Genomic DNA, 72,089 nt, shown 5'->3' with positions numbered 1-72,089 from the left:
ATAGCTCAAAATGCGTATAGATAACCAGCCCGTTCTCATCCTAGGGCATCATATATTGACGCTTTTGACATTTCGTCGACATCGAACGCACATGGCACCCTTTAGCGTCAATATGAGACGCAGATAGAAGTGGGCCAGAAGGCGCCTCCTAGTGGTCTAACCCTAACCCTACACTAGACCTAAACCTACCCATAACCGAACAAAGCTCTGTGCGTGTCATATTGACGCTAAAGGGTGCCATGTGCGTTTGATGTCGACGAAATGTCAAAAGCGTCAGTATATGACGCCCAAGGATGAGAATGCGTTGAGATAACATGCCACTTGACTTGTAAGTGGCGTGTATGTTTACGCAAAGTCATGATGTCATGTTGCCAAAAGAGTAACACTTGACGATGTCAAGTTATTTTAGTCGATAAAGCTTTAAATATGGATATGTTTCTTACACGAATGCATCGCTTCACTTCAGAAGGCCTTTATTAACCCCCTGGAGCAGTGTGGAGCACTTTTATCATGGATGGATGCGCTTTGATGGACTTCCACAAAAAAAAAAAATCATTCACTCCCATTATAAAGCTTGGAAGAGCCTTTTTTTTTATATAACTCTGATTGTATTCGTCTGAAAGAGAATGTCATATATACACCAGATGGCTTCAGGGTGAGTAAATCATGGGCTAATTTTCATTTTTGGGTGAACTATCCCTTTAAGATTAAAATGTATACATACAGTAGAAATCTTTATAATACATATTTTATTTAGTACAGTAAAAGAGTTTAAAAAAAGCTGCATTATGGTAAGCCCAAAGTATAGCCTACTTAATTTTTTTAAGGGTATGCTAGCGTATGTGTACAGTCGACGGTGTAGCCTTTCAACGTATACTCCATTTGGTTAAAAATGGAGTATTATTTGGAGTATTATATTTTGTATCTATAATTTAGTGCCAATATACACATACAGTGCCCTATTTTAAATGCTTTTTATGATTTAATAACAGATTGCTGCCATTCAACCTGTTTTCTGTTTACTTGCCTCTCCTTCCACTCGGGAACTGTGGGCTATTCATCCGAGGTTATATTCCAGCCAAATTCAACTTGACTCTTTACTATTGCTCTGGGTCCTATCACAATCTTGATCTCCCAACATCTCTTTTCCTAAAGTCCCTTTATATCACAGGTTGTCTGTTACTTGGCTGCATTCAATCAGAGCTGATGACGGCTCCGGAGCTCAAGACAGCTCTTTTCACCGGGGTCGGGTGTATCTAATAAAAGCCAGCTCTATAGAGCTTTTATCGGTTGGTTTTGGTTATGTTGATCACTATATCCCAGGTTAATCTCTCTCAGAGAGTCAGTGACATTTTTAAAGCTGCTCTCCTCAAAAGCCCCGTTCTCTCAGAGATTGTTTTACACCATTTGACATTTCCGCAGCGTTTGAAATGCTCCACATATCAGGTGGGGATGTAAGAGCCTCTCTATCCGTGCTTCACCTCTCTGAGCAAATACATTTCTGGAGAACCTGAGCTGATTTCCCTCGTATGACGTAGAGTGATTTCCGGGGACAGTCCTCGTTTTTGGTGGTCTGTGCTTGACTCGAGCTGTACTGGGAAACGTCCCAGATTTTCAAAAAGCCTGGAAAATGAAATAACTAATGCATTTGATAATGCACATTTTCCTACCATCACAAACATGTAACCAATCCCGTCAACATGAGGGACAGGGCTTTCCTCCACTGTCTTTCTACACTGTAAAAAGTGAACATGTGCAGTCATTGCTTTAAGGAGGTATTTCTATCTATACATTCTAATTCTGTTGTTGTAACCTACTTCAATCAGTTTTATGCAACATAAAACAAGGGAATGCTGTTTTAGCTTAAATGAGCACCGTAAGCCTAAATAGTTTGGAGACCGTTCTCTGTAATCAACTTAGCTCATGATGCTTTTGAGAAACACAGCCCTGGGCAGTGGATCTGTAGTTCCCAGCATGCTTTGCAAGGGACTGCATTAGGAGAGTAAATTTAGGGATTAAGTGTTATTTTATGTGTTTTTCAGTAAAGGGAAAGATGTTGGTAGTTTATGTTAATGTTTAATGTTCAGTTATGTTGGATATTTAGAGTTGTGTCTGTTACTGAATTTTGCGGTTACCATTGTGCTGAAGAGTAGCGCTTGTGCTCAAGCTGTGGGCACTCAATGAGTTGCTGATGTCAGTACTGATACCTGTAGTGCTTCATTATACATTGTGTATAATGATGAACAACACTGTTAACCCAACTAAACTTATTTGTTATGAATAAAATAAATTAAGTTGTGTGTAAAATGTCTTGATGAATTACTGATTTTTTCATTTTTAATTTTTTTTACTTTATTGGATTCCCTTTCAGACGCTAAATTTATGGGAGAGGAGTATTTAAATTAATCATGCAAGGTGATTTACTAAGGTTTGCGCTAGTCAATTTACTGGTATTTGCCCCATTATTTACCGGCCAGAAAAAGCATGTCTTAAACCAGATGCTAATTTGCACTGCTTTTGGTAGATTGTGTTAGCCTGGAAATCCAGACCAAAATCTGAAAGATTAATGGTCTGACATCGTCTGATGAAAATCGGCCAGCTCAAGGGCCGGCACCAAGCATGCATTTGAAAATCTCACTGCACGCAATTGGATAATACTACGACCAATCACAACAAGCCCCATATGCTTGGCTACCAGCGGAGCTAACTGGTAGATTAGACTCTTGCCGTATCCGGCCGGCAAAACAGCAAAAACGCCCTTCTTGCAAAGGAACGATTCGAGCGGCGTCTTCTGTTCCTCTTTTAGATAAAAGGCCAAGTCTAACTCGTTCATTGTAGCGGCCAAAGCCTTTTCAAACAACTGGTGTTCATCCATAGCCATCTTGCAATGTTTACTAATGACTTTGACGTCACAGCGCTGTCTTCATCTGTTTAGCTCGCCTCTGGCCCGCCTATATCAGATAACCTGATGTGATTGGTGCAGCTCGGATACAAGGGAGTATAATTAATGAGCATCATTACTCAACACCAGAGTAAACTCGCTGAGCAAATTCAATTTGTGCTCTCGCGAGAACTCTGGATTTCCAGTGTAAGATTGCGTTGGTCATAATGGAAATGATCTGGCTGTGTCTGTGTTCTTTAATTTGTTTGCCGTCAGTAGATCACGCACAGAACTTTCCTCTCCCATCGCAGCTTTTTTGGAATTGCTCTCATGCTAATTTGCCCTGTTTAGTAAATCTGGCCCTTAGTGTCTGGTTAAAGTGGATTGCAGACGATAACGTACTCGGTTACCTAATGTAACCTCGGTTCTCTCTAGAAGAGGGAACGAGTATTGCGTAAGTAGCTTACGCTTCGGGAAAGTTCTCTTTCTTCGAGATCTGAAGCCAAAAAATTATCCTTAATTTTGCATTTATTGTCAACGCAGTGCAGCAGCAGGCAGACCAAAGCAAGCTGTATAAGCGTGCTCATTGGCTGCCAGGCGGCAACTGCTTAAGCCTATCAGTGAGCCCGGTGTGACGTCACACCCAATGAGGGCTTCGCGCCCTCCACACCCTTCTAACCGTCAAGAAGGGTGTGGCCAGTGTGTATATATTGCGGGCTCACAGGCTGAACTCTGGTTTTCATAGTCTGAAGCGCAAAAGCTCGTGGCGCGTCACGGCAGGTTACGCAATACTCGTTCCCTCTTCTAGAGAGAACCGAGGTTACATTAGGTAACCGAGTACGTTCTCTTACGAGAGGTTCTCTCGTATTGCGTAAGTAGCTTACGCTTCGGGAACCCATTGTCAACGCCGTGCGCGCCGAGCATCCAACACATGAATCCCAGGGAGACCGGGGAAAAACATAGCGTTGAAACAGGTGGCCGGTGGCCAACGCCTGTACCAAGCACTTCACTTCACATAAATGACAGAGCAGCATAGCCGGTCTGTATACATCAGTGTAAATGGTGTGGCCGGCAGCGCGGGCCCACACAGTGCATAAACACGTATAGGGAAAGAGAATAGAGCAGAAACACTGGTCTATTTATGGAAAGAATCCTTCCCCTGGTGCCAACCAGAAAATTAACCAGTATGTGGACATAGTCTGCACTTATACTGATAACAGTGTAGCCTGCAGGGCGGGAACTTCCAGGTTATAAAACCTCACGAATGTAGATGGGGAGGCCCAGCCCGCCGTCATACAAATATCGTGAATCGAAATTCCGCTGGACCAGGCCCACGAAGAGGCCATGCCTCTAGTGGAGTGGGCTCTGACACCCAAAGGACACTGCAGGTGTTTGGAGGCGTAAGCTGCTGCAATCGCGTCCACTATCCACCTGGACAGGCTCTGTTTCGAGGCGGCGAGACCCTTGGTGCGTCTGCCAAAAGAAACAAAGAGCTGCTCGGACCGCCTGAAAGCGGCGGAGCACGTGATGTAAACTCTCAGCGCCCTAACAGGGCATAGGAGGTTATCACTGTCCCCGTTATCGGATAATGGCAGAGCCGAGAGGGAGATGATTTGTGCCCTAAAGGGGGTACCAATCGCTTTGGGAACATAACCGTGTCTCGGTCTGAGAATGACTTTAGAGTCATTCGGTCCGAACTCGAGACATGCAGGGCTAATAGATAGCGCGTGCAGGTCCCCCACGCGTTTTACTGAAGACAGAGCTATCAGAAAAACGGTTTTGAGCGAAAGGTACTTAAGATCCACAGATTCAAGCGGTTCAAAAGGAAAAGCCTTCAGGGCCTCCAGGACCAAGGACAGATCCCAAATAGGAACCGAGGGGGGCCGCGGGGGATTCATCCGCCTGGCTCCTCTGAGGAAATGGATAATAAGCTCATTCCTACCGATTGCCCGGCTGCGCGTCGTCTCAGCGAACGCTGCAATAGCCGCCACATACACTTTGAGCGTGGAAGGGGACCTACCATTTTCCAACAGCTCCTGTAGGAAGGAGAGCACTTGCGAAACCCCACATGTGCGTGGATCAAAGCTCTTAGTAGCGCACCATTTAGAGAACACAGACCACTTAGACGCATAGAGCTGCCTCGTGGAGGGAGCTCTAGACTGCGTGATCGTGTTCACGACCCCTTCTGGCAGGTCAACGGATATCCGTTGATTACCCATGCATGCAGAGACCACCGCTCCGGGTGGGGATGCCAGATTGACCCGCCGGCTTGAGAGAGGAGATCCTTCCTCACCGGGATCGGCCATGGGGGTGAGTGCGACAGCCTCACCAGCTCTGGGTACCAAATCTGGTTCTCCCAGCGCGGGGCTATAAGGAGCACTGGGTGCTGTGTTTCTGATCCTGATCCTTGTTAAAACCTGAGGTAACAGGGAGATCGGGGGAAAAGCGTACAGCGGGAGGCTGGGCCAGGTCTGGGACAGCGCGTCCTCGCTTTTCGAGAAAAATATCGGGCAGTGAGCATTGTCTTTCGACGCAAAAAGGTCGACCTCCGCCCTGCCGAATAGGCGCCAGAGGAGCTGGACTGTCTGAGGATGCAGGGACCAATCTCCCAGGGGAATGATGTCCCTGGACAGTCTGTCTGGTCCCACATTCAAGTGGCCCGGCACGTGCGCGGCTCTCAGTGAGCGCAACGAGCGGTGAGCCCACACGAGAAGGCGTTCTGTCAGTTTGCACAGGCTCTTGGATCTGACACCGCCCTGTCGGTTCACATAGGATACCACTGACATGTTGTCCGAGCTGACTAACACATGGTGATCCCGTATGAATGGGAGGAAGCGCTTGAGAGCGTTCTCGACCGCTATCATCTCCAAACAATTTATGTGGAGGCATTTCTCCTGGTCCGACCACAGGCCAAATGCCGGTTTGCCCTCGAAAAGAGAGCCCCAACCTGAGGTGGAAGCGTCCGTCGAGATAACTTTGCGGCGCGAGACGGCTCCCATTGTCACTCCCCGCTGGTACCAGTCGGCCACTAACCAGGGCTTCAGTGCTGAAACGCAGCTCTGAGTCACTCTGATTCGAATGCCGCCAGAAGCCCAGGCTCTGTGAGGCACTCGGGCGTTCAACCAGCGTTGAAGCGGGCGCATACGCAGTAGACCCAGCTGAAGCACTGCTGCAGCTGAGGCCATGCAACCCAGCATCCTCTGAAATGTCTTTAGAGGAGCGGTGCTGCCCGACCGGAAGGAAGCGGCCAGGCGTCGAATGCAGCGTGCGCGCTGTGTCGACAGACGGGCCGTCATTGCCACAGAGTCCAGTTCCAAACCCAGAAAGGAGGTTGAACGACTGGGCACCAATGAGCTCTTGGTCCAGTTGACCGTAAGCCCCAGGCTTTCCAGGTGGCTGAGGAGCACTGTTCTGTGAGCGATGAGCTCGTCCTCTGACTGTGCTAGAATCAGCCAATCGTCCAAATAATTCAAAATCCGCATTCCCCGACCTCTCAGGGGAGCGAGAGCCATGTCCATGCACTTCGTGAATGTACGGGGTGCTAGAGACAGGCCGAATGGTAGGACGGTGTATTGATATACCTGACCGTCGAAGGCGAATCTCAAGAATGGCCTGTGACGGGGTATTATCTGGATCTGAAAGTATGCGTCTTTCAGATCGAGAGAGATAAACCAGTCCCTCGGGCGAATTTGCGCGAGGATCTGCCTGGTTGTGAGCATTTTGAACGGTCTTCGCATGAGAGCTTTGTTCAAATATCTCAGATCCAAAATTGGTCTGAGAGCTCCGTCCTTCTTGGGAACGAGGAAATAACGGCTGTAAAAGCCCGACTCGCTCATAGAAGGGGGAACCGGTTCTATAGCCCCTTTGCACAGAAGTGTCGCTATTTCTGCTCGAAGCAGATGTGCTACTTCCCCATTCACTCTCGTCTCGGTACGCGCCTGAAAGCGCGGGGGGCGGCGAGCGAACTGCAGAGTATAGCCCTGTTTTATTGTGTTTAGCACCCATTCTGATGCACCTGGGATAGCCTCCCACGCTTCTGCGTGTGCAGCCAGGGGCAGGATGGCCTCCGGGCTCTGATCGCTGCGTATCGCGGGCTCGAGAGCTCGAAATGGAGGGGCGGGTGCAGCGCGCGCGCTCTCTGTGCTTAGACACGGCGGATCGCACACAGCGATAACTGGCCGTTTTACACGTGGTGTCCCGGTGGCTTTGGACGGGGAACACACAGCGTGAGGCGCGACGCGCGAGGGCGGCGTCGGGGGCGAAATGTTCGTTAGTATGTGTGAGCGCAGGGGAGCGGGCACAGCATCTATATTTAGAACATGACCGGTTGTGAATGGCCGTGTGACAGAGCGGGCAGTGAGTAGACGGGGGCACCGTGAGGTGGACACGTGACCTACTCGAGCGGATTCTACTCGCTTTATGAGAGTGGGCTCTGTGAGAGACACGGGATTTATAGTGCTTGTGTGCAGGGGTGAACACAGAAACGTGGGCACATTCACTGCATTTGAAACACATGCGGCGCGAGCCGTGCAACCAGACATAATGCTCTCTTTGAGATTTCTCTGGGTCGCCATAAAAACGGCGGTTGTATGCAGGCGAGAGGGTGAGATTACCGGCTCGTTGGCTGCGAAATGAGTGTCCGCAGTAACCGTGGCAACGGGGACTGACAGGACATGAAGCTTTAACGGTGGTCCGGCCGCAGCGGGACACAGCCGTCGCTTCTTTCCTCGGGCTAGGAGGTCTTAGCGGGCTCCGGTTTCACCGTAATCCTCTGCCGCGGTCCCCGGGGAGGAGGCGGTCTGTTACGGCTGGAAGAGCGCGATCTAGGGCGGCCGCCCTGTCGTCGCTGCGATGACGGAGGTCGAGCTGGACGCTGGGTGGAACTTTGCGCAGGCTGGTCGCGAGGACGGCGTGCAGGAGAGCTAGAGCGTCGAGGCAAGAAGAGATTCATCGCCTGTGTAGTCTTCTGTACCTCCGAAAAACGGTCAACGATCCCGCTAACCGCTGGGCCGAACAGGCCGGTGGGAGAGAGGGGGGCGTTGAGAAACACCGCGCGCTCAGACTCTCTCATGTCGGCGAGCGTCAACCAGAGATGCCTCTCTGTAACGGTCAGAGAAGCCATGCACGTCCGATGGCCTGGGCAGCGGATTTCGTAGCGCGAAGGGAAAGGTCCGTCGCGCTTCTTAGATCCGTAATGGAAGCAGATTCCAGACCTTTCTCGTCCATATCACGGAGGAGATTAGCCTGGAGAATCTGCAGCACGGCCATGGAGTGAAGGACAGAAGCAGCTTGACCGGCGGCGGAGAAAGCGCGGCCGACAAGGGCTGATGTGGTCCTGCAGGGCTTAGACGGGAGGGCAGCCTTTGAGCGCCAACGAGAAGGCGGGCAAAGGTGCGCTGCTACCGCCTCTTCCACAGGGGGAATGGCATTATACCCCTTCTCAGCGGCGCCGTCAACCTGTGAGGGCGTCAATGAAGCGTGTGAAGAGACCCTCGCGGAAACCGGTGCATTCCACGACTTAGAGAGCTCGCTGTGGAGCTCAGGCAGGAAAGGCGTGGTTCTGGAAGCTGGCGATCGGCGGCGGTGATGGAGAAAGCAGCCGTCGAGCCTGTTTGGTGCTGGCTCCTTAGGAGGAGACCACTCGAGGCCTAACTGGTCAACAGCCCGGGTAAGGAGGCGCAAAAGCTCCGCGTCCTCGCCCGCTCGAGAACGGCCAGAATCCTGGACTGTAGAGGAGGCGGTGGACCAGTCCTCACTGTCAGACGCCAGGATGGAGCAGCTGTCAGCGGCGCGTCCATCAGACTCATCCGCCTCGTCCCTTGAAACGGTGGCGGCGCGGGCGAGAGCCGGCGGTTGAGCGGCCGGGAGGGGGGGCGGAGAGGGCGAGAGAGAAGCTCGAGGGAGAGGTTCCGGCGAGCTTCTGAACGCCGCATCTGTCTCCGGTGGTCGCTGCGAGCGGCGCTTTTTCTTGCGCGGCCCAACAGGGACATGCGGAGCGACAGCCTGGTCAAAAACCTCAAGTCGAGCCCGCAGGGTCGACATTGAGAGTTCTTCGCACTCGGGGCAGCCGCCCGTAGAGAGTGCGGCGGCGGCGTGATCGCGGCCCAGGCAGAGAGCGCAGATGAGATGGCGGTCTCCGTTGCTGAGCGGGGCACGGCACGAACCGCAGGAAAAACGAGGCATTTTGATAAAAACGCCTCGCGCTCTTTTAGAAGAGAAAGTGCGTGTCGCAGGGCGAACACACACACAACACAGAATATGCAGAGAAAAAGGATATGTCGCCGGATAGCGTAGCAGGCACGGATGGCTGAAGGCGGCGAAGGTGGCCGGCTTCCTCAGGCGCTGTCCTAGGCTTGCTGGTCGCTGGTTTCAACGGCGGCGGCTTCTCAAGATCCAGCGATGCGAAGAGCTTCGCTGAAGACAAGAAAATCAGAGTTCAGCCTGTGAGCCCACAATATATACACACTGGCCACACCCTTCTTGATGGTTAGAAGGGTGTGGAGGGCGCGAAGCGCCCTCATTGGGTGTGACGTCACACCGGGCTCACTGATAGGCTTAAGCAGTTGCCGCCTGGCAGCCAATGAGCACGCTTATACAGCTTGCTTTGGTCTGCCTGCTGCTGCACTGCGTTGACAATAAATGCAAAATTAAGGATAATTTTTTGGCTTCAGATCTCGAAGAAAGAGAACTTTCCCGAAGCGTAAGCTATTTACGCAATACGATAGAACCTCTCGTAAGAGAACTGAATAGTTAATTAGGTAAGTAAATTCACCCCAAGTCTTTATTTTCAGTTTCATAAAAGAAACTCACTGAGGAAGACAGAAGACAGTTAAAATCAATCATCTTACAAAATACAGCATTATATATGAATATTTATATGTTTCTGATACTATTGTTTGTTGTCTTAATGTGAGGAATATTACAGATGTCTCATAGCCAAACCTCTGTTTAAGGAAATAATCAAGTAATCAAAAAACACATTTGCGAGTCGCGACAGATGTTTTCTTTAGTGGACGTTTTGATTGAAATCGCTCACATTACTTACATCAGCAAGGGCCAGATTATCATACTTGCAGTTTGATTTAAACCATGTATTATGTTGCAGTTCCTAATAAAGTTGCTGGCAACTAGCATCATTTATTAACGCTCCAAAGCCAATTCTTGTCATTAATTTTGGACCCTGTTCATTTATGACCAGGTTTCTTATCATAGTGACCTTGATGTAAACAGATGACTCATTGCAGCCCCTTCACTTTTTTGAGATTTTCATTTATATTATCCAGAGGGTGTGTGATAGCCACCTACAGTGCTTTAGCCTTCATCTGCCAACAGCAGCTATTAAGACCGATGAGTCATTCATAGATTTAACATTATTTAAGTTTGACCTTCTGTACATGTCTGATGTCACACATCTGATCATCTTTGACAGATAATTATATGTCCCCTGACCCACCACCCCTGTTCTTCTCATCTGCACATCTGTTCCTCAAGCTGCTAAATTCTCATTACACATTCGCTCTCTGCTACAGAAGTGTTCATCACCCCTTTCCCTCCCTTAATTGCTCTTATTTTGCACACCACGGTGAAGCAATAGTTCATTCTCCCTTGTACATCTGTATACTGCAAGTGCTAAATGTAAAATAAAGTTGCTGCCTTAAATTTGTATGTACAATCAACTTGTATGTTTACGTCATTTCAACTTAAATTACATTAATCTGACTTAAAGAATGAGTTGAATCTTATATAGCTTATTAAAACAAGTTGAAAATTGCTAAACTTATTTTGTTGCATTAAAGCAATGTAAAAACATATGTTGTCATAACTTATTGATCATATAATTCTTTAAAGTGTAGTTATTTTTTCTTAATATAAATATAATAAAGAATAAAATAAGAAATAAAATAAATATACCTGACCTCCAAGTCATAGGTCATTCATAGAGGGACAAAAAAATACACAGTGAAAATAATATAAGATTGGCGGGCCAGATGTTGGCTCATCCATAATGGATTTCTCTTCTTTTTCCACTGATGTCTTCTAATGGAATGTATCAGTCTAACTCAACTTCAATGCTTTCAGCAGGCTTAGTAAATGTCAGTATCATTTAGTAAAGTTATGACTGTGAGCTTCAGTTCATCCAGCCAGCAGGGTTGCAGAGAAGTTTTCTTGTAATGATCTTTTTTTATGAGTGTAATTTCATCCTCAGCACTAAACAGCAACTCGGTTCTTAACTACTGTGGATATCAGATAATGTTACGCACAGATCCTCCTTTTCACATGGCTCTGTTTACACTGACGCACTGAAGACAATCCGCATGTGACATAGCAGAAACATTTTATGGGTTTTGGCTTCAAGTTTTACAACAACATCAACTAAAAAGGATACTACAGACTATTTCTGTCTTTTTTAACCATATGGCGCAAAAAAATTAATGACAAACCTCTGTGTGGTACAAACAATAAAACACAGACAAAAAAAAAAGAATGGCTACAGGTGGATCTATAGGCCACTAGTGAAGTACACATTGCACACAGTTTTAAAAGTGAACAGAATTCAAATACGCATGTGAAACTCCTACATTATCATTTTGTGGGTGTACAGAAGGAATACAACAGACATTGTAATAGGCCTACAGTGTTTAATGTTTTTAAAATCATTTCATAATCAATATTTCTTAGCACTGAAAGTATTACATTTATAATCAACATTTCTATTGTTTCATTTGCAATCTTGGATGGATTTTTTCCATCCAACGTTTCGCTGTGAAGGATACGTGCAATGCTGTTTTGAAATTTGTGACCCTGGATCACAAAACCAGTCTTAAGTCGCACGGGTATATTTGTGGCAATAGCCAACAAAACATTGTATGGGTCAAAATTATCGATTTTTCTTTTATGCCAAAAATCATCAGAATATTAAGTAAAGATCATGATCCATGAAGATATTTTGTAAATTTCCCACCTTAAATATATAAAAAATGTATTTTTGTGAGTGAATGCAGCACAATCGTCTATAGAAATGGACAACTTTAAAGGCGATTTTCTAAATATTTCGATTTTTCTGCACCCTCAGATTCCAGATTTTCAAATAGTTGTATCTCGGACAAATATTGTCATATCCTAACAAACCATACATCAATGGAAAGATTATGTATTCAGCTTTCAGATGATATATAAATCTCAATTTAAAAAAAATTACCCATAAGACTGATTTTGTGGTCCAGGGTCACATTTGGCCAAAATAACGTGTCCTAGACCTTTTGGAACAGCCTTCACACTGAGAGCACAACTGTAATGTCCTGCCTACATTGGGAGCACATCAAGTTTTGGAACAGAGCCCTTGTGATTATCCAGTTAGACCACTGGCCCACAATGGCCCATGTCTAATGGCAAACCAAACTGAAAGGCATATGTGCAAACAAATCCAGAGCTAGGGACCATTTAATGGCAAACATGGAAGTCTGCAGCACTCCAGATGCTGTCCAAACTCAAATGTGTCAGACTGGCTCCTATACGAGGATAGATTGCAGAAGTTTGACTATTTCATCTGTTTGCTTGGTGACCTCATCTCAAAATGAATAATTAATAATGAAGGTGGAGAAGCGATCTCAAAGAGATATCTCTGCCGTTTGATGGTTTTACCCGGCATGAACTCTCTCTTCCTTTCTTTTCTTCGCAAAAGTAGAATGTAGGAGTAAGGCAGGGAGAGACATTTTAGATGCATATCCCTCCACCATCAGCATTATATAACCTCTTTTAGCAGACACTTCTTTTTTAATATTTAATAACCTGGTGTTCTATTGCCAGAATAATGGAAAACTTAACTTTTTATTCCTCGAGGATCACGGGGCAGTCTTTGGCAAACTCGAGTGCCAATGTTCTTAGAGCAACGTTGCCATTGTTTGGGGTTAGCTTAGTCATGTCAAAGAAAAAAAAAACTTTACAGCAGTTTAGTGTTTAATGTAATCAATCTTAGAGATAAAGAATAAAATTGATTTATATTGGATAATCACTTTTAATTGTGTGATTTAGTTAAAGTTTACATTTACAGTACTTTGACACTAGGATACCTATCCGTAAATAAAAAAAACTATATATACTGTAACTACTCATAACACCCTAGCAACACCTACACTCTAAAAAAATGCTGGGTTATTTCAACCCATGTTTGGATCAAATTTTAAACCCAACCGTTGGGTTTAAAATTAAAATAAAAAAGTAAACCAACAGTTGGGTTTGTCCATATTTTACCCAAACATGGGTTGAAATATCCCAGCAGTAGTGCCCTAGCAACTGCATAGTCAAGCTCAACATTGAGAGTCATTGACTAGTCAACTACTTTTCTGGAAAACCAGTCATGCAGACCCTGACTGTATGTGACTATAGCATTCTTGTAAGTCAACCAGTAAAGCAAGGTGCTAGCAACATCAAGGTCATTGGTCATGGATAAAATGCTAGCGACATCAAGGTCAAAGGGCATGGATAAAATGCATACATATTTAAAAATAAAGGTTCCAAAAGTTTTTTTTGGTTTGTTCTTTTTTTTTCAGTGATGCCATTTTGGGTTCCCTAAATAACCTTTCAGTGAACAGTTATCATCTAAATAACCCTGTTCCACTATTAAGAACCTGATGGAAAGGTTCCATAGATGGCCATAAATGTCAATAAAGAACCTACATACATGTAAATGAGGATACCTGTCGCAATGCTGCACAGTGAACTGCCTACTCTAGAACATAAGATGCATGGAAAGCACCCAAAATCATGATGAACTGCCTCAGCGTGAGAGCATAAAGACCTTGGGTTGAACTTTTATTATTTTTTGCATAATATGTTTTATAACCAGCACACGGTGTACTGTATGTAAATGCGACATTTCTGCTAAAACAGAAGTCTTTCTCTGTCTATTAATTCAGTAATCTATTATGATTACACCATTGTTTCTCTGCCTTCGCCAGCGCTTATTTAACTATAGTTGCAGTAGTGTGCTATTACTGTCAAATCCTGCATGGTTCTGCCAGGCAGCAATGTGGCCTGATTACACTATGTTCTGGTAGGGTGCTGTGAAGCTGCAGGTGTCAGGGAAGGTTCCAGCTTCAGAGTTTGATCGGTGCACCCAGGGCTGTATAAAAATGCTGGCACTACGGTCACTCCTGGAGCGCAGGCATTGTCTGCGGGATGAAAGTGGACACAATGGCACAGCAGGCTGAGGGGTGGAGCAGATCTGTGATGGGGCGCACACACACCGCCTTAGTGGCACTTGAAAAGGGCACAAAAGTTTATGAGACTGAACACGGAGAGGAAAAGGAATAAATGCATATTTAAAAAGAACACAAGCCTGCTTTCGCACTCCTCGCTCGGGAAGATGGACCAGCGTGCCAAAGCAAGCTCGCGCGCTGTCCATCTCATGGATAAATCACATTGTGTGTGCGTGCAGCAGCAGTAAGTGCTCTCCTGCAGGCAGCTTCCTTAAAAGGGCACATCAGTGAGATGCTATGATGTCATTCCCCCACTGTCAGTATGGCTCGCGCGCTGTCGGGAATGTGTTTGACCCCTTGCGCCTCTGCACTTCCATTCTCTGCAGCTCGGTGCATTACCTCATCGAAACACACAAGTTTCTCCCCACGACTGCTTTTCTCTTATTTTTTAAGGGACTTAAATACAAACAGTAGTATCTGGAAAATATAAATTAAATTTTGGAATACTTGATTCTGATCACAGAATTCTGCGGTCAGATATTTTGGTAACTTTTGGTTACAATAAGGTTTTCTTTTGTTACAAGTAGCTAACTACATTAGTTAAAATGAACTAACAATGAAAAATATGTCTACAGCATTTATTAATCTTATTTCAATTTTTACTAATACATTGTTAAAAAATGTTTACATTAGTTAATGCACTGTGAACTTGCACATGAAAAAAACAATAAATTATTATGTTTACTAACATTAAAGGTTTAAAGGGTTAGTTCACCCAAAAATGAAAATTCTGTCATTAATTAATCACCCTCATGTCATCTTCTAAACACAAATGAAGATATTTTTAATGGAATCTGGCTGATTTATGTCCCTCCGTTGACAGCTACGCAACTACATTGACGCTTCAAAAAGTTCATGAGTTCAAAATAAACTCAATCTTCCTGTCAGAGTCTATGTACAGTCTATGTCGGACTGTACATTATCCCTTACAATATTTTACAGTTTAAGAAACTATGCTCTGTCTTTCTGTGGTAACACTTTAGCTTAGGGTCTAATTCTCACTATTAACTATTTGCTTATTAGCATGCATATTACTAGGATATTGGCTTTTTATTAGTACTTATAAAGCACATATTAATGCCTTATTCTGCATGACCATATTCTACATCTCTAATCCTACCCAATACCTAAACTTAACAACTACCTTACTAACTATTAATAAGCAGTAATTATAAGTTTATTGAGATAAAAGCCGTAGTTAATATTGAGAATTGGACCCTAATCTAAAGTGTGTCCCTTTCTGTAAGTCACTCTCATTTGAGGTCATTCATTGGATAAATAAAGTGTCAATGGTCTGGCTTCATTGATTAACAAATGGATGATCTCAGACGTAAGAAAGAGGAAACTGTTTCAAGAGGAAGCTATACAAATGTTACGTACAGTCATTTTCACATAAACTTGATATACAGCTACAGGAGTTACAGTATATTGCCAAATTAAGTGAGAAATTAAATATACAATAAAAATGAATTACTTCATTTAAAATCTATGTAGCCTGTTATTCATTATATGTGTTAAGACAATTTGTGTACAGTAAAATATTGGTAAATTGTTTTTGGAAGTAAAAATGTAATATAATTTATAGTGAAATTTAACATAATACACTTTTTATAGTAAAACGTTGTTAAAATTAAGTGAAAAGTTTGACTAACCGTAATAACATTGAAAAGAGTAAAATTGCATTCTCTGTGTGACCGCACATAACACATTTAATTATTATTTCTTATTTGTGAAACCTGTTTGAAAAAAGTCATTGTTTTGGCAATTATTTGGTGCCACTACTGGCACAGAAATTACATACTTCATTTTTTATAATATAAATGGAAATTAACTGTAAAATATATATTGGCACAAAAATGCCATCACCATGTTTCATTTCATTTTTACTGTGAATTTCTGGCAACCACCGCTGGCAGTTTTTATTCTGTAAATTTAACAGGATTTTTTTACAGTGTGCAGTCCTCAGACCTCTTCTCTCGGCTGTCTGTGTTCATTAGCCCTGACGAGCTCTAGCAGGAATGGCAGAAGAAGTCTCACTTCCTGGAGCCTGATCCAGGGTTGTTAAGTGGGAGTGTGCGAGAGGTCTGCTGTTTTCAGATAATGGGAACTTAGAATCCGACGGCCCAGGGAACAGCAAAGCGAGCCTCGTAAATCAAACTTTAATTTCCACTCTGTTCCCGTCGGATCCATCATCGCAGCAGGATTACTCATATTCTTGATGCGGATTTATGATTGTTAGAGCTTCAATGCCTATGACGGATGAGTCTTACAAGAACAAACCCTCACGATAAGTTCAGAATCTCATTTATTTTAAACACCAGAAATTGTCACTCTGCAATCTCTGTTTTATTACCTTACAACATCATTATTCTACCACAGATAAAACAAGGAATCAATTAAGATATCCAGTGCCAATTATGGCTTCTTATCTTTTTACACAAGAAGTATATATTAAGCAACTTTAGTAGAAAGAACAAATCAGTTGACTTGACTTTAACTTCATGTGTAATTGAAAAAAATAAGTTATGAGAACTTGACAATTCCACATAACTTAATATTTTCAATTACACAGGCATTGGGCAATGGGTTTCCTTACTTTTTTTAGGTTAAGTCAACTGATCACTTTTTACATACAAAAATAAATGCTTTTCTCTGAGCCCAGAGAGATTACGCAGAACTTTTTTACATTTTATAAACTAATTTGGGGAAAAGACTGGCGCAACAAATTGAGGTGGATGAAAACGAATGAAAATATTACAAACATGCAATGTGCGGGGAACTTTGTTAATGTACTTTGTTCATTGAATTCCTGAACATTTTGGTTACATGTGTTAAGTCATATTTTAAAGGATTTGTTCTCCCAAAAACAAAAATGATAAATTATGTATTTATTTTTATTTATTTATTTTTTGACATGGTACATGAAGCTCTGAAAAGTCAACAATCACGGTCTGATTAAAAAATGGCTGGTTTGTACACTGCAATACTGTAGGTTTTGTATTTTGTGCTGGTGCCCGAATGAAACGCTTCAGTTCAAAGATTTGTAAAGCTGATTTTAGTAGGCTAAACAAAGGCAAATGTTAATTGGTTCCTCACACAAAGCTATTCTGTGGCTTCAGAAGACTGTGATATGGACTACTTTTGTAGTTTTGTGTCCGTAACAGTATATGGTTTTGGAACATGACATGACAAAATTATATTTTCATTTTGGGTGAACAGTTGTTTACATAATGCAAATCTCTCTTTTCCCCTAGATTGTTCTGAAAGGCTCAAAATGTTGGACCATTTATCATTGCTACACCTGCAGAGCATGTCTTCTAATTTATCCTGAAACAGACAGGCCTCTATCAGTCAACAGACTCACTGCTCAAAGGACGTCCCCTTCGCCAGCAATCACGCCTGACATGTTGTTTTAGACCCCACGAGGAGTCTGTAAGTGAGACTGTTAAAATATCTCTTCATTGTGAGTATCTGCCAGCAAAAATAGTGTGGAGTCATCTGTCAAGGTCTGTCATCTAATACTACAAGCAATATTTCATTCATCCTGACCGAATGTTTAAGAGAGCATAAGTATAAAGAGACATGGTGGAAAACTAAACGACATAAAGAACTTTCAGAGTGATGATTGAGAAACAATCATCATTATACTAAATACTTTGAAAATGATACATTCAATAGCTTTGACAAATGCATGCATTAACCCCTAGAGACAGAGGTGACTGGCAGATGTCCTCGTTTAGTTTGATGTATATAATGTGTTAAATAAATAAAGTATTGTGCTCGTCACAGAAATGTAATTGAGTAAGAGTACACGTACAAATCTCAATAGTCCTGAAGATCTCTAGTGGGACCTTAGTCCATTGATACGTTTGGACAGCTTTACCGTGTTGCTGAAAGCTGAAGTTGCTCTGTGTTTATGTTTTTTGGGAGGGAACGCAGGTCTCTTCCCTTAATTACGTAGCACCAGCAGGCCCTCATTGAGCCATGAAGTCTCTATTGTATGAGGAGTGGTTCCCCTGTCACAGTCTTGGAGACCTCTTCACTGGAAGACAGCTGGAATGAAAGACCAAAACCAACATTTAGGCCGTACTATGTACGTACAATGATACATTATCATCACATAAACAATGTCGGGAAAGCTAGCTTTAGCTTTTTAAACTTTAGTGAAAAGTAGCTAAACTACAATCAAGCTACTCCTTTGAAATTGAGCTACTATGAAAGTTGCTAACATGTGTTTAAAGGTACAATATATAAGATTTTTGTAATAAAATATAATAAAAAAAACACTCACACAGTGTGATATATGTCATGCAGTTGTGTACTTACATTATCCCAAAAGTTCCCAAGGATTTGTAAATCAGAGAAATTCCAGTTTTAAATAATGGCTCATCCCTCGTCATTGTCACCTATTAATTACGTAATATCCGCGCCATCCTCGGTTTCCACTTGTAGAACTAATGTCTCATTATGTCCGTTTCAATGGACTGCTATATGTAAGCCACTAATGAGGAATCTATGTATATAAAGTAGATCAACTGAGGCAAGAAGGCTTTGGGAAAAACAGAGAAATAAAACAAGGATCAATATTGGCGTGGCATTTTCGAGATGGAGAGAGCTTCGTGACAAACTTGGACATGACAGACACTGCTCCTGCATGTGTTTTAATAGACAGGTAAGCAAATATATATTATTTATTGTACACATACTGTTATATTGCACTTTCTTTGTACTTCAGTAATGCTTTTTATCAAGTCTGGTGACCAAGTTTATAGCAGTGAAATTAAATACAGTATGTGTTGCACAAAAACATTTAGCCATTACTTGCAAATACTGTGAGTTCATTCAGATTTACTTTTAGTACGATTGTTTCAAACGTGTAAAACTGCGCAGCATTAACCCACGAAATAATCTGACAAATAGTCACATATCAGGCTAATAAAGTATTACATTTCACGTTCCTTGTAGATAACTCATTATGATGACATAAAATAGTGAGATCAAACGTACAGGTAATACAAAATCGAATTAATTACCTCATCTGTGAATTCGTGACTTCCATACAGCTCTGGATGGTGAAAACGACATCTCCCATCGTTCCACTCTCCTTCATAGCGTCCTCAAGCTTTGCCTTTGTTATTGTTTTGAAAATGTGACCTCTGGCGGCAAAAACCTACATATTGTACCTTTAAGGGACCAGTGTCTTTTTAAAATATACCTGCAGAAAAAAGTTTTAGAGGGGTTTTGGGCACTTTTCAACGAGCACTGCCCAGCTGAACCACCTGAAGACCAGTTTAAATCAACTAAGACCAGCAAACCTATTTTTTCCTAAAATAAATAAAACCTAAATGAGAAATGGCATAATTTGTTCCTGCAATCCGATCAGTATTACTCTCTTACTTCTAAAGAGGCCTTACACTACATACAGTAAGCCAATAATTTGATCTGAACAATGTTTGAACATGCTATTTTAAGATTTTTTGGCTATTCAACTAACTTTTCACCATTTTACTACTTTCAACCACACGCCCACTCTCCAAAACTCCACCCTCCAATAACATTCCAGCAAACCTGAACATGCAGACATTTATATGTCATATTCCAAATAAAGTTTACCTCTTCAGTGAACACTTATCACCATTTGCTGCATAATGTCTTGCTTCAAAAATCTAAACATCCCTAAAACACGATAAATTTACTTGACAAGCAAATTTGCAGACATTTAGCTTTCTCAAGTACATTTATCTTGTTTTAAGGATGTTTAGATATTTCACAGGAAAACAAGACAGATTAAAACTCACTTTTTTTCCCCAGTACAAACATGTTCCTTTGCTGTTCTCCTTCCATAAGCTCTTTAAAATCAGACCTACCTCAGAACGGCTCATCATAAAATGACAGAACATGTTTGGGATCAGAGAGTGCACCATATTTCAGCACGGGATAACGCCTGTCTACCATAAGTACTCAGAGGCTCCATTACGTTGACGTAGTATAGTACAGCTAATGACATATGGAGCCTGTTTTTTCTACCCAATTTGTTCAGGATGAGCTCTGGTCCACCTAAAGGGAGGAAATTTTAACATTGCTTCCGTTGTTTGTTATCTTTGGCCCTGAGGAAAAAATGCTGTGCTGTAAAGATTTCACCAGTCTAAACATGAAGCCCGGGGTCATGCTAGTTTTGGACTTCAGTGAATCTGTGAATGCTCAATACTCTGACAAGAACTTCCAGTAGAGATGACCTGTGGATTACTTTGGCTTTCAAGTACAACTTCTTTTGTGGCATTTCCTCTGAAATTAAAGGAATCGTTTCCCACAAAAATGTAAATTTGATTTTTATTAACTTACCCCGCATGTCATTTCTGTATAAATTTCTTCCTTCCGTGAGGCACAATAGAGGAGATGGTAGGCAGAATATGTGAGTTGAACTTTTCCATACAAAGAAAATATTGAACATTTATGTCAAGCTCCATAAAAAAAAGGACAAAAAAAAAAAACACCATTAAAAGTACCGTGAAACTAGTGCATATGATCATTTATTTTTGCAAAAGACAGTAGCATTTCATGGGGGGGGGGGGGGGTATTTTTGAAAACAGTCTTTTTGTCCTTTTCAACTATCTAAACCTTAAATCAAGATACATTTACTCGAAAAGCAAAATTACTTAAAGGGTTAGTTCACCCAAAAATTAAAATTGTCCTTAATTACTCACCCTCATGTCGTTCCAAACCTGTAAGACTTTCGTTCATCTTCGGAACACAAATGAAGATTTTTTTTGATGAAATCTGAGAGCTTTCTGTCCCTCCATGGACAGCTACGCAACTACCACTTTGACACTTCAAAAAGTTCATAAAGAAATCATAAAACTATCTATATATTTATATATACACCTGCAATGGGGTAAGACATTTTTTTTTAAATTTTATTTTATTTTTCACGTTTTAAGCGTAAAGTCACTTTTTAATACACATTTTTCAGAAAACAACACTTGTTATTTTATGTCATTTTGCTTCTCAAGTAAATGTATCCTAATTTAAGAAAAATATATATTTGAAGAATATGGGTAACCAAACAGTTGATGGGCCCCATTGACTTCCATACTATGGGGGGAAAAAATACTATGGAATTCAATGGGACCCATCAAATTTTTGGTTACCGACATTCTTCAAAATATCTTCTTTAGTGTTCAGCAGAAGAAAGAAATTCATACAGGTTTGGAATCGCATAAGGGTGAGTAAATGATGACAGAATTTTCATTTTTAAAGTGAACTATCCCTTTAAACACACCTTTGAATGTGGATTACAGAGATGATGATAAGAATGACAAGATCGTCGGATGAACACTGTAGGGTGATAATAGTTTTGAAGCTACGAAGTTTGTGGTATTACAAAGTATCAGAATCAGATACGCATCTGTGTCTCCATAACCGCAGCCTACTCAGCAGGATTAGTGTAAGAAGATTTCAGGGAAGTTTGTGGATGTTGGCCGATGACAGAGGAAAAATAATCAAATTGTGTGACAACATATAAAAGTGGATTAATTCCTTGTTTTATCAGACCTTGCACTGAACCCTTAGTTTAAGAAAGCAAATAAAGATTAAAACCACTGCATTAGTCAAAACTGTATCCATGTACTGTATTTGTGTGGAGAACCATCATTTATTTTCTGTTTAAAGCATCAACTTTGTGAGGATCTTGCAAGAAAACCAGAAGAATGCCTCATTCAGAAGATGAGAGAAACCTGACTATTGGTTTTGTTTTGAACTGTTATTTCTGTCCTAATTTTGCCGTAGAAGCATTTCATGCATAGTTGAAGTTTATGAAACCTTATCCAACAATATTAAACAAAGTTAGAGTGTTAAAATGATGGCACCACACAAAACCCCGAATGTAAAATCTAACCAATGTGCAATGCTCAGAGCAGCTCGGACAGACAATGTGTCTCCCTTTACACAGGAGTGCAAAGCTTCTTCAACTTTTCTCCAATAAAAAGACTGATTCAAATCCACATGGACTATTTTCTGGTCAGAAAAGGTTATCAGAGACATGCATTTCTGTGCTGCTTTCCATACTCGTCTGAGACAGAGATGGACTGGGACTAAAAAACAGCCTGGGACTTATTCTGCATGTACACTACCGTGTCAAAAGTTTAGGGTCAGTAAAAAAAAATTATAAAGAAATAATACTTGTATTCAGCAAGGATGCATTAAATTGATCAAAAGTGAGAGTAAAGACGTGTAATGTTACAAAATATTTCCATTTTCAAATAAAGCAGAACCTGATTTCACCAAGTGTAACATGTTCCTGGATCAACATCTTTGTTGATCCTGGAACAACATTCCAATCAACCAATCAGATTTGAGGGACAAGTTTACAGTTTATGTCAAGTTTAGACTTAGAAGCAGGGTTAAAGGTAGGGTAGGTAGGATTTTTCTAAAAAAAAAACATTCCAAATTTGTTTAAACTGTCTTTATATACCAATACATAATTAAAATATAAGTACTCTGAAAAAGAGAGTATAAAAATCGAGTGTCTGTAGACCTCTCACGACTGTTGTAAATACAGCTAATTATTTCCATTCACTCCCACCCCCTCCCTTCTGAGCTCCTTCCAAAGCCACGCCCCCAAAACACAAAACACGCGCGACGCCAAATGCTCAGGAAGACGCATTTATTTACCTGAGACGAGTGCAGAGGAAGGAGCGCAGTGCATGCAGTGACATCATGTCAGAATCACATGTAATAAAATACCTAACTTTATCACTATAAATATAAACAAATAAGATGGCTTTTAGTACTCACTATCAAGCTAGCATATCGATACTGGTAAAGTTTAAAATATATTTTGTTTGATTCGGCAACGAGCTATATTTAGGCTATAGGTAACAAGCTATATTTATAAGGCAAAGCTAAAAACAGGTTGCATTGATACACGTTTTTCCATTACCATCAGTTAAACTGTGATGAAGGTGAATTTCGTGTAAGAGTCATAACATATACGGTGTTTTGCATGTAAGAGTTTACATGATGAAAACATTGTTGACTCTGATGAGGACTAACGTTACACTCCGGTGACAAGTACCGCATCGTCGGTTCAAGGACATGTCCGGGGTCGAGGGCGAAGCAGAGGAGGTCGTTCAAGAGTGCGGGCAACCAGGGTCCGAGGAAGTAGTTTTTGCCTTGTTTGCCTTCGCTGACTGCATATGCAGGTGCTTTGAATTTTGAATGCTCTCTGCCATAATTTTACCCTTCGTAGGTTCCGCGCCTCTCTTGCACTCCCCTCAAATCAAACGGGTGTGCACGCATATGGGCAGATCTAGCAACAGTGGTGGTAGCCTTGGTTGCGAGAGTGAGTGACAGTCGCCCAAACCAATCAATTGTTTCGTCCCGGATGGAAATAATGAGCTGTGTTTATTGCAGATTAAAAGGTCTACAGTCACTCGATTTTTAAACTCTCTTTTTCAGAGCACTTACATTTTAATTATGTATTGGTATATAAAGACAGTTTAAACAAATTTGAAAAAAAGTTTTTTATAAAAATCCTACCTACCCTACCTTTAAGTGCTTCTACATCAGTGTTATTCACCTATCATCTCCCTCCTATTTAAGGGATAACTTATGGGTAGGTTTAGGTTTAGGGGTAATCACAGTATATGGTTAGGACACAATTTTCAGACAAGAATGTTGTTCCAGGATCAACAAAATATATTGACCCAGGAGCGTGTCTAAGTCGGTGTCTTTAACACAGATAATAATAAGAAATTTCTTGCAGCAAATCAGCATATTAAAATGCTTTCTGAAGGATCATGTGACAATGAAGACTGGAGTAATGATGCTGAAAATTCAGCTTTGACCTCACAGGAATAAATTACATTGTAACACAAAATAGACAACTTTTCTTTTAAATTAAAATAATATTTCACTATATTGCTGTTTTCACTGTATCAAATAAATGCAGATTTGGTGAGCATAAAAGACTTCTTTAAAAAAAAGAAAAAAAAAATCTTACCAATATATTTATTTTTAATTGTAGTTCACTAATAAGTTTCCCTTCTTCTCATTCCATTTCAAATTCCAATTCAAGTTCCTCTATGGTGTGGCCAAATTTAAACTCATGAATTAAAAAGTATCCAATTCTCTATATAGAGCAGGGACTCATATGATCGCAGACAGCCATGGCATTATGCCAGTCTATCGCAACCATTTGGAGGGGGCTCTTGGGAATTAAAGTTAAGTAGAAGCTTTCAAGGCAGCAGTCGATCAGTTGATTGCAGGATGGTGAGCAGGGACACTGGGACCTTGAGGATGACCTCACTCTCAGCCCCAGAACAACATGCCCGTCCCTTCACCCTTAAACGCTGCTGGAGTTCAGCACACATGTCCATAGCATAAATATTTCACATGTAGTATGTCTCAATGCAGAAAGCACTAGTGTGAGTGACAAGTGGTGCTCTCAGAGACAAACCACTTGAACAAGCACAATACTATCTACAAACAATCTTCAATGTGCTATTTTTTGATAAGAAGTTTGTGCAGCTTAAAGGTTTGGAATTTCTCTCAAAGGCTATAAATATATACAGGTGTTTTTGCAGCATGGATAGCACTAGGTGGAGTGTTTCAAAACACTTTTTATAATAACTGACTTCATGGGTGCAATCAGTGGCTCTTTTCCAAAACCTAGTGAGCAGCCTTTCTCTATGCTAAAAAAGATCAAAATATGTTGTGTTCAGTGGTCATAATTAAGACTTAAACTGGTCTTACAAGCTAGATCAGCACATAACCAGCATTACCAAGCCTAGAACAACATGGGAAGTCATTCAGGACTCTCTATAGGAAGCTATAGCTATTTTAAAATGGTAAAAAGTAAAATTATTTATAACGTTGCTAAAGATTTACATTTCAAATAAATTATTTTATACTTTCTATTCATAAAACAATCCTGGAAATGTATTGCAGTTTCCACACACACACACACACACACACACACACACACACACACACACACACACACACACATATATATATATACAGTGGGGAGAACAAGTATTTGATACACTGCCGATTTTGCAGGTTTTCCCACTTACAAAGCATGTAGAAGTTTTTATCATAGGTACTCTTCAACTGTGAGTGGCGGAATCTAAAACAAAAATCCAGAAAATCACACTGTATGATTTTTAAATAATTAATTTGCATTTTATTGCATGACATAAGTATTTGATACATCAAAAAAGCAGAACTTAATATTTGGTACAGAAACCTTTGTGTGCAATTACAGAGATCATACGTTTCCTGTAGTTCTTGACCAGGTTTGCACACACTGCAGCAGGGATTTTGGCCCACTCCTCCATACAGACCTTCTCCAGATCCTTCAGGTTTCGGGGCTGTCGCTGGGCAATACGGACTTTCAGCTCCCTCCAAAGATTTTCTATTGGGTTCAGGTCTGGAGACTGGCTAGGCCACTCCAGGACCTTGAGATGCTTCTTACGGAGCCACTCCTTAGTTGCCCTGGCTGTGTGTTTCGGGTCATTGTCATGCTGGAAGACCCAGCCACGACCCATCTTCAATGCTCTTACTGAGGGAAGGAAGTTGTTGGCCAAGATCTCGCGATACATGGCCCCATCCATTCTCCCCTCAATACTGTGCAGTCATCATGTCCCCTTTGCAGAAAAGCATCCCCAAAGAATGATGTTTCCACCTCCATGCTTCACGGTTGGGATGGTGTTCTTAGGGTTGTACTTATCCTTCTTCTTCCTCCAAACACGGCTAGTGGAGTTTAGACCAAAAAGCTCTATTTTTGTCTCATCAGACCACATGACCTTCTCCCATTCCTCCTCTGGATCATCCAGATGGTCATTGGCAAACTTCAGACGTGCCTGGACATGCGCTGGCTTGAGCAGGGGGACCTTGCGTGCGCTGCAGGATTTTAATCCATGACGACGTAGTGTGTTACTAATGGTTTTCTTTGAGACTGTGGTCCCAGCTCTCTTCAGGTCATTGACCAGGTCATGCTGTGTAGTTCTGGGCTGATCCCTCACCTTCCTCATGATCATTGATGCCCCACAAGGTGAGATCTTGCATGGTGCCCCAGACCGAGGGAGACTGACAGTCATCTTGAACTTCTTCCATTTTCTAATAATTGCACCAACAGTTGTTGCCTTCTCACCAAGCTGTTTGCCTATTGTCCTGTAGCCCATCCCAGCCTTGTGCAGGTCTACAATTTTATCCCTGATGTCCTTACACAGCTCTCTGGTCTTGGCCATTGTGGAGAGGTTGGAGTCTGTTTGATTGAGTGTGTGGACAGGTGTCTTTTATACAGGTAACAAGTTCAAATAGGTGCAGTTAATACAGGTAATGAGTGGAGAACAGGAGGGCTTCTTAAAGAAAAACTAACAGGTCTGTGAGAGCCGGAATTCTTACTGGTTGGTAGGTGATCAAATACTTATGTCATGCAATAAAATGCAAATTAATTATTTAAAAATCATACAATGTGATTTTCTGGATTTTCTGGATTTTTTAGATTCCGTCTCTCACAGTTGAAGTGTACCTATGATAAAAATTACAGACCTCTACATGCTTTGTAAGTAGGAAAACCTGCAAAATCGGCAGTGTATCAAATACTTGTTCTCCCCACTGTATATATATATATATATATATATATATATATATATATATATATATATATACACATTACGCAGCACATCTGTTTTTCAACACTGATAAATGTTTCTTGAGCAGCAGTTCAGCAATTCAATGGTGTAATTATGCTGAAAATTCAGGTTTGGATCACAGGAATATATGGACAAACCCAACCGTTGGTTTAAATTTTTAAATTACAATTTTAAACCCAATGGTTGGGTTTGTCCATTTGATCCAAACATGGGTTGAAACAACCCAGCATTTTTTGGAGTATACTTTCCTTCTTTTCTCACATTATAAATGTGTCCATGGTCCATCAACATTTTAAAAAAAAATCTCTTATAGTGATACCTATATATGAAGTTCACTTTGGAACAGACAGTTGAGTAGGTCAACAAACCTTCTCGATGGCTGACATGTCACAGCTTTTCTCACTACCACAAGACCTCACATCTAAGTGGAGAAAACACAAATAACAAAACATTGGGTGCCATCAGGGGGTTCAAGTCGAGCGAACATCTGATAAGAGCAGTTTCATATTGTATGTGGTGGCAATGGCATAGGAATTTCAACATGATTAGGCCAAAGTATGTTTATGCTATGGTAATGGGATGTGAAGATGGATTGTTGATCTGATAGCTCCCTTGGAGGTGTCACATTGAGACATTCCAGGCATTCTGTTACTGTCTCGGCTGGAAATCATCCAGAGCAATAGTAAAAGAGCTGAAGAGGATATGTGCTTGTGAGATAAATGGGAAGGGACAGCTGACATACTGACCAATGAAGCTGAAACCCAAAGGGACTCCCAACTCTGTCCAACAGAAGCCATAGAAACATCTTGGATTCATCGAGGATGTTCCTTTTGAAGAAAAAAAAAAGAGAAAAGAGAACAGAAATGCTTCCCTAGTGAAACAAACCTATACCAAAATGTATTTAAAATGAAAAAAAAAATTCATACTAAGTATGTTTCAAATCCATTAACATTTTTACTGACATATCGCTTGAGACTTACTGATATAAATATTATAATTACACTTAATTTGGAGTACTTCTTTTTTGCACAATGCACATTTCTTAATATTAAGCCTAAAATGTGTTTAATATCACTATTAGTAAGGATAGTATGATATAATATCAACCTTTAAATGCAAGATTTTTTAAATGTACCTAAAGTTTACTTGTAATAGTTCCATTTTAGCACAATCAAATATATCTTGATCCCGCTCCTACTGATTTACTTAAAAAACTATGCACCAGTTATTTCATTGCCTATTTCACTTCTCATTTCCCAACTACTCAGTACTGGTGCTGTTCCTCTGGAATTAAAAACTGCTGCCCTGTCCTAAAGAAACCTGGCCTCGACCCCTCTGCCATGGCCAATTGCAAACCAATCTCGAATCTTCAGTTTCTTTCGAAGCTGCTTGAGAAAGTGGTCGCTGCTCAATTTCAAACATATTTGTCATCTCATAACTTTTACAAATGTTTCCAATCCGGGTTCTGCACCCTCCACAGCACTGAGACTTCTTAGGCTTGTCAATGATCTCCTTATGGCCATTGATTCAGGCTCCATCTGCATTTTAATTATTTTAGACCTTTCCTCTGCATTTGACACAATCTCTCACAGTATTCTCAACTCATGACTCTCTGCTCTTGGTATTTCTGGACCTGTCCTATCCTGGTTCACTTCCAAACTGTCTGACCGCCAGCATTACATCTCTATCAGCCAGACTAAGTCCACTACTGCCCCTGTCTAAAAAAAATTTTCCCCAGGGTTCTGTTCTTGGGCCTCTTCTCTTCATCATCTACAGTACATGCTTCCATTAGGTAACATTATCCATCATTATGGCTTTAACTTTCATTGCTATGCAGATAACTTCACATCTGTTCTCAACGCAATGCTCATTTCCCCCACTAATTCCATATCAGCTTGTATTGATGCTATAAATGCTTGGATGACCAGTAATCTTTTCAAACTCAACACTGATAAAACAGACCTACTTATTGTTGATTCACCTCAAATTACATCCCGTTTCTGCATTGATAATGTTAATATTGCTGGAGTTCAACCTTTCACCGCTGTTACAAACCTTGGGATAATATTTTGATTCTTCTCCCTCCTTCCTTCCTTACATTCCCTCACTCACTAAGTCTGCCTTCTTTCACCTCCATAATATCGCTCGCTTACGTCCGTTTTTAAATGTCAGCGATGCTGAGACCCTATAGTTCATGCTTTCACATCACATCTTGACTACTGTAATTCTCTTTTCTATGGCTTACCCAATACATCAGTAAATAAGATCCAATATATTCCTCACATTTACAAAGAAATCTTCCCACATTACTCCTATATTTACGCAGACTCCATTTGCTACCCGTTCACTTTCGTATTCAATACAAGATACTCCTTATCACATTCAAAGCACTCCACGGTCTTGACCCCTGTATATTTCTGATCTCATCCATACCTTCTCCTCGGCACGCACACTTAGATCTTCTGATATGGGTCTGTTGTTGATCATACTATCGTTTGGTGGAAGGGCATTTTATATTGCTGCCCCCACACTATTCTATTCCCAAATTCCCAAATATATCAAATTCTATTCCCAAACACATTCACGATCTTTCATCATTACACGATTTCAAAACCCACCTTAAAACATATCTTTTTCTTCTGGTTTCTCTGACCCCTGACTTTATGATCTGATTCTTGTTATGCATGTTATGTTATCTACCTCAGTTTATTATGTTACCTATCTCAGTTCCGTATAGTTTCTCTGGCTGCTGTCATGTTTATTTGTATAATATTGTAAAGCGACCTTGAGCTTGCAGAAAGACGCTATATAAAATAAACATTATTATCATTATATTACTGAAGTATATCTTTAGTTAGACCTCATCACTATTTCCAGATAACTAAAGTGCATTAAGTACAAAATTAGTTCTTCCAATTTAGCAGACTTGAATACATTTAGGGTAACACTTTATATTAAGGTGACATAGTTACACGTTACTACTTACTATTGTAATAACAGTAAATTATGCATAATTAAATTATCCCTAAACCAAACCCTAACCTTAACAGTAACTCTATAGTAAGTATGTGTAGTTAATTAATATTACTCAGTACTTATTTGAGTAAGTACAATGTAACTACTTCACCTTAAAATAAAGTATAACCAAATTTAGTATTCCAAAAGTACAATTGTAAGGTATTTAAATTAAGTACATAAATAAGTAAATGTATTTGTAGTATACTGTACTTAGCATAATATAAATTTATTTCAAATACATTTTGGTACATTTATTTTTCACTAGGGTTTCTTAGGGTGTCTTACAATGTGGATTAACTGCCTGTAAAAATGATGTTAATTTTCTGAATATTGACAGAAATTTAACTGAATTTCACATATATGTCACGGTCAACAGCCTAGTCACCACCTCCTTCACTACATTTCCCAGCATCCTCCTTGGCCCACACCTGCACCTCCTTCACAATCACCTGCACCTGTCAGCTGTCTCCCTCATTAACTTCACCATAAAACCACTCACCTTGTGTTCCCTCATCGTCCAGTCTCGTTTATCCTGTGGAACGTTTGGACCCATACCTCCTGTGTCCTTACCTGTATGATCTCCTGTGTCCTCTCCAGCGATTCCTCCAGTGTTCATGCCAGTATTACACTACAGCAATCCCCTCCAGCGTCTATGTCCTGTGCTCTCCTCTACCTTGTGTTTGCCATTTATCTGTTTGTCTGCCCACTACTAATAAAACTCTTTCACCTGCTCTTCTGTCTCCGGGTCCCTGTTCCGTAACCGTATAACACTATACATTCACATTTAAAGGGATAGTTCACCCAGCAATTAAAACTCTGCCATCATTTACTCACCTTCATATGGAGTCCCTAAAGGGACATAGTGGTGAAAAAAAAAAAATGAGATGGGAGGAAAAATAATAAGCCAATCCTTTTGTGTTTTCTCGCAAATGTTTTGTGTTCCCCAGAGAAACTTTGCATTTGCTCACAAAACCTTTGTGTTCCCCCAAGAAACTTTGCGTTCGCCCACAAAACGTTTTGCGTTCCCCCGAAACAATTTGTGTTTCCTCGCAAAACCTTTGCGTTCCCCCCAAGAAACCTTGAATTCGCTTGCAAAGCATTTGCATTCCCCCAAGAAACTCAGCGTTCACGTGCAAAACCTTTGCGTTCCCCCAGGAAACTTTGCGTTCACTCGCAAAGCGTTTTGCGTTCCTCCAAGACACTTTGACACTAAAAATAGTTTCTACACCTTTTTTTTTCAGTGCGCAAAAGAAAGATATGACAACATAACCAGGTAAATAATGACCTTATTATTAAGGTATTTTCCTTTTTAGGTGAACTATCTCTTTAAGTTAACTGGTCTGAGTCTGGGTTTCCATTCCTGCCTCACATTTTGATGATTCATTTGCCAGGTACAATAGGCAAAGGCAAGTCTGTCTAAACCTGTATTGAATTTTCTTATCTTCATAAGCCTCACCTTACCCTGAACTTATTATCAGGCAGCTGATGCAGCTCCATTAGTCGGCCTACTGGGATTTGTGTTTGTACTAAGAATAACTGACATGCGTTTGTCTCATTCTATAAATACCCACCTGGATCAAAAACACAGTGGAACTCTGAAATAACATTGACAGTTTCTGTTTGAGGCAGGGAATCCGTAGTCATGGAACAAAAATAGAGTAACAAAAGGAAAGGGCACAGTTTTCAAAGCCCTGTATTTATTTGAATACGTTCCTGAGTTTAGCCATTGTACATGGGTCAACAAAACTATGGGCTCTCCCTTTACTATACAAAAGTTTTTTTTATTATTATTATTAAAATACAGGCCAAAATTGGCATTTTGTGCCCTTGTTTCTGCTTCGAGTCATTAACTCTGAGATATCCCTGCGGGTTGTTTTTCCACTAGGCTCATCATGGCTGTATTCGCTGTTGTCAATGATGCTTGCCTTGAAGTTGCCTAATATAGCACAGTACGATCTGAATAGGGAAACGTCTGTTTCTGCTCAGTGATGAAAATAACCAGAGAAAAGAGGTTTACTTTCTGACACTGGTTAGTCACTCAAATATCTGCATTGTATCACAGCACAAAAGTTAACAAGCGCCAATATGTTTTATAAAGGGTTTAAAACAGTGTTATTTTAGTTTCATTTAAGGTTACAAAGCTAATTCCAAATAAAGTAACAATTTATTTTGATAGTTCCCCTATTCTGTTGAGTAGTAGTAGTAGTAGTAGTAATTAGTAGTCTAATTATGCACTTACTTGTCAACTAACTCTAATTAGAGAAGCCTATTTTGAGTATTAGTAGACTGTTAGGGTTAGTATAATAAGTGGTTAGGGTTAGTAGAATAAGCTGACATGTAGTTGCAAAGTTAATTACAGTCAGTAGAATGTCTGTTGGAGACCATTGGTGCTTGCAACGTCAAGGTCATGGGTTCGATTCCAAGGGAAAGCAAGAACTGATAAGAATGTAAATGTGTACCTTGAAATGCAATGTAAGTCACTTTGGATAAAAGTGTCTGCCAAATGCATAAATGTAAATTTAAGTGTAACATCACTTAGTTTTACTAGTATCTTGCACCAGCGCAAACCCTCTTTTGGCTGTCAGGATTAACTAAAGATGAAAAATGCAGTGAAAAATTAGTGCTTAAAAGGCATGGTAACAGTTATTTTTGCGGCTGACCTTGTTTCATGTGCATTTGTGAGAGTTTCCCTTTCTGATGCAAAATCATGCAAGGTCTAAGGTTTGCGCTAGTCAATTTACTGGCATTTGTGCCATTGTTTAACACCCAAAAAATCATGTCTTAAACCAGATGCCAATTTGCGCTGCTCTTGGTTGCGTTGGTCATTGTGTCTGTGTTCTTTAATTTGTGTTCCGTCAGTAGATCACGGTCAGAACTTTGCGCTCTCACGCTAATTTGCCCTGTTTAGTAAATCTGGCCCTTATATTCAGCGGAATGTCTACAGGGGACCATCAAAATAAAGTTTAACCTTATTTAAATGGAAATAGCTTTTAATGTTTATATTTTCAGTTTTCATTTTAATTGTAGTTTTTAGTTCAGTAATTGGTTAGGTGTTTTTTTTTTTTTTTTGTCTTTTGTGTTTTTTTTATATTTAGCTTTAATTTATTTTTATTTCAGTTTTAGTTTTTAGTCATTTTAGCACTTCAACTTTAACTTTATTTCATTTTCAGTTCATTTTTAATGTGTACGTTTTTTATATCTTATAGCTATATTTTATTTTATGTAAGTTTTATTTCAATTACCAAAATGGTGTGAACAATAACAACATGGTGTAAAGTAAAACATAATTCTTTTTCACTCATTCACTATCTGCATTCGGCCATAAACAACTACAGTAGCTTTCATCTTACCAAATAAATACAACCAATAATATAACAGCAAAAGTACACTGGAAAGAAAAAGTTTTGGCCAGTTTACATAATTAACTGGTTTTCATTCAAGCAACATCACAATACATTACTAAATGCAAACAGGGGAATGTCCTATGTCATCCAACACTGCGAGATGCAGTTAAAGCAAATAAACAGTGTGATTCATCTGGATCAACAGAAGGAAAGTTCCAGCTGATAGATGGTATGTTCTGTCAGACAGCGTACTGAGCATAGACATAAATGAATACAGTAGGTATCTGTTTGGGTTACAGATTCAGTGCAAAGTTCCCTAAGCTGTTCATTGCGCCACAGATGTTAAGGCACAAAATAAGGCCACAAATACAAAACCTGACTGGTATCAAATATCATTATTCCTTTCTGTCAATTGTCATACAATATGTTTTTATTTTGACAAAAGTTAACTTGAACAGGAAAGTTCAAGACAAACATTAAACAAAACAAAAAGTTTTATATAGCCTTTAGGTCTGGCAGAGAGACAGATGGAGGTTGCCAGAGTATTACTAGCGAGATCAAAGTAGTAGTTGCTAAGGTGTTGCTAGTTTGTTGCCATAGTTTTCTGGGAGGTAAGGCCTGTGCTGAGCTTTGTGGAGATCAGAAAGTTTCAGTGGATTTCTATGGGATATTTAATGTTCCATTATGGGAAAACTGTACTGAACAGAACAATATTTTTTTTTTTTTCATTTATTTATTAAACGGGATGTTTGACTGTCTTTATCGGGCATTAGGGAAGAATTCACATTTATCATTATTTCATTGTTTGATTGCCAATCACTCAAGACAAAGATCCACGCTGTATTATTAAAAGCCTGTGCAGAAATGACAGTTCAAGATGATTTCATACAGTGAGCTTTGATTGCTATCTACCCGTAAAAAGTATATGATGAGTTTCAGTCACAGGCAATGACTGTGTCTCCATCAGCGAAGAAAGTTCCTAGTCAGAAGAGATGAATTATTGGAAATTAGTGTTGCCTAACATAATAATAGAGGAAAAATAATCCAGAGTACATTAAACTTCAGGAAAAATTGCTGATGCAATTTGAATGATGTTTGATCTTCAGTGAACATTGCAGTATCCATGTGGCATAATAATTACCCTGACCTTAATTTGGTAAATAAATCTACAGATCTTGTACAGCTTGTAACTTGATGGCTTTAACTGACAAATGATTCTAATTGTAATAATTGAAAAATAATAATTGCGTAATTGTATCAATATCCTGGTTGCCAATAGGCCTGCTGGAATTACCTCTATCGTTCTTTGTAATCGCTCTCCAAAACCAAAGCTCTGCCGAAAATAAGTTTAAGCCTCTTTAAAGAGATAAGACAAGGTGTTAAAGGAAATATTCATCCAAACATTTAAATTTTGACATTGTTTACACATTTCCATGCCATTCTCTTTCCCACAAAACATAAAAATGAGAATCAATAAAGTATCAATAACCTCTTTCAAAGTGCATTTTCGGGTCATTAAATTAGCTTTACTTTGAACATAGAAACATGGATTTTATGCATAACATCTCATGTGTAAGTGATGAAAGAAGTTGAAGTTTTTGGATGAAGTATTACCTTAACTGGTGGTTAATGTTATAGTATCAGGGATAGTTCACCCAAAAAGAAAAACATTCCGTCATCATGTACTCACCTTCATGCCGTCCCTGTTCCAAACCCATAAGACTTTGATCAATCTTCAAAACACAAATTAAGATATTTTAAATTAAACCTGAGAGATTTCTGGCCCTTCCATTGAAAGTCCAGGTAACCAAAACTTAGAAGATCTAAAGGCATTGTAAAACGATTCCATATGCATCGAGTGGTTTAATCAAAGTCTTGTGAAGAGATATGATCACTTTATATGATGAACACTTTGCATTTAGACTTTTTATTAAATAATTAAATAAATTAAATCTGTTCATTATGAAGCAATCCTATCTCCTCACAAGACTTGGATTAAACCGTTTGATTCAAATAGATTTGATTTATGATTTATTTACAGTATGAACTTTTTGGATAGTTTATGTTTTGGTTACCCATTGACTTTCAATGGATGGACTGAAATCTCTCAGGTTTCACTGAAGAGGACCTATTATGCCCTTTTCCAAAGTCTTGATTTTGTTTTTGGGGTCTAATAGCATAGCTTTCCATGCTTGAATTTTCAAAAAAACATCTTATTTTTTGCATATTTTACATTGTTGCAGCACCTCTTTTCCCAGTCTTTTCTATGAAGCCCCTCCTTACAAAAAGCACAATGTGCTCTAATTGCACATTGCTGGATCAGTGTGTTGTGATTGGTCAACCGCTTCGAGTGGGTTTCAGAAATGTCACGCCCCTTGCTATGACCACGTTAGATCCGGGGTGGAAAAAAAAACAGCGTCTTTTGGACATTGCCATAACAAACTACTAACGCATGTCAACCAGGCCTCGCCTTATTTAAAGGTGGAATATTCGGATGTGTTTGTTCCCGGAAGAAAACTTTGTGGTTTGTAACTTTGCAGAGCTTTTTCATGCTCAAACAGCAACATCACACACTAAAGAAAAAATGTACAAAAATAATAATAATAATTTTAAAACCCCTCTTTTTAAAGGTTCTCTTTAAAAATAGTTTAATTTGTGTTTCGAAGATGAAACAAATCCTCATGGGTCTATAATGACACAAAGGTGATTAATTGTTGACAGAACTTGGATGAACTATCCCTTTAAATCTACTGTGATTTTCACCAGTTGCTGCCATCAACCTCTTAAAATCTGTAAGGGGACATTTATGGACATCTAAAAGCTTGTTGCTAGTTCAGTTAGGACACACTCTCCCAAAGTGGAGCTAGAAATAGGAGAGTAAAAAGCAAACAAAAGTGAGCAGGTGTTTTTATTAGTCAGAGTGGCTCCAAGGAGATCTGGGTGGGGATTGTCCATTATCGAAACCTGGCAAGCCCAAATCAGAAACCCTGGGGGATTATTCTATCGAAAGGAACCTCCCGAGCAGCGTTAAAAATCCTCTACGTGAGGCCAGAGACACACGAGAAGATGCACTATCATGTTGTACAATTACCCCGCAGGGTCTGACAACATGAGCGCTGGAAAAATAATGAAAGCACGACGAGTATCGGCTGACTTTTCAGGACAAGTGGAAAACTAAATAGACGAGACACTGATTGCTCGTCTTGCCTGTCATAAGTCATTGCCTGACATAAGTCAGAGCTCTCCTTAATTCTCCAGACTTAGGGGAACAATGGTGCACCTGCTGAAAGCAGTCTCAACACACACTCTCGCACATGGCAACAATGAGTCGACGCCTGTTGCGGAGGGTGTCCACTTGGAAGGCACAGCATGGAAAACATGTCAAAACAGTCAGTGACTGATCAGCAGGTCTGAGATCTGAGCACTCTTTGCATTTATTTAAACATGGAAACATTTGTTAAACAGAGTACTATACAGCACTAACTTTTACACAATTTCATGCTTTAGTCATAGTTTTCAACTCTTGAAAAAAAGCCAATATTTAATCAAATGTATTCATTTTACTCTGACTAAAATGCCATATAACTAAACAATGAAACCAACATTTTCAATGACAAAAAAATTGCAAAAACCTTTTCTCTGGTCAACAGTATGTATTGCATTGCAAATGCGTAATTATTATTTTCATGATGCACATTTTCCGTTCCGCCTCCATTATCGTTGAAAAACCTTTGTCAACAAACATTTTTCTCAGTGATATCATTGACAAGATTATATCAGGATCTACAATCTCATTGGTAGCAAATTAGCCAACAATATTTAGCCAAAGTACACAAAGGTTGGGGGATGTGTAGTCTTTTGTAGCTAGACTTTAGACCGACGGCATAAAGTCTAGCCCAAATTGCAGCTTATTCTGTCCAAGAACCGCCTACAACCATAGTAGTTTTGGTTTTATGTTCCGTTTAGAGGTGGATTTATCTGGAATAGATTATGCTGCAATAGAATGGTGACAAAAAAAGAAAAGAAAAAAAGAACAATAATTAAAATAACCTATATAAGGCTCTGTGATTAGTTATACAGAAAGCATCAAACAATAGAGAAAAAAAGTGTATAGGCTTTGTGATCAGAAATTATGTCAGTTAAAATGTACTGATTATTTCACAAACATAACTCAAAAAGGGAGCGGAATATACAGTTGCTACTTAGTGCCTCAAACATTCAAAAGGCACTAACTTGAAAAACTCAAGTGTCTCATCAAGTGCTCTTCAACCCTGTATCTTGAGGTGGATTCTAGGCAGACTAAAAAATAATAATAATAATAATAATAAATAAATAAAAAATTTACACTTAGGAGTTACGTTAAAGGGTTATTTCACCCAAAAATGAAAATTCTGTCATTAATTACTCACCCTCATGTCGTTCCAAACCCGTAAGACCTTCGTTCATCTTTGGAACACAAATTAAGATATTTTTGATGAAATCCGAGAGCTTTCTGACCCCACATAGACTGCAACGTAATCACCACTTTCAAGCCACAGAAAGGTAGTAAATAAATCGTTAAAATAGTCCATGTGACTACAGTCGTTCAACCTTAATTTTATGAAGCGACAAGAATACTTTATGTGCGAAAAAAATAAATAACAACATTATTCAATCAGCATATTAGAATGATTTCTGAAGGATCATGTGACACTGAAGACTGGAGTAATGATGCTGAAAATTTAACTTTGCTATCGCAGGAAAACATTAAATTTTTAAACATTCAAATAGAAAAAATAGTAATAATATTTCACAATATTACAATTTTTACGTGTTTTTTTTTTTTTTTATCAATTAAATACAGCCTGGGTGAGCATAAGAGACATATCAAAAATCTTTGAATGATAGTGCATGCATTACAACTTGCTGTAGAACATTAGGTGTAACATTTCATACCCACCCAACCCAACCCAACACTCCCCCCAAAAATAATAAAATAATTTGAATATACATTCCCCTCAAGGCCTCAAGTACAGGGCAAGGAGAAGCACATTTGGAGCATGACTGTATGACTCCTCCTAAGAGTTAAAAGCTTAAGCTTTCACTGTAATGGCAAGGAGGTCCCTGGCCAGAGGGCACACTAATTCAAATGTGCAAGAGTGAGAGCACACATCTCAGGCCGACCAACATGGTTTTCAATTTGTGTATAAGTAAAAGCACTTCTCTAGCCAGCTGGGTTGCAACTCTTCTCGTGTCATGGAAGCTTTTCATAGAGGTTAGCTCCAGGGCTCTATTATTACACAGTAGGTGAATATCCTTGATGTGTCACCAAATATAAAAAGTCACTTTAGGCAACAGTTATACTGAGGTGTTTGAGCAACTCTTTATTTTGGTGATCACCATGGCTACCGACCTCAAAAATTGAGCCAATGCTTCAGGGAACATTGACTATCTGCTCCGATTAACATATTGGTAGTGATGCAGATAAAAAATCTGTTAAGAAAACATATTTCAAAGTTGTACAATTCTCAGAAGTCAGCTTTCATTCCTTCAAGATATCAAATCAGACTGACACCATTGCTCCAACAAACACTGGTCACGGTGATTTTGCCAAGTAAGAAATATTCCTGCATCAACATATTTTGTTGATCCTGGAACAACATTCCTGTCCAAAAATGGAGGCCTAACCCTATCCCTACCCTTAAACCTAACCCTACCCATAATTTATCCTTAAAATCAGAGGGAAATGATGAATAACACTGATGTGGAAGCACCTAACCCTGGTTGTAAGCCTAAACTTGACAAAAACTGTAAACTTGTCCCTCAAATCTGATTGGTTGTTTGGAATGATTGGAATATGGGAATGTTGGAATTTAAATGTTGATCCAGGATGAACAAAGATGTTGATTCAGGAACATGATGTACTTAGTGAAATCATGTTCACCAACAAAAAATCTGTGCTGTTTTAGCACTAGTCTTGCTGGCTAAACTGCATAGTCATGCTGTTTACCAGCCAAACTTTGCCACACTCAAAAGCTTGAAATAATTAATTGTTAAAATAAATAAAAAGTTTTTGAAAGAAGTCTCACCAAGGCTGAATTTATTTGATGAAAAAAAAAAAAAAACAATAAAAAGAGTAAAATTGTGAAATATCATTGCTATTTAAAACAACAGTTGTTTATGTCATGGCAAAACTGAATTTGTAATGTATTTACAATATCAGCAATATGATTTCTGAAGGATCATGTGGCACTGGAGTAAGGGCTGCTGAAAAGTCAGATTCGCCATCACAAGAATAGAGTACATTTTAAAATGTATTTCAAATTCCCCTTTTTTACTGTTTTTTAATCAAATAAATGAAGCCTTGGTGAGCATAAGAGACTTCAAAAACTTTTAAAATCTATTAATAATTACAAACTTTTGACCTGTATGTGCTGTGTTTTACAATGTTGTCACCAGCCTTTTTGAAACTAGCTTAGCCAGCAAAATGTCCTTGGTGAAACAGATTCATTGTCTTTCATTAGGGAACAGCATTAGCGTCCATTAGATAGATCAGAACCAAATCAAACTAGCATAAACAAATGATAATTAATGCTTGTCTAAACTCGTCTTTTCAGCAGGTGTGTAAAATGCACATTTTCTATGATAATTGTATTTAAAAAAAAATAATAATAATAATAATAAAAAGAAAAAAGAAAAGCCTGGAGGAAAAACCTGAAAGACTTCAGAAAAGGGTCATGAAAGATGGGTTTCCCATGTGAAAAGAGTTAAACAATGCATTAGTAAAGCTCTAGCACATTATTATCACGTAAACAAAGACTGGGTCAGGTTCAGTAGGGAATTGCACTCCATTAGTTTCATATCTCACCATGGTGTAAATCTGCCAAAGTATTTTTTTCCATAAACTATTCAGGTTATGAATGCTCTCTTGGGCCAGTGGGAAATGTACCCCACCTTTAGAAGAGGCTCCTCTCTGTTGTGGTCACTGGCTTGTTTAACATTTTAATTTCTCAATTTATCACCACAGTTTTGAACTTTGTCTGAAGTTTTGTTCCCCTTGAGTATTTTGCATTCACGCGATGTGAGTTGACGTGTGTGACTTGCGTGTGACTCCCGTCTGCTCCTTTAATCTCCCACTTCGTGGGCCTCTCAGTCATAACCACAAAAGAAAAATAGTATGCTCTCACTTTCTCTCCATACCCCCTCTGTGTTATTCGTGTGATTCCTTTCTCCAGCTCTCATGCGCAGCAGTTATAGGTACAATCAGTTTTCCTCATTTAAAAAGGTTTTGCACATAAAGAAATTAATAGCACTTTTGACTAATGAAATTCGAATAATTCATACATGATGATGAAAAGGCTGTTTTATTCTACATTAAGTGGGAAATAAAAAATAGAAAAATGCAACATAAAATAAATACTATAAATTATATTAAATTATAATTTATTTAACTAGTTAAGATGCACCAAATTAAGTACAAATTAATCTTTTTATTGATATTTCCAGTAAAATATTTTTTTGCATTCACAGGGCTACAATAAAATTAACTTTAAATTATATTTAAGCTGCAAAATAGTGTGTTCAGTGCAATGACATTGTAGTACTCCTTTCATGGATTTACCTGTGATTCCGGTGCTGGTATCCTCCTGCAACTCTATTTTCAACACATTACAAAAGAGATTTCCCAGCATCCTCCTGCTCCACCAGCATAGGCTACTGCAGTATGTGAAGAAAGAATGTTTACAAACTCTGGTTTCAAATGTACACACATATATCTGTCTCAAATTACCATTGCTTGTCACCAGAAAACTAATGTGCTTGCACAGGCTCCATATGATTACGAGGAGACGGCAACAAATGCCTGCGTGTTTTTGACAGGTCCCGTGTGAACCAGTTAAACAGCTGCCATCTCTAAAGCCCCGAGGGATCTCGCAAATGTGTTGCACTGAGCAAGAAACTGTCTGATTGTGGGTCTCATTGTGGTTAACCCCAATGCTACGCTGAACATGACGTTTTGAGACCTTATTTATATTTGGTGTCTGAGTCTCAGAATCACTGTACTTTAATCACTAATTTCTCTAAATTGCTCTAAATTACTTTTTATCGCACTTGGATAACATGAATTAATTGTATGCAGTGCGCTTATGTTATAGGCTAGTTATACATGACTTGTCACTTTGACATTTGTTTAAAATGTGCTTGTGTTTTCATTTCTGTATAAAGTTGAGACAAATATCTAATCATGCAGACTTTAAGTCTCCGGTGTGAAATTGACCCTGAATCACAATGACGCCGATTGAATGGCGATTCCTGTTCATTTATTTGTCAAGGCCCACATAATGAGACAGACCCTCTGAGCCGGCAAGATGTAAATGTGTTTGGAAAAGACTCCAATTCCGAGAAGCAAGTGTGTGTAGTCAGCATTTATTTTCAAAGGCCTTTGGCTAATGGGATGGACGTACTCGAGAGCTCAAATCAATGTCACGGGCAAGTCAGGATTTGTTGCCAGTTCTCTGTCTCATAATCAGCCTACACAAACATGATAAACACACTGTAGGGAATACTCCCTTCATAAAAAGTCGAAAAATCCTCAAATAATCAAAGACTTTGGCTCACGTTAATTAAGCTGACACCGAACCTGACAATGCTTTAATTCCTTGACCTCCTTTAAAGTAAAGCAGAGTGTGAAAGCCTGATCTTAGTTGTTTGTATAATCATTAGCTCTTCTTGTAGTCTTTCTTTTTCTTTGAAGAGTTCACAGTCCAGTGTTCCTTGGCTAGGGTATGTTAGTTTAAGCCAGTCTTTCTTGTGGTTTTCCGGGCTGGCTATTAAAGTATGCGCCTTTTTTCCCCCGTCAGTGTTTACGTTCGCTAAACTTGTGGGATATTAGCAATGTCTTTAATATTTTCAGTTGTTTCCTTGGCCATACAGTGGATTACTCATCTTCTCCTTGGCAATTCCAGCATTTTCTCTCTTTTTTTCATTTTCGCCTTTTCTACTCTCAGTAATGGCTTTTCCAATCCTGTCATTAAATAGTTTTATATCTGTTTGTGCAATAATGTTTTGTTCTGCTTTAGTCAAAGAGCCAAATCATAAAGTTCTCTGCCAGTAGGGCAGGAAGTCTATGGCACCATCACTGTCTTTCGCATCTAACGCCATTTCTCGCTCTTGCTTGACATATCTTGCCAAAGCCAACCGCTCAGCAGCTTGTGAATGTACATGACGGTCGATTTTTTAAAATGACAGTCCCTTTGAAGACTGATGAATTATCCACCTTTGATCTGATATTAGTTTAATAAGGAGCGCAGTGTGTGGCCTGGGAATAACGAGCCCACCTTCTGAAGATTCATTGCATGACTTTAGAATGTCCTGCATTTATATATGTGTAGATATTAATCTTAAACACATTCTGCTTTCCAAACAATGAACATTAGAGACAGTTGAACTGTTATCCATTTTTCAATTGCATCTGGAGCCAGACTGGAATCCATTCAACCCACTTTAGGCCTCTTTTCTCAAGTACCTTTTGAGAGCTTATAAATCTAAGCAGTAGTAAAAAAAGTGGTATAAATATATAATCACATACAGTCTCTGTTCCAAAACCTGGTGTGCTCGCTTGCTGTCTACTGCTTAAATATTAACTTCTTTCTAAGACAGCATCCTAACTGAATCAGAACCTCAAGGGGGTGATTTGAAAAATAGGTCGATTTGTTTTACTGATCTTCTCGCAATGCATTATGTAGTTGCATTATCTGAAAAGAATACATGTGAATTTGGCCAAAAGAAGGCTGCAAAATGCCTACCTTTAACACCCTAAAATGCTCTCCAGGTTTTGGATCAAAGCAATAGTCCATTCACATGTCCAGACCTCAGAAGGCTATATGAAAAATCAAACAACATATTGTAATCTTTTTTAAGCCTCTATCATTTTAATCCAAATATACAAAAGTCTAAATGTACTTTTAGGTTAGCATAAGGCAAATATCATCCCACTATGTGATGATCCCACTATTAAAGGATTTTCATTATGCAGTGCAAAAGACCCGTCAGCATGCCGGCGTCTTGAATGACAGATAAAGATGTGTGACTTAAAGTGAGTAAATGAGAAAAGGGTTTTGATTACGCTGTCTACAGCATTCAAGCTTCTGACCAACAAACACCTGGGGTGCGTTTCCCAAAAGCATCGTTAGCAAACTATGGTCGCAAGTTCCATCGTTATCAGCATAGTTCAACGAGTCTTGAGTTTCCCGAAATCATAGTTCCAATGAACATTCGCAAACAGCATTGCAAAGTTGTGTGGTTGGAATGACAGCTCTCAAGCTGTGGTTAGAAGCATAGTTTCTTGTTTGCATGACATGGATTTAATAAATCCTTTTATTAAAATAAGCAAGCTGAGATTCAGTGCAATCTATATCTTTTTTTTTCGAAAATAAACAAATGTCATTTAAGTCTTTTAGTTTGCCAAGAGATTTGGAGCACTGTTTATGAAGAGAGCACATGTGCATACATGCAGAGCCTATGACTGAATCTGGAAATAAAGTAAAAATTAGTACTCAGATCCTATGTCCGCAATTTGTAGTGCAAAAAGACCAGGTTAGGCAACAACAAGGACAAAATAGCACCATCAAATATTTACATTTACACATTTGGCTGACACTTTTATGCAAAGCGACTAACATTGCATTCAAGGCAGATGTTTTATCAGTTCTTGCTTTCCCTGGGAATTTAAGCTTTGATATTGGCATTGCTAGCTCTGTGCTCTACTGTTATACATATACAAATACAACAGATTTATGCATTTGGCAAATGCTTTTATCAGAAGCAACTTACATTGCATTCAAGATATCTATTTTATCAGTTCATGCATTCCCTGGGAATCAAACCCAAGACCTCAGTCATTGCTAGTGCCATGCTCTACTACAGAAATGCAAGCAGGCACATAAAAGTTGTCCATAGGACTTATGGGCTATATTCCATAGAGCCATTTGATAGGTTTGTGTGAAGAACAGACCAAAAGTTTCCTCAAAAAGCTATCATATGTCTTTAGAATATAGTGCACAAGTACTGTACTACTTTTGTGATGATTTTGTCATTTTTGGTGCTCAAAAGCCTCAAATATCTACCCCTATACACTTTCATTGAATGAAAAAAGGCACCTCAGAGATTCTACTAAACTTTTTGTGTTCCACTAAAAAAAGAAGGTACTTTTGGACGACAAAAGGGTAAGTAAATGATGACAAAATGTTCATTTTTGAGTGAACCTGTTTACAACCCAAGGGACCAGAGTAAGCTCAGGTCAAGCGTGGTCCTACAAGCCCTGCTGCTGTCAAGTTCATCGGAAACTTCAGCCAGAACTTGAAGCCAACAGCGGCAGTGTGAAGCCTGGCAGCAGGCGCTGGCGAGGAGACTGATTAGCTCTGCAGGCATTAGAGGATTATTACCTGATTGGTGGCTCTCGGAGAGGCAACCCGACGAGCTCCCATGCTCCGACATGGCTGAATCCCACAAGGCCATCGTTCCTGGAATTAAGGGTTCATGTGGCGCTTGATCTCCCAGTGCCAGGTGCAGGGGAACCCAGAGGTGGAGTGCACTAGGATTTATGAAGAAATTTGAGAATCTGCAAGAGCGTCAAGTCAATCCCAGAACGAGGCATGCATACGCTGGCACGCTAAACTCGCAGGTCAAGAGCACAAGGCCATTTTCGTCATCTAACCCTCTTGACTGGGACATTGAGACAAGAATAAAAATATTTGATAATACCATGCTATTTTACAATCCTGCGGTTGCATAAATTAAGCTGGCCTGCATAAAAGCCAAATAATAAAATTAAAAGTCAAAGGTAAAAGCCTTGAGCCTCGTTTACTAATCATCTTATCATAATCCTGTGAAAAATGTCATATCAGATCCAAAAAACAGATTGAGGCAATAATAAGAAATCCGATATGCACGGAAACTGAATCCAGTACATACCATAATGTAAAAAAAAAAAAAAAAAAAAACTCTTTTATGTATTTTTCCTGCTACAAATCCCATATCTTGGTTACATCATTTATAACGTTGACCTAAAATTGGTCTAACAAATTTAATTAGCAACTTATTGAATTGTGGACAAAGAAGTCTCATGAAGTGTTGTATTTCGGTAGGGTTTGGAGCTTGTCTCGAGTCTAAACATCTTTCCTGGCTGCCGTGTTTAACCTTCTTGGATGAGGTTGAAGCCTCTCCGGAGCAAACCACAGGAGCGCAAAGACTATGAAACCGACTAATTGTCTGCTGTGTTTTTGGAAATACATCTGCTCGTCGACGTTTGAGCCTCAACGTCATCCTGAAAATGCAACATTCCCTTTGTGTCCACCCATGTGATAATCATTTCGCTTGGTTGTGGAATATCTGAGTGTAAATGTTCGTACATGTCAGGGTCTCATAAAAGCCATTGTGGAAGCTTTGAAAAGCAGTTTGTTTCACCAGCCAGCTTTACCTGGATTTGAGAGGGCTTCGTTTTTCCATCTGCTCCCACACTAATTTATGTCCTTCTTTCCTTACTTCCTTCCCCCCCTTCCCTAACTTCCCATGACTTTTCCCAAAAACCTGATCTCAGCACCAGCCCAACCTCCATCCCTTCCCGTTACCCAGCCCATCCCAGCATGTCTTTGTTCCAGCACATGATGTAATGCTTCAACAAGCTCTCGGGGACCTGAGAGATACAAGCCTCGACAAAGGGAACTAGATCTCTTTTCATGCATGAGATCTAGATAGAGGAGCATGTTTCGACAAAGTGCGAGGAGAACGAGAGGGTGAGAGCGAGCGCATTAGAGCGAGCGGGAAAGCCACTTGTGTATAAATACTGATTACAGTGATAATGACTCAGATGAGTGTAGCATAATAAGCTCTTGATTGGTCCCCCTGCATTACATTACAGTGTCACGGGAAAAGAATTTTAAACACCGGTAAGGTTCGAACATTAAGGTGTAGTTTGTCTCTCATCTCATCATTTGATCCACACATGCATCCTCCAATTGCCCCTGCTAGATCATGGTTTATTTTTACCCCGAGCTCTGAGGGAGCGGGTGAGGAGCGATCTAACCGATGTTTTGACGTTTCGGACCAAAACAAAGCTATTTTTCACAAATGAATCGACATCATGTAAACTTTGTTGTCTGCCGGATTCGCATGGATTCGGGAGATCACAGAGGCCTTAATTTTGGCCGGAACAAATTGATTAAGTCTCCAGAACTGTATACAGCACATATTTTAAAGGATCCTCATCTGCCTCCAATACATGTGTTTAATGGAAAATAGAATATAACTACAGTACATTTACCTTTTCTGAAGAAAATTTGAGTTTCTCATCCAAAACATGCCACAGTCCTGCCAGGATGTAGAAGGTGCCCATCAAGTGGTTGCTAGAATGTTGCTATGCAGTTTCTAGGGTGTTCTGGGTGATTGCTAGGGATATATTGCTTATTAGCAACTGAGCACAGCCCAAATCTTTATGTCTTTGTTGAGACAGGCAGCAAATTTGTTTTTGCCTCTCCGTCTGAAAAGGAAAAAGAAAAACACATGAAATGCAGTTCTCACAAGCTTATGGTTTGTTAATGATTTTAATACTCCCCTAACCAACAATAAACTGACTTGAGAAGACACTATTGTCTTTTTAGAGCTGCTTTAACGCTGAAATTGTATCGTATTCATATCGTAAATCGTATTCATAATTGCGTTGTTTTCTTGTTTAATGCTGTGAAGCTGCTTTGAAACAATCTTTATTGTATAAACCCCTATTCATATATTTTTTTGCATCATTACTATGAAATTAAATGTGGACGTACTAGCAAAAACAACTGCAGAAAAGCAGTCAGTCTAAAATAATTGTGTTGTTTCATTTAACAGTAAAAAAAAAAAAAAAAAAACATCTAAAAGTCCTAAAAACAAGATAGACTTTCTTGAGAAGCAACAATGCATTATATATTAAGACACATATTCATACTGCACTCACAGATTTTTCACTTGTTTTATTTATAAACAAGTTAAAAACAAGTAAAGGAACCTGCCAATGCAATACAACAACAACAAAAAAACTTATATTAGATACATTCTCTCAAGTTATTAGGAAACTCATCCAGCACCGTATAACGCCACGTCAACACGCCACCCGAGCAACATGGGCTTACAATGGAATTTGGAAACTCTAGAAAGTGTGAACGAATATAGAGTCCTTCCTATTGACAAGTACAAAAATAGGGAGCTTGGAGGATGGAATAACAGAGCACCCCTGGAAGCCATCTGCAAACTAGTTCGGAGGTCATTGCCTGGGGAGACGACATGCTCTGTGCATAATGCTTTTTGATGGAATAGTTACTGGCACAGAATTTAATGTATTGCGAGTCGTATACAGCTGTTGCTCCAAGCCTTGTAAAATAACCATCTTACTACTTAAAAAAACAGCCTTACCTAAAACACACTGCCACTCAGTGGCTCTGCAGGTCCACCCGCGCGGCCCGTTAGGCCACTTGCTGGGACCCATAAATCCAGACACGCTGAATTCAGTTTGAAGACAGCGTACAGTTGCAGCCTCTGAGAAATAGGTGTTTTTTCTGTGGCTTTATATAACATTTCGTCAAGTCTTTGCTGTGGTCTATTTGCTGTGGTTTATCTGGAGTGCATTAATGTTCAACGCTGAGACTGGCTGACTGCTCTGACACAAGGGGGACGAAGAGGAGTGTTTGTGTGTGCGTGCCATTCGACACTTTACCACGTGGATAATGCAGATGAACGATTTCATTCTTTCCCTTATCGTTTCTTATTTTCTTGTGTGTATACTGAATGGCATTGCATTATTACCTCATGGAATGCCTGCAGGTCATGGTTAGGAATAATGTATTCCAGAGTGCAAGAGGCTGAGGAAAAAAACCCCCAAAAAACCTTCTTTCCCAAACCTTAGATGCAGCACCTTCGAATTGCAGCTACGAAGAAATGGTAATGCTCAAATTTTCAAACTGAAACGCTAGTAAAAACAGAATATGTGCACATATTACATACATATACAGGTATATGCACACTACTGTTCAAAAGTTTGGGGTCAGTAAGATGTTTTATGTTTTTAACGTTTTAAGATTTTCCTGAATTTTCAGCTTCATTACTACAGTCTTCAGTTTTAACATGACAGCGTAAGTACCTTCTTTTTGACGGCACCGCAGGAACTGGGAACAATTTTAGTTATAGAAACGCCTTTTGGGGGGACTTTGGGCCTTTCCAAATATCCACAATTGCAGTCTTTGCACTTGACCACTTATCTACCTACATGACGTATTTCCTGTATTTGGCCCAAGTGTTCAAGTGGGTGCGAAGACCTGTGTGGATAACTTTTCATTCCCTGATGGGACAAAATTCTAGGCCTGGTTTCACAGAAAGGGCTTAGATTAAGCCAGGATTAGGCCTTGGTTCAATTAGGACATTTGAGTAGCTTTTATAAACATGCCTTAGAAAAAAACATTACTGATGTGCATCTTGAGACAAAACAATGGCACTGACATATTTTAAGATATTTAATTTGCTTTCAGTTGAAACAGCTCAAACATGCATTTTAGTCTGGAACTAGCTTAAAGGGGTCATATAATGGTACTTGCACTTTTACAAGTTGATTGTACTGAAATGTGTGTTGGCAGTGCCTGTACACAACCATCATAAAATGATAAAAATCCATCCAGTGTTTTTTTTTTTAATCTTCTTATATGTTTTCCCCTCTCTCAAATCAAGCCGTCCGACCGTGTGACCCTCCCACGATTGTTGATTGACAGCAGCGTTTCAACATAGACCCGCCCTCGCTCGTGAGCGAGCTGTCAATCATAGTCCACGCGTCATTGTTGATACGCTGGAGCACTGTCTATGAGCAGAATGGCTTCTAAGCGATTGTTCTGTTCTTGGGAATAATAATGAACACAGCAGTCATTTTGATGTTCCTAAATCCGAACCGCTGAAGACGCAGTGGCTGAGTTTTGCTTTCGAAGGGAATATTCCCCACGATCAACGTCAATGCTTTCATGTTTGCACGAATCATTTCGCACACCAGACTGCTTTACAAACGAGGTCAGTAACGTTATAAAGCTGGTTTTGCTAAGAAGCTGCTCCTGAAAAAAGGATCAGTACCAACTATTCGTGTTCCTGCTGCACCTCCAGAAAAAGAAGTGAGTGTAACGTTTTATAAACCTTTATATTAATCTTTATATTAATCTTTGCAAATCGGTAGCATGCTTCACGATGAATGCAGCTAAGGTTTACACTCAGGGTACATTACGGCATGTTTTCTATGTACGACGTTCTCAATATAATTCATAATCCCACGTTTATAATGAACAATGCGTTATGGTTATTGTGTTACAAACGGTGTACGCACAGAACAGAGGGGCGGGGTGAGCAAAGCTCATTATCATTTAAAGACACATGCACTTAAACGGCGTGCTGAAAACAGAGCTGTTTTTGACCAGGAAAAATGAGAATTTTTAAAGTATATTACAAACTTTTAATTTAGACCCTAAAGAATCATATTAGCTTGTACAAAAATGACATTATATGACCCCTTTAAGCCTTGTCTGGGAAACCGGGGGATAGTGTTGTAAAAAGGCAAGCGTTTACAGAGCTTTATGTTTTACTACCAAATGATATGTCGTTTCAAATTAATGTAACTTACAGTGGAATGTTTTCCTCAACATCTTGCGATTCCGGGGCACGTGAGTTCCTGAACATGATGCATGATGGGATATGCCTAGCCTCAAATACCGCTTCTGAGCGGTATTAGAAAAAGTGTGGGTTTAGTGTGCGTTAAGGGCACTGAGCTATGCCGTTTTTAAGACCTGGGACAGTCTTGCACACTTACTTCCTGTTGCGTGCGTGTGCTCTCTAGCCATGACTGCAAGTGTGGATATTTGGACAGGCCCTTTATTAGCTCCTACTTCAGATTAGTGTCTATCCCAGCACAATAGGAACTACCAGTGACATAAGTGTACGTTGATTGGCATGCAAGACACCAGCACCCTAGATTTTTTAAAAAGATGTGTAAATGCACAGTTTACATATACTTACTTCGCGGACTAACTCCACGAACATGGAAAACAGCAATAGATGGACCGACACCAAAGTCCTGGCAATTCTCAACCTTTACACTGAGGAAATCCAACACGACGGACTTTCCAAAGGGACCAAACAAAACATAATTATGTATTGCTAGGGACATTAGGCATCAACCACACGGCGAAGACTATAATACTTACTTTGTTTAACAGTTCTATCTAAGAACTTTTAGATAGGACTGTTAAACATATCGTAAACTATAATGGAGACGGAGAATGAAAGCAATGTGTGCTCAGGCTCTGGAGTTCACAGCGCCGTCAAAATAAAAGTCCCACACAACAACCAGAATGGCAGGACATAAGTGACGGCTAAAGTCACTTCAACTGGCAGTGCGAATGCAACCAGGGAAACTGCCCTAGGGGAAAATTTTGTTCTTGGGGAACTGCCCTGGTGGCTAGTTCCTATAACTGATTTTCGTCCACAGAACTGCCGCTTTTTGGAAATTTTCTCTTTTTTGGACCATTCTTTGCAAACCCTAGAGATGGTTGTGTGTGAAAATCCCAGTAGACCAGCCCATCTGGCGTTCAAAGTCACAAATCACCTTTCTTCCAATTTCTCATGTTTGAACTTCAGCAGATTGTTTTGACCATGAGTTGCTGCGATGTGATTGGCTGATTAGATATTTGCGTTAACGAGCAGTTGAACTGGTGTATCTATAAAATGGCCGGTGAGTGTATATGTATATAGAATATACTATATTATTAAATATTATTTCTTTACTTTTATTCAGCAAGGACGCATTCAATTTATCAAAAGTGACAGTAAACTCTATTTAAAATAAATGCTGTTCTATTGAACTTTCTATTTTTTAAATAGCATTTTAAAATAATATAAAGTACATATTTATGTATATACACACACACAATATTTGAAAATATAACACAAAAAAATCATTTAAAACTAAGTACATTCAGTGTTTCTTAAAGGTGCCATAGAATGTGAAATTGAATTTATCTTGGCATAGTTAAATAACAAGAGTTCAGTACATGGACATGACATACAGTGAGTCTCAAACACCATAGTTTTCTCTTTCTTATTTAAATCTCGTTTTTGAAAAACACCCCTGAAAAACGGGCGAATCTCCACATAACACCAACTGTGACGAAACCGATGGGATCATTAATATGTACGCCTCTAAAAATTTGCATATGCCAGCCCATGCTCAGTGCCAGGCGAAACTGCACAGCCGAATCATCAGAAGTTCTGCAGGTGAAGAAACAAGCAGGAGGAGGATCATAGGGAAAATGGCAGATCTATCTATAATCTATCTATCTATAATCGGATACCGCTACAGTTTAATTCGAAGTTGTTTAGTTGCTCTGCCCATTTCACCACGGACTGTTACAACAATATCAAGCAGCCAGGCTTCTCTCGGCGTCTCAAACGGACGAAGGGGGCAATTTCAACTAACGTTATATTCCCGCAAGCGGCAAGTAGGGATTTTATTAACGATAATTTACATTGTGTTATCTAGATCCAGCGCGATATTGTTTTTTCCTCGAGAGACATCATGGCTTGCAAACGAGCGAACGAAGCATGGCAGTTGCTCAGTGTTTGGTTGTACAAATGAACACAAAAATATTTTTTTGCTCCTTCATCCGAGCCTCTGGAGAACCAGTGGGTTATGTGAATTTCTGATGTGTAATTGTTCAAATTCAGACAGATAATCTTTCTTTCAAAGTCGTTCAACACTGTTTATGCATCAGTATATCGCGTTGCAGTGATAAGATCTTCATTCACGCGATCAACAGGCTGTCATCTGCTCAATGCTCATCACTGAAACCTTTTATGTGATGGGAATAGATCTAAATACTTTAAAAAAAACTTCTCATGATTCGTTAATCCCGATAGCTGTAATAGTAAAAACATATAAAAGCTGTAATAGTAAAAGTTTTCCAGATAGCTCTACATGTAATGCCAGATATTTCATATGCAAGCATGTCAGCCAATCACAGCAGTGGGCAACAACACTGAAGTCTCACAGCAGACACGCCCCTTCAAACAGAGTGTTCAAATCAATGGATGAAATCAGGCTAGGAAATATGCCTTTTATTTCTAAATTATAACAAATTTTGATCTAAAAAACATACTAACATTATAAGGGCACCCCAGGAAACATTATAAAATAATAAAATAATCCATTCTAGGGCACCTTTAAATTTGATGTTTCCCCTCAGATGGCCTGTGCCCAATAGATATAGGATTTGCTCTGCAAGAACAAAAATTAGAGGGAACATTGTTAGAGATTACAGTGTACAATTAACTTAGAATTTAGCAGTGCACAGCTTCAGTTGGATTCCATCTTTAGGTTAAAAAGTAACAGGGGCTTGTCTGGCAGGCAGGTTTCCTCCTGCATACTGGCAGCACTGACTGTAGCCAGAGGCTTATTTACAACTGGGCCTGCTCTCGCTCTGAATCACTTCAGCCTGACGAGAGACAAACACACAAGCTCAAGTTCATGCCTGCCTTGAAGAGATATACATGTATATTTGCCCTTGGAGCAGAGATACCTCTAGATCCACGCTATATGTGTTATTTAATATCACTTACTCAAGTTTATTAATTAAATGTCTCTATCAAGTTGACTCTGGTACATTAAATGTGGATGTAAGTTTCCAGAAAAAACATAAGAAGAAATAATATGCTGCCAGGCTGGTGTTATCCTGTCATCTTAATTCCTCTATGTTTGCGTGTGGTCGAACATAACAGGCATCAACATTTTTCAGCACTCCTACCTCTGACGTGGATCACCCAGACCTGCCAGCCAGCTGTATTCTCAAAATATACTGTAATGTATGGTCACACATTGGAACCATGAATTAAGTGGGCAGTGGAAACAAAACAAGTTGTCCTTGTTACGGTGCTAAGCTCTGAGTCAGCCACAGGGTTATGGTATGGATCTACTTGATAAATATGCTTAAGCCCAGCTCACTTTTTTGCCACTTTCCACGAATACAGTACACTGAAATCCTGTTAACTATAGCGTAAAGTTATCCTTGTATGGCAAGTAGCTTTTTTTAAACATCAAAATTTGCTTAAAGTTTCTTAACTGTAAGCAATCATCAAAATCATGCTAAGTCTTTTTTACAAATGAAAAATGTTTGAATATATTTTATGGGGAATTACTATAAGTTTATCAATAATATAAATAATAGTTTAACAGCATTTGGTACAAAACTATCTTGCTTTTATTGAGCAATAAATCAAAGGCAATTATTTGTTTATACACATTATTTGTTTATGTATTTCTGATGTTTATTTAATGTTTTATTGGTAGAAAATTACAAATCAGGGGTTAAAACTAATTTAGACGTGTCCCAAATACTCATATACTCTTTAGTTTGACATCCATACATTGGCAATAAACATATTCTTAAGGTTAAGCACACAGCTGACCATTTGTTGAAAAGAGAGAAGAAGAAAAACTCTTTTTTTTAAGAGTTTCAGGCGCTGTTTTGTACCCTATGCATGGAAAGTGCCTTTTGTTTTTCATTTCCATTCCTGTGGATGTATGACACTTCAATAAACATCATCCTCAAACCGAAATTAAACTGAGTGACCTGTGTTGCACACTGAACTTGCTGAGTTGACAGGATTCTGAGCCAACTTTTAGTTCTCATAAAGTAACTTAACTTTTCAGGCAACAGAGTCTCGAGCTCCTCAGGGGTTATTTTCTAAATGACAGGTCAAGCATTGTTCTTTAGAGACTATTACTCACTGTTTTACCCAGGAAACTCAGACAGTTGTATTTTCTGCATCTACTGTATCATCTATTCTTCCAACTCCATTTAAAATAAAACCACCATGAACTAAAACTATGAAAGACAACATTACATTCTTCTCATTTCCTCCGATTCCTGTACTTCTTAAAGGTGTGCTCAGTGATGTTTTTGCAAAAAAAAAAAAAAAAGTTTTATAAAACTGAATAAAACTTTTGGCAAATACGATTAAGATTATGTTAACTCACATGAGAATAAAATAGGTTTCAGGCATTCTGGAAAAATTGTGCCGCACCTCATGGGCACCACCATGTTGAGACCTGCTGTGTAATGCAGCTGATTATTTATTGAATTAATAAAAATCAGCACTTCACTTCAGGCAAAGTGCTTTTCAATTTGAATTTGGAAACCTGCATTGTCATTGCATAAACACAAATGTAAAGCAAATCAAACAGTAGGATTTATGCCTAATTGATTGCAGTAAAACAAGAGGCTTGTTAAAATAAAGTAAATACAATCTCCTCAGTCCTCCGAAGATCCCGAAAAAAATGTCCGTTGGTGCTTCAGTGACTACTTCGCTCAGAGAACCTGTCAATCACAGCTTGAACAGACACTTGAACTAACATCAGCGTGATAAAAACAACAGCAAATGAAAGAAACCACCTTTGGAAAAAAGATATTTGAAGTGTAATTGAATTGTTTAGTTTGTTTAGTCCCGCTGAATAACACGGGGAGGCGGGGCTTATGACCTATACTAGGACCAGTCACCGGGGGGCGATCGAGATGTTTTGGCTTCACTTTTCAGGGCTTGTGCGGCACGCTTGGCGTGAACGCAGCATGAGCTTGTTGTTTTGGTTGAGGAGGAACTGTAAAAGGTGGCTGCTGTTTCGGTGCTCAGTGACTGACGTCTGTCTAACTCTAGCATGAAACGCACTGATGACGTGTGATGTATGCGCGAGCAGGTGCACGGAGGAATGAGAATACATATGTCGACAGGCAGGTAGGACATCATATCGTTGCATTCGGACCGAATGCAATGATTGGACGAACATATTGTGGTCCTGCCCCCACGACCCGGCCCCGGATAAGCGGAAGAAGATGGATGGATGGACGGATGGATGGATGCCTTCAAGAACTAGTTTGACCAACTAGCAGTTAGACAAGAGGTAATCAGTCTTAATTTTACAATTCAAATTAGACCAAACTATTATTTTATGTAACTGACTTAAAAGGTTTGGACTAGTCTTGAAGAAAAACAAGTAATAAAAACTCGGTGAGTGTTTTAGCGCAATTTTCTCACCTCATGGGATCACAACACTAAGAGATAGTAAATCTTTTCCTGGATTTTTTTTGTGCGTTCCCGAGATTAGACCTTCCTTAACATAATGCCGAAAACCCGAAGTCTCTAGGTGGTCTGGTTGAGGAGTAGATAGAAGTGCAAGATTGGTGCGCACAGACGCACAGAACAGAAATCATGAGTTAACAAGCGCAATTTCGGGGGGAAATTGCGCTAAAAAATTGATGACTAACTTAAAAGACTAGTCTAAGCAGTTTAAGCAACCGGCCACTGTTTTACAGAATACGGAAGTTTGTTGTGCATAACAAGTATTCCAAAGCAAACAATCCTTCTTTTCCTGCAAATGAGGCCCAGAATTACCAGAATGATGTGCAGTTGTCATTTGATTCTTCATGTGGGTGAAAAGATACTAAACAAAAGGCAAAACATGTGAAACGGCAGGAGTTAGTGCATAAACATCATAAATCCATGCCAATAGGTGTAAGTATAAATATATTAAAGCAAAAAAAGTTTAAAAACAACTTACTGAGTGCAGAAGTCTGAGGAGAATTTGCAGAATTCTGAGAAATGCATATAAACAAAATATGTATTAAACAGACACACAAGCACTAGGGATGTATAGAACTTTGATGCACATTTGAATCCTGTGGAGTTTTCTTTTTTGAGTTTCCTGGTTGTATGTAGATGAAGGCTGGCATGGCACTTAGCAGCACATTTCAGTGCCAAACAGTGGTAGTGTTTGCTTTGGATACTGTCAAAATTGATTGAAAATCTTCCACCATAGACCTGTATTTAAATATATTGTATGCATATACGCACAGTATAAATATAATCAATGACAGGAAGGAATTTTGGCACTCAAAGGGCTTATTGCTTTTATAAAATGGTTATTCCAATTACCTGTCAAGGTTTCATAAAACAAACACACAGACACAAAAATGTAATGTCATTGATAATATTGATATTATTCTTATGCCAAGCAATGACACAGACAGTAATACTGACATAATGCGGTCACCGCAATTTACAACGGCTTCAAACGAGGCACAACCAATCATAATCAAGGACCAGAACTATCCGTTTTATAAACTGTTTTATTGCACACCTTCCAGCCAATCAGAATCGAGTATTCAGACAGACCATGGGTAAATAAAATAAAATAAAATAAAATAAAATAAAATAAAATAAAATAAAATAAAATAAAATAAAATAAAATAAAATAAAATAAAATAAAATAAAATAAAATAAAATAAAGCCTAGCACGCCGTAAGGGTGAATAAATGATTACAGTTTTTTTTTAGTTTTTTGTGTGAACTATCCCTTTAAGATGAGCCAGTTTGGCTGAGTACTTCATATGCCGGTCATTCCTGTCTAATCCAGGGTTAGCGGTTGTGTAAATATGAGGGGGTGAGTGTGGGAGCTTGTATAGTGGGTGTGGCGGTGGCTTTGGGCTGAGGAAGGTTGAGCCCTGCATTCTGGACGTAATGATTGTGGATCAGGACAGGGTCACTGGCACACAGCGGACAGCAGGGAGAGTGCAGAGTACTTCCGTCAGCCAGAGGGTTTAGGCCAGCCAGAGGAATGCAAGATTTTTTTTTTTAACTCTCTCTCTCTGTTCTTTGATTGCAACCCTTCAACCCAAGCAGCAGCACTTTATTTAGTACATATTTTACAGTGGCTCGATCCACAATGGTATTCTGAACGTAGCAAAAGCACTGACGGACTCTGCCAAAGGGAAACATTTTTGCTAAGGCTTTGTACATTCAGATAGTGATTTGTTTAGGGAACCGCTGTGAAAGTTCGCCCGGAAAGTAATAATGAAAAAAAAAAAAAAAAAAAAAAAAACTTCTTTGAAGTGATTAATGATATCCTGATGTGGATAAAATATCATCTGAAATACATTTTCCATTAAGGAACATTCTTCTTTGTTGCTTAACGCAAATTTATGCAACGTAATTCACAACTGAGTTCAAATGCAGAACCTGTCTGCATGTCTGACTCCCTTCCCAGGCTTTATCTGAGCTGGATTCAAAATGAACATTTAGGTGTAAATCCTACCAAACTGCACAAAAAAAAAAAAGAAAAAAAAAAAGAGAAAGAAATCCCCTTTCAAATCAGCATCATGAGGAATCAAATTTTTCTTCTTTTGATATAAGACTTCAGTTTACGGTTATAACAGTGCATTATCCAGAACCCCTTCCCAGTCCAGAAATACAAATTAGCTGCAAATTGGCTTGTTTCATGGATTTTTGATGTCAACATTAACTTTTGACCACATTTATACATCAATGATGCCTATTCTGCCAGAACATGACTGCCTATTACAGGAAGAAATAAGATACATACCAGTATTTAATATATTCTTCTTGTTGTTTTCCCCCTCTCTCATTGAATATCAAGTTTCACAGATAACGAGGAAAATGGGAAGCAAACTGAGTTTCATGAGGACTGAACTGCAGTACTGTAGCATGCTATGGATAACAGTGTCTGACCATTTACAAAATTATGTATTTTTTCCTTCAAACTGAACATTTAAAACCCTTCAATAAAGTACCTGAAGCTACTTGCCATGACAATAAGTGGCCAATTCACCAAACAAGACTGAAAGGGTGAGCATATTAGTCTAGAAGAATAAAATGTGCGTTGCTATTTTTATACGTGCTCATTAAAATGTATTTAGCAATAATATTACATTTTGTTGCATGCATTTTCATGAGATTAAAAACCTTACCTCACTTCCTCATAGCATTAGCTTCGACAATGAAAAAGGGCCTGTCATTTCAATAGGCTCACTCCATCTATTGCAACAGTCTTCTCTTTGTATCAGTACTGGAGGACATACAATCTGCATAATGTTGCCATCGCTGGACCACATGAGTGCCAAGCGTTAGGATTTCTGCTTTTGAAAGGCCTGGGTCAGTGCCTAGCATTTGTGCACCCTCTGCGTGAGACTGGCACAGTTGCAGTGTTTGGGAAGCTACTTACTGCAGTTTGCCAAGTAATCAGTATTTTGTTATGTTCTACAGAATAAAATATATTTTTATTTTACAAATATATATTTTATTTTGAAAACAAAAATATATAATATATATTATAATGTATATATTATAAAATAAAATATGTTAAAACGAGGTTAATTTACTTGAGAAGCAATCTTTTTTTTTTAAAGGCATGTTTTCAGAATATATATCTTAAATCAATTTATTTTTCTTACCCTACTAACAAATAGTTTTCTTCTTTCTGTAATTAAGACGAGGAAAAAAAATATATGCCAATGGAAAAGAAACTAAATTAAAATAAATTCTCTAAAATTTACAGAAAGTACATTACTTTAAGATAGACACTAGCTGTTTTTCTATATTTATTTAGATTTTTTTGTAGTGAAAAAGTCATACTTTTAGTCAACACTGCACAGTTGGCACAGTGAGCCAAACCCCAGATTCTTGGGCACTTTTGCTTTGTTCAACGCTGCCAGCGATTGCAAATGGACCGCCTAGATACAAGAAATGGCGCTCTCGCACGAGAGGGGCGTAGCTGTAGATTTCATCCTCATTAGTTTGATGGAGCCTCGTCCAGGTCAGAGGACAGCTGTCTTTGTGAGGCTGGCTTCCAGTCTGCGAGAACACCCTGGGTTCGTGCGTTACCGGATGTGCAGTGAGAGTATGTACAAACATGCCCCTCCTCTGTGATGTCCCTCTGGGGAAACCTTTCATCGTGTGATAGTATCACAAGCAAACATCTGACTGCAGAAATGGCTTTGACAATTAAATGGACATTAAAAATTGACCTTATTATTCACTCGCTCTCACAGCGTGGGCCTGTTCAAAGAGAAGTACAAATGGACCTGTGGCGCTCGAGGGGTTTGCTAGAAACTGCGTCCCCATAAGTATTTAAATGGATGATGTCATTGTGAAGCTCAGAGAATAGCTGGAATCACATTAAAATTGCATCAAAGAACCCAGACAGTTTAGTCGGTGCACGTAGCTGTCTGTTGCAACACAGTTGAATACCTAATGGCACTTACTGTAGACTGACTGTACCCAAGGAGACAGGTTGAAATAGAGTTCCACCTTACACATCATGTCTTTACATATGGACATCTTTTTTTTACAGAAATGAAACCAACTTGATATAGCTAGCTTTGCATTACATTGTTTATGTTATCATTAAGCACTTAATAATACTAATGGATTGCATATTTGTTAAATACACACACACACACGTTTGTTTCACTATATTAGTTGCATAGATTTTGCATAGACTTCCATTGATTTTATATCAGGTTAATGATACGTTCTATCACCTAACCCAACCTCTACCCCTAAACCTAAACCTACCCATCACAGAAGCATGTGCAAAACAATTTTAACTAATGAGGACCAGTAAAATGTCCTCACGATTCAGTCGTCATAGTTTTCACACACACAAAATTGGCCTTGCACGATTCAATCAAAACAAGCCCAATATGGCAACACTGTTCCTTAAAACTTTTACTCTTTTTGCTAAAACAGCAAACCTATTTGTACCTAGAAAAAAAAAAGAAAAAAAAAATATATTGAGATTAGAATACTGGTAGAAAAATCTGAAGAAATCTCTTTACAAAAAAGATGTAAAAATTACCATTTCCCATTTCGACCAGGGTTCCTGCATTAAATATCGATATGCATTTGCCAGTTCTTGTAAATGTATTTAAACAAGTCACTATGGAATTTGCCTTCCCATCATTATTTCTGGAGTTGTAACTAAGTGCCAATGAATGGTTTGGGAGCCACTAGGTCACACAATCAGGCATTATGATCAAAGTAAAATTGCAATGACAGTAATTTTTCTTTTTAATTGGTTTAGCATTATTCTATAATTCCAGAAGAAACAGTTAACATTTTACATTAAGCCTCTACATTCATGATCCATATCTGTGCAGTTCCGGTTCAATTAGTAATTCTGTCTGGCTAACATTGATCGTGATGTATAACTGCACACATCTGCTGAAGGTTCTGCTGAATGCTCTCTGCATCATGGCTAAAATTAAACAATTATTACCAAATATGCAAGTTCATTTTGACAAATACCCAAAGCAACTCAACAATGTAAATATTTTCTTTCTGACTATTTTCATGCAGATAATTTACATATTAAGGAGATGAATTTAGGTCATGTTGATATCCTTAAATGAATTCCGAAACCTTTTATATTCAAGAGTTCATATGATCTCATTATTCATACTTAAAAGTTGATTCTATATAGTTATTTTTTCTTTAGATCAATGTACAATATGAACAGATTCGAAATAGGTCATATATTGTTGTATTTAATAAATGAAATTGATTACATATGTTTCACTGTGTCAAATGTGTCTACAGTTACCTAATTTGACATTATAATGGCTTCATTCTGTTCCGTGTGATTTTTAAAGACAGAATCAGAATAATTGACAAAACACGTTATTAAATTACCACATCAACACAGTTTTACTAATGTTTCATATTTGTTGAGCCTGAACGATAGATAAATTCAGCCAAAGAGTGCATTTGACTTTACTTTCATTAAACCACATCTGGAATTCTTCTAAAAGTAAATTAGCCATTAAAAAGGTCTTTCTAAGACAAATTTTCACCATCATTTACTGATAATTGAGAGACCTGCAAAGGCAGGGGTTTCCAAACTTTTTCTCAGCTGAACCTGAATTGGCCTCAATTATTTACTTGCAATTCCCTCTATGATTTTAAATAATGTTAACCATTCAAAATGGATGGATGAATGGATGAACAAATTAATGAATGCACGTTATAACACATATTTACATAAATTAGCATGAAAAAAAGAAAGAGAAATTAACCTGTTAATTAGGCTTTGTTTTATTATTTATTTTTAAATATAGTCAACTTTATGATTTCCTAACCCTATTTGACCTATATTATTTACTTAAAATTTCCTCTGTGATCTTAATATAATGAATAATAAATTTGAAAAAATTACAACTCATCTAATATTTTATATCATCCCATTTTATTTACTGTAATTTGAATCTGAATGAAGATATTAAGTTCTACCCCTATATATGAATATATATAGGACTATGAACTAACCAGTGTTCATCGTAAAGATTTGTATGTCTCTAAATGTGGTCATAAGTTGTAGATGCTGCCAGTATGTTAACATTGTACAGTTTAGCATCTATCCAAGCATTAATAAATGTATGTACACATACACTTCCCATACAAATTTGAATTAGATCCCACCATTCCGGAAACAGAATATAGCTGGAGTGCATACCTAATTCATTTGTGAGGTATGAACTTTTATGAGGCATACTATATTGTAGTATTTCCTTACTTCTAATTGACTTTACAACGTAATGGACAGGGTAATCGAAGGGTAATTTCACTCTTCTCAAGGTCAGTTTTTCTTCTTTAGTCACACACTGCAAAACTGACATGAAACAATCATAAAAAAGACACTAACCCTGACCCTGTTTCATGTCAGGATCCTTTACTAACTGGATTTGCAATGCAGCTGCGATTGAACGTGTAGCCTCACGAGTCCAGAGGAAGATAATATAATCCCCCCACTTTGTTTCTGGGGCTCGGGTTCATGGGAAGAGGGCAGTGCCAGAGTGGAACTGGCCCGGAGACAAGACTCCCCTTCGCTTGGCTGCTTTATTCCTCTAACTTCACATAGCACACCTGAATACACAGATTTATACTCATGCTGAATCTGGAATATTCCACTCAATGCATACTGACATCATTACAGCTGTTCTGCATTTTGAAAGAGGCGAACAGGTCTTCAAACACTCAGAGGGCTCTGATCTCTACCCGCTCTCTTCATTTCTCAATGTGCTGGGTTCGTTTCTTTGCTCTCTCTCTCTTTGGCTCCGTTCCAAAATGTGAGCTGCCTTGCTGTCGACAGCCTACATAGGTAGCAGCATAACTGAAATGGAACCCTATAAGTAACCGATTTGGAATGCTCTGCATATGTAGCAACTCAGTGCATCATTCAAACAGCGGTCCTCACGCGATGCGCACGGGAGTTGCTCTCAGTAGAGTCTGACCCTTAGAGCCTATTCAAAAACCATATGAAATTGGACTTTTACAACTTTTAGTCCATGTCTGTTGGCTTTGAGGCCATCAGTATGCCTCTTAAATGGCACTTCCTGTACTCTTAAATGCAGACATATACATATATATATATATATATATATATATATATATATATATATATATATATATATAAATAAATGTATCTTTTTTAATTATCCTCTTTATTTGAAGCAACATTTAGTCCTAAATAGGTCAACTTATGGCCTGAGACACCTTGATCATGTCTTTTTTTCTGTCCCAAATATATCTAAAGAAATCGGAAGACGTGCTTTTAAATTTAAAGCCCCCTCTGATTGGAACAGCTTACCTTGTTCCTTAAGGTCTATTTCTTCCTTTCCACTCTTTAAGTCAGCCCTTTTAACTTACTTGCAATCCTGTGACCAATGTAAATGTTTCCCTGATGTATGACCTGTATTATTTTTTATTTTATTTTATTTATTTTTTATCTTTTTCACTAATGCACCTTCTCTCTCATTAATGCCCTTGGTAAGAGATTATGTATGCATGTATGCTTGAGAGCATATGTGCATGTATATGTATGTGTACATGTGTATGTATGTATGTGGTATGTAGGTATGTATGTATGCATGCATGTTTGCGTGCATATGTGTATGTATGTGTATATAGGTATGTATTTTTGTATATGTATGTATATGTAGATTATATATTTGTTTGTTTTGGTGGCTTCGTCAAATATGGTTGTCTCTTGTAATATCTTAATATATCATACTATACTGTTTATGTGAATACGCCTTGGACAGAGGTGGGGTGGTTGGTTGTGAGGAAGAGCTTTATGTGCGAGTGTGTAAGTGTTTGGTGCTATCTTGAGGACCCCCTCGAAAACGAGATGTTCCATGTCAAGGGGTTATCCTCCAATAAAATGAAAATGAAATATATATACAGTGAGGAAAATAAGTATTTGAACACCCTGCTATTTTGCAAGTTCTCCCACTTGGAAATCATGGAGGGGTCTGAAATTGTCATCGTAGGTGCATGTCCACTGTGAGAGACATAATCTAAAAAAAAAAATCCAGAAATCACAATGTATGATTTTTTAACTATTTATTTGTATGATACAACTGCAAATAAGGATTTGAACACCTGTCTATCAGCTAGAATTCTGACCCTCAAAGACCTGTTAGTCTGCCTTTAACCCTCTGGGGACCACAAACGCGCCCGCGCGTTTTGCTCGGTTTTTTTTTTTAGCAATGAAAATAAACACTAAATGCTCTGTTAATTTTGATCTTTCATTTTCGTGTAATACATCAATCGATCCTGTTCAGTTTCTATTTTTTTTCTGTATACTCACAATAAAAATAAAGTGTTTTGCTTTTTGACAAATAAAGAAAAATTAACATGATGCGATTTCTGCCTTCTCTCTGTCAGTAAACTCCCATTTGAAACGCGTTCGAAAATGATCTATAACTCCGCGAAAATTCAGTCAAACAGGCAAACAGACCCACGGGCATAAAGCTTGAGATCGCATCTTTTAAATGAAGTCATTTATATAAAAAACAAATATTCTCAGCTTCTGTAATCTGTATAAAAAGAGAGCGACTCCTGTCGAGCTCATTACGAGCTAATTCACAGTAATGTGACCACTCCCCGGAGAGCGCGTGCTATTCAAACGCAAATTCTGAGAACTATTTCAGAGCTGTGAAACGCCCACATCAGCTGTAAACAAAGCGCGTCGCGACTCCTTGCGAGTGAGACATTATAGCCTACCTTATGGAGAAAAGATTCCTCAGAACAGTGCTGATGAGGAGCAATATCTCCTGAAATGAGGAGCAGATTCCGCTGAGGAGTGAGGTAGGCTGTTTTCTTTTCTCACGTGTGGAATAACGTTATGGAATAACGTTAGTGTAGGCCTATGTAAACCGCAAAAAGATGAATCGCATTTCTATAATATGACTCGCATTTCTATAATATGACTCGCCTTTCTGTGAGATGAATGAAGGGGACATATTTGTAAAGACTGTTTAGCCTAAATATGAATCGCGCGTCTGTGTGTGAAAGAATAAACTGCTTTGCTATAGCCTACTGAGATGAGTAAAAATCGACTGGAATATGTTGAAATAAAATGTATTTGTATAAGCAACGTATTAAACTGCAAAAAAAATACTATTTTTGTCAAAAATTAATTCATAGACTAAGATGTTAGATGTTCCAATGTTGGCTATATTCAAACTAATGAATACATATGATAAAATGTAGGCCTATAATCTTTTTTTTTTTTTTTTTTACAAAGAAAGAGTACACTTGAAATATTGTTGAAATTGTAATTATTGTTGTAATTGTAACATTTTGAATAAAATAGCAAAACATATTTACAAGCGAAATCTTAAATGGTCAATATAAGTCTTCTTCTAAATACATCTTTTGTCCTTGCATTGTGGCTCAGTCAGTTTCACACCTGAGTGAATGGCTCATTATGCAGAGTGGGTGGGACATTGTAATCTAAGGTGTAAACTACTCCTCCCCCTCGCATATTGGCTTTCCAAGCAAAACCTGTTTTACACCATTTAAATCAATGTTTTTTTTTTTTGTGAACGATAAAGCAAGACTATTTTTACATCATTTTGAAGCTAGAACTCAAAGGGACAACATCCATTAGTCAAAAGTCTTGTGGACACATATTTAATATGTGTTTTGTGGTCTTAATTCAGCAACTTTCATTTTAATTTTTTCCAATAACCACGCATAAACATTATTCTCTTAAAAATACAAACATCTACATACACGTTGCTCGCATATTATGGTAGCCCTGTTTGTGCTATATAGAGTGAATTTACACCTTTGCCATTAACATGTTTATAAATAACTGAAAAAAGCACAAATGTCAAGGCATGTCAGAACATCTCAAGGACCCCAAAAACAGCTTGGTCCCCAGAGGGTTAAAATGTCCACCTCCACTCCATTTATTATCCTAAATTAGATGCACCTGTTTGAGGTCGTTAGCTGCATAAAGACACCTGTCCACCCCATACAATCAGTAAGAATCCAACTACTAACATGGCCAAGACCAAAGAGCTGTCCAAAGACACTAGAGACAAAATTGTACACCTCCACAAGGCTGGAAAGGGCTACGGGGAAATTGCCAAGCAGCTTGGTGAAAAAAGGTCCACTGTTGGAGCAATCATTAGAAAATGGAAGAAGCTAAACATGACTGTCAATCTCCCTCGGACTGGGGCTCCATGCAAGATCTCACCTCGTGGGGTCTCAATGATCCTAAGAAAGGTGAGAAATCAGCCCAGAACTACACGGGAGGAGCTGGTCAATGACCTGAAAAGAGCTGGGACCACCGTTTCCAAGGTTACTGTTGGTAATACACTAAGACGTCATGGTTTGAAATCATGCATGGCACGGAAGGTCCCCCCTGCTTAAACCAGCACATGTCAAGGCCCGTCTTAAGTTTGCCAATGACCATTTGGATGATCCAGAGGAGTCATGGGAGAAAGTCATGTGGTCAGATGAGACCAAAATAGAACTTTTTGGTCATAATTCCACTAAACGTGTTTGGAGGAAGAAGAATGATGAGTACCATCCCAAGAACACCATCCCTACTGTGAAGCATGGGGGTGGTAGCATCATGCTTTGGGGTTTTTTTCCTGCACATGGGACAGGGCGACTGCACTGTATTAAGGAGAGGATGACCGGGGCCATGTATTGCGAGATTTTGGGGAACAACCTCCTTCCCTCAGTTAGAGCATTGAAGATGGGTCGAGGCTGGGTCTTCCAACATGACAATGACCCGAAGCACACAGCCAGGATAACCAAGGAGTGGCTCTGTAAGAAGCATATCAAGGTTCTGGCGTGGCCTAGCCAGTCTCCAGACCTAAACCCAATAGAGAATCTTTGGAGGGAGCTCAAACTCCGTGTTTCTCAGTGACAGCCCAGAAACCTGACTGATCTAGAGAAGATCTGTGTGGAGGAGTGGGCCAAAATCCCTCCTGCAGTGTGTGCAAACCTGGTGAAAAACTACAGGAAACGTTTGATTGCAAACAAAGGCTACTGTACCAAATATTAACATTGATTTTCTCAGGTGTTCAAATACTTATTTGCAGCTGTATCATACAAATAAATAGTTTAAAAAATCATACATTGTGATTTCTGGATTTTTTTTTTTTAGATTATGTCTCTCACAGTGGACATGCACCTACGATGACAATTTCAGACCCCTCCATGATTTCTAAGTGGGAGAACTTGCAAAATAGCAGGGTGTTCAAATACTTATTTTCCTCACTGTATATACATACATACATACATACATACATATATATATATATATAATTTGAATCACTTTTAGCAAATACATGCCTTTAAAAGTTATCTCTCTGCAAACGGAGCAAGTGGTACAAAAAAATTAATTGATTTTGATGTTGCATTACTAAGGCTTTTTTGTCCAATCAAATATTATCTAGAAGAAGAATCCTGTATCAAATCATGGTTCATATTTGGCCTATCATTATCAAACTTTTTATTTCAAAAGAAAATGTGTCAACACTGGAAAGAAATGGCACTTGCAAATCAATTTCATGGCATTTCTAAGGAAAGTTAGTTCACAGGCAGCTATTTTTTAGGCAGAAAAGTTTGTCTCATATTAGCTTGAATGGGAAAAGACTGAAATGTTGTTAAAACTATTTGTCAAAATTACATTTCATTTTTAATCACCAATTGGACAACAATATAAAAAAATTAGCATACTGAGCTCAAAAAAAAAAAAACACACAAAAAAAAACTTTTTCATGCAAGTTTGTAGTTAATTGTTTAGCCTTATATAGAGTAAACAAACCGGGGTTACACTTTTTTTATTAGTCCACAGACATTTTACTAACTATAAGTAACTTTGCAACTACATGCCAACTAACTGTCATTACAGTATTAGTAGACTCTTATGTTAGGGTTCAGGTTAATAGAATAAGTTAAAATACAAAGTAGAATGTCTAAAGTGGACAATCAACATGTTACATAAACCAGTGGTACCTACACTGAAAAAAAAAAAAAAACTGCTAGTAAATTTTAGAAATGATTACAAAGAAATGGCAAGTAATACACTAAATTAAATGTGAAATTGAAAGATTAAACCAGTATTTTATTGTAAAATGTGCTACAATAATCTTTGTGTTATTTACGTATATATACGGTGTAGATGAATACTCTACTGGGCTCATTGTAATGCATTATTGGATTGTCTTATAAGCGATTCTGCCTTAAAAGCTGGATAAAATTAGATACATATTTTAATTATGTGCCTACCTTTTAGAACAGCCTTCACTTCGAGTGTGTGATGCCTTTGTAGGCAGCACTAGACTTTGGAACAGAGCCATTCTCTCCTCCTTTTCTGTTCTTAGTTGCAAAGCTAATAGAGAACAGGCTGAAGCAGGGAGCCACAGTTCATTAGCGTACGCCAGCTCAGGACCACTACATTTGAGTTAGTTGTGTATCGCAGTGAATAACAGACTGAGGAATAGGAAAAAAGAGAGGACTTCTGGATCCCTGTAGGTTGTGTGCAAATGGAATCATTGTGCATGGGTCAGAAGTTAAAGGGTGGTTTTAATGTTCTGGCATCTGAAGAACATCATTCACTATCATACCTCATAACTATTACAACATCAGAAAAATCAAATCATAACTATGTCATCCGTACATTTCATAATACTAGCTCACACTGAATTGTGGAGGTGGTGGTAGAACCCTGAAATCTGGCAGTGATTCTCATGCTCAAGAAAAGATGACGCATCTTCAAAAAAACTTTTGTTATGGTGATATATACACCACCGTTTAAAAGTTTTGAAGTAATGAACACGTCTATTCAGGATACATTAAATGGATCAAAAGTGACAGTAAAGACTTTTACATTGTTACAAAAGTTTCAAATAAATGCTGTTCTTTTGAACAAAATGTTTAATGGTTTCCACAAAATATATTAAGCTGCACAACTGTTTGTAACATTCATAATAAGAAATGTTTTTTAAGCATCCAATCAGCATATTAAAATGATTAATAAACGATCATGTGACTCTGAAGACTGGAGAAATGATGCTGAAAATTCAGCTTTCCCATTACAGGAATAAATTAGTTACATTTTAAAATGCATTAAATAGAAAACAGTTGTTTAAAATTGTATTATTTTTTCCCCCACAATATAACTGTTACTGTATTTTTCATCAAATAAATGCAGCCTTGGTGAGTATAAGAGAATTCTTTAAAAACATTTCATTTCGATCAATAATCATAATAAACTCTGAAACTCAGAAACTCTCTCTATGTGTGTGTGCATTTATTAACTCAAGTCCATGTTAAATGTGCAGTCAATCTTTGACCGTCACAATGTGGAATTAATTTATTTTTATTATTTTTTTCATAATGTTTTCAATGAAAGGAATAGGAGCAGCAGTCTGTGTTCATTTAAAGAGTGTGTTCAGCATGGCTGTTATTAGGAGCGAGGTTGCTGGACGGTTCCACAGCATTGCACAAAATAACTGCTCTACCGAGCAATCATACTGTTCCCAGGTCAATTACTAACCATGACCATCCATAACTTAATGCAGTATCTGTCGAATCTGTAAAATTGACAGTAAAGGGGCAGGCCAAGTAAAAGACAGAACAAACAGTCTGCGTTGGCCCCTGATGTCCTGAAGGTACAAAACCATCATCTGGCACTGAATACAAAGGATGCCATAATTAAACTAAGGCCTAATCCTGGCTTAATCTGAAGCCTGTCTGTGAAACCGGGCCTAAATGTCTGGACATTGTATTCTAATTTTAGTCACTGAGAACAGAACACATTTCAGTTTACATTGATAATCACAATTAATTTGCTCAAAATTATAATCACATTGATTGCTGTCATTTGAGAAATACATTTTTACATTTCATCAGAATGATTGCACTTATTATATCACTTATAAGCACAGAGAATGTTAAAACAGAATGCATGGTTTATCTTACCTCATTTAGTTTCCTGATTTATTTTAGGCTATGAATCATATAAATGAACACAGTGAAGTTTCTAATAGTAATTCCAAATTACATTCATGTTTTTCTTAAAAAACAACAGCAAAAAAGACTTTGTATTGCCACACAGAGGTTGCGGAAGAGCATGTATTCCACAAACAATATAGTATAGATCCATGTTTGGATTTGTTACAGTTCGTCACTAAAAAGGTTTGATTGTATTGGTCAACCAATATGGATTTTTATTGGCCAATGGCGATACTGATAAATATAGAGCAGGGTGGCCAAAACGTAAAATAAGAAACTGCTGCGAAGAAACTGAAATTGCCAATTATTCACATAAAGTCCACTAAAATATCTGAAAACTGAAAATGCGCAAGGCCGTAACAAGATTTTGAAACACTCTTAGCTTCTACCATTTCTGTTAATCGCCCTATCAGATACAGATCTCAAAATGCACATAGCAGCTTTGTTGGTGGATCTATTACTACATTATAAAGAAAGTGTCTATAAAATGAGGCATCTAACATACAAGATATATTCAATTGCCCAGAGACTTTGACAGCACTGAACACTGTGGATCATCTGTGGCATAGAGCTAAAGCAACCAGAATGTGATTTCAGCAGCTAAAAGACCAGCAAAGAGTAACATCAAAATGAGACGTTATGACAGAAACCTCACAGCTCACAGGTGTTATATTTTTCCATAAGTGAGCACAGCGTTCCCAGTGAAATAACGCAATTGTACAATGCCATGAAACTAGAGATGCCTTTGCTTACCGGTCGCTGTGGTAACAGAGGAGGCTTTCTTCCGAACAGCCGATTCATTTGGCAAATGTTACTTCCCACATGACTACGGTATGCAATTTGTGTAGATGATTGGCACTCTTATCAGAGTATTGTATTAACCTGGAAGAATTGAAATAAAAGCCCTTCACCTCATATTTTTATGTCTGAAGCTTACGTCATTTTGTAACTCTACCCCACCACAGTTGTAGATTACTTAAAGGTCAAGTGTGTAATTTCTGCAGAAGTAGAAGTACCAAACAAACACTCCAACTTGTCAAAATTGCCATGTAAAGCAAACAATATGATCAGCCCGTTATGGGATCTTCTATGTCAGCCGCAAACCATTTAATCGGCTTCTGTCAAACATCATTCTACTAGCATGTAGAACTTGTGGTCCCTCAAGTTGGCCAGCAATGAAACTGACCACATGTTCAGAGTCTCTATAGTGCTTACAATAAAGTTGTTGCCTCATCTCTCTATATCTCTCTGTCTTATATATATATAAGACAGAGAATATAATTCTGTCTTATATATTCTCTGTCTATTCTCTGAATATAATTCAGAACTGTCTTTTGTTATATTCAACTTCATGTCAAGACTTCATGTAATATATAGACAATGACATGAACAATCAGGTACATTGGGAGAAATTTATGCCAAAATATATTCTCAAATAATTGGCCGTTTTAGCTGTATGCTAACAGAGTTCATTTTTGGGTGCAAAAAAGTAATTTGGTTACACTTTATTTTGATGGTCCACTCAGGGCGTCCGTAAACTGAATGAATTGAGAATCTCACCTGAAAATCCCAAAACATCAACAATCTTCATCCACGCAGCTGATGATGACCACTAACTCTCATTAGAGTAGACCTTAGGTTAGAATTAAGTGTTAGGTTTCAGGTTAGTAGAATAAGTTAACATCTACAGTACTTGCAAAGTTACTTACATTTAGAAGAATGTCTGTTCCACCTTTTTTTTTTCCACGACAAACGTTTTTCCTCAGCACAGATGGAAAAAGTTATCAAAACGATTCCAAACGAAAGATTATCAAAACGAAACTACTAAAAACACTGTATATTATGCAGGCCATACAAGTAATTTGGCGATGTCACTTTGTAAATAAAGACTACACGCCCGCGCATATACGCATTTAAACAATCGAGCATGCCTAGCAGTAGCAGTATTAACATTAAGTGACATGGCATCTGACGCACAGAAGCCAATGGCACATGTCACATGTATTGGCACATCCGGTCTTCATTGGCATGTACCAGTGGATAGTGGCATGTGTCACTAGCTAAGTTTCCATCCACTTGTCAATCGAATTATCTGAAGTTCGGTAAAAAAACTCATGCGAATAAAGCTGGTGAAAATGTGTTTCCATCCAACGGCTTTAAAGCGAATAAAAACCTGTGCCTAATGACGTCACATGCTGTTTTGCGATCAAATTGGTATATCGAATTGATTTGAGACATTCTAAGGTGTTTCCATTAATTTTTGCACTGAATCGCACAACATTCAAGCAAACATTTGTGAACAAAGTTTTGCTAGACAAAATGGATTTATACAAATAACGTTTCCATCAGCGTTTATCACATAAGCCGTATATTGATCAAGATAAAATCCGATGAGACCGAACGCATTTCGAGTCGATATTCATGAAATTCAATCGAATTTTACTGTTTCCATAAGGTATTTTTCATTCGATATCACTTAATTCGGATAAAAACGTGTGGATGGAAACATAGCTACTGACATTATCGCATCGCAGAACATGTCGCCGTGTGTTGTGACACCTCCAGTAGTGACTGACCGATTAATCGAGCACCTATACTGACATAATTGACACAAAATCCTAAATAAATAGGCTAGCCTAATTTTGTGATATTTTTAAAATATCAATTAAACGCATTAAAGTCAGTAATATTTTTTTCAAACGTGTTATTTGTGGCATGTCTGTATTTGA

This window comes from Abramis brama (genome assembly GCF_963993115.1).
Source record: "Abramis brama genome assembly, chromosome: 8".
Taxonomy (NCBI): Eukaryota; Metazoa; Chordata; class Actinopteri; order Cypriniformes; family Leuciscidae; genus Abramis; species Abramis brama.
Note: the sequence above shows the minus strand (reverse complement) of the source record.